The sequence below is a fragment of the Arvicola amphibius genome, chromosome 9 (assembly GCF_903992535.2).
Source record: "Arvicola amphibius chromosome 9, mArvAmp1.2, whole genome shotgun sequence".
NCBI classification, from domain to species: domain Eukaryota; kingdom Metazoa; phylum Chordata; class Mammalia; order Rodentia; family Cricetidae; genus Arvicola; species Arvicola amphibius.
The window spans coordinates 4,598,228-4,670,316 of NC_052055.2; the positions used below are offsets into that span (position 1 = coordinate 4,598,228).

General features: G+C 44.5%; 1 protein-coding gene and 1 long non-coding RNA gene across 3 annotated transcripts in view; one reads left to right on the forward strand and one right to left on the reverse strand.

The window, feature by feature from the left end:
• Positions 1-4,531: 4,531 nt before the first annotated feature.
• On the reverse strand, positions 4,532-35,588 carry Azin1 (antizyme inhibitor 1). 2 transcript variants are annotated; one of them, XM_038343007.2, is made up of 13 exons: positions 35,200-35,588; positions 31,258-31,394; positions 23,950-24,093; positions 18,147-18,340; positions 16,911-17,084; positions 14,674-14,846; positions 12,993-13,127; positions 11,499-11,580; positions 10,415-10,489; positions 9,629-9,791; positions 8,531-8,646; positions 7,808-8,022; positions 4,532-6,846 (listed from the first exon to the last, which is right to left on the reverse strand). In XM_038343007.2, exons 4-13 carry the CDS (start codon positions 18,246-18,248, stop codon positions 6,735-6,737), a joined length of 1,347 nt encoding a protein of 448 aa, XP_038198935.1. In that variant the 5' UTR covers positions 18,249-18,340; positions 23,950-24,093; positions 31,258-31,394; positions 35,200-35,588; the 3' UTR covers positions 4,532-6,734. The 2 variants fall into 2 exon arrangements, with proteins under 2 accessions (XP_038198935.1, XP_038198934.1); XM_038343006.2 differs by lacking the exon at positions 23,950-24,093.
• A 19,350-nt stretch (positions 35,589-54,938) lies between these two features.
• LOC119824059 overlaps positions 54,939-72,089 on the forward strand; it is a 21,596-nt gene continuing 4,445 nt past the window's right edge. Inside the window, exon 1 of the long non-coding RNA XR_005287017.1 lies at positions 54,939-55,064. This is a non-coding gene — a long non-coding RNA (uncharacterized LOC119824059). The remainder of the gene's footprint in view (positions 55,065-72,089) is intronic.

Below are 72,089 nucleotides of genomic sequence, written 5' to 3' on the forward strand. Positions count from 1 at the left end.
TGTAGGACATAAAGATCTCCACAGCAAGCATGCTTCCCCCTACATATGGCACCGCAGTGGTCAAAGGTGGCAATTTCTCACATAGAGTATGAGAAACAAGTTCCTCCAGGCAGGCGTCTGTGCCGCCCTGGCCAGCTACAGGCTGGTCTTTCATCTAGCCCTCCACTTCAACAGCCTTCACTCCACACATCTCCCCTGGAAACCTGTTCTCTTGCTATTTGTGGAAGTGACTGAGGCATAGTCACCCGTCCAGCTACACAAACTAGAGACTCCACCCTTTACCACCTGTTTCACCTTTCCCACTTACCGCTGAAGCAGTCCTTTCTCTCTCTACTACTCCCACCTGGTCACAATGCACGAGCCTAGTCAGGCAGGCTCCCCACTGCCAACGCAGGCAGGCCCTGAAGCTGCACATCCTTCCTTCTACCATGAGGCTAGTCAAATCTGTGACAGGCTCTCTCTCCCCTCTCTCTCTCTTTCTCACACTCACACAGCACGTGTGAAACACAGCACACACCGTTATCAAAACAATAATGCAACCCCCATTTCTCTTAAAACTGGAAGTCTTTGTGGCGGCTTGACTGGCTCCTGTATTTGAAGACTTGGTCCCAGTTGGTGGAACTGTTTGGGAAGGATTAGGAGGTGTGACCTTGTTGGAGGCGTGTCACTGGGGGTGGGCTCTGAGGTTTCAAAAGCCCACACCATTCCCAGTTAGCTCTCTTTCTGCCTCATGCTTGTAGATCAAGATGAGTTCTCAGTGACTGCTTCAATGACACACCTGCCTATCTGCTGTCATGCTCCCCGCCATGATGGGCTGACTCTGATCCTCTACAAAGATAAGTCCCACCCAGATTAAAAACTTTTATAAAGTGCCTTGGTCATGGCATTTTGTCACAGCAATGGAATCGTGTCTACAACATGCTTGCAGAGCCCTCAATGGTCTGCATGCTGCTTGCAGTCTCTACGCACCATTGTGTTGACTTTCTTGGGTTTTAGCACACTGAGTGCTAAATTCTCCCTCCACCCTGACACTTAGTCAACTGTTTATTCATTCACATGTCTGTGCAATTGCCAATTCCCTAGGAAAAGCTCCTGACCAGGTCAGTGGGCCCAGCCTACGTTGCTTTTCAAAGACAGGTCCGCCTTATCTGTCTGGTGTAGGATGCCCAATTCTCCACCTCCCAGGGTTCCAAGTGTGTATCACACTACATGACTTAGGTGGCACCGGATGCTGAGCACAGGGCCTTGCACACGCTAGTTGAGTACTCTCCCATGAAGCGAGCATATCTCTAGTCCCTCTTAAAAATGTTTCTTTTGGGGGGAGCAGGGTCCCGTTGCCTAGGTTGGCCCTGAACCAGCAAGACAGATTAAAGGCAGTCCCACCTCACTCAGACTTTCAAAATGGGTTGGGGATGTGGTCCATTGGTATACTTGGCCCGGCGTGCATAACCCCTGGGATATTAAGAAGCTGTGCCCTCAAGAACTCTAAAAAGGTGGATTAGAAGAATCTTATCAGAGACAAGCAGGGAGAAGGTGGCAGTAAGACTGGGCAGTTTCAGCTGGGCAGTGGTGGCGCACGCCTTTAATCTCAGCACCCAGGAGGCAGAGGCAGGCAGATCTCTGAGTTTGAGGCCAGCCTGGTCTACAGAGTGAGTTCCAGGACAGGCTCCAAAGCTGTCTGGGGGAGTGGGGTGGATACTGGGCAGTTTCATGAGGAATAGTTGCAAAGGAGTGGGCAGGGCAAATCTGGGTATGGGAAGGAGGGGTCAGATAAAGTGGGCTCAGTGTATATATGCCTGCAGGCTTAGCTATGCAATAGGATAGCTGAAGCCCAAGCGTTCAAGGTCAGCCTGGACATGGAAGGAATACTCTTAGTTTGAGACAAGGTCTCTGCCTGCTGGCTGTCCTGGAATTCTTTTCAGACATAGGACACCTCCCCCCCCCCTTTTTTTGATTCAGTACAGCTCTGAGTTACCAGCAGTATTTTTGGTTAAAGGGAAACCTTTGCTTGCTACTTGGGGTGTGCATTTGGAATAGGGTGGGGAGAGACTGAAATTGTCCTCCTCTTGGCTTCCTTACACTTCACAACATGGAGCTGTACAAATGGAAGGTAGCCAGGCGGTAGTGGCACACACCTTCAAATCCAGCACTAGGGAGGCAGTGGCAGGTGACTTAGGAAACTTTTAGTCAGCACTGTACCAAACATGGTCTGGGAGCGCCATCTAGTGGGACTATCTGCTGCTGCAGCAGTGTGTCTCTGCCCCAAGGGCAGCCTAATCACTATTTAGTAGGGCCTTAGAAATGATCTCTACACATACCTGCTTTTGCATGTAACTTTTGTCTTTGGCGCAGAGGTGGTGGCGTGGGGCAGACAGTGTTTCTCTGTGTAGCCTGGGTGGTCCTGGAACTTGGAGATCCACCTGCCTCTGCCTCATGAATGCTGGAATCAAGGCATGCACTACCAGTGTCCTGCATGCTTTGTGTACCATTTAAGCCCTGCCCCCTTTTTATTTACGACTTGAATCCCCTCTTCGCTGTGTCTCACTAAGCTAAGACTGGGTTGGAACTGGCCACAGCTCAGGCTGGTCTCCCAGGGGCTGGTCACCTATGTTAAGTGCTTACCTAATTTCACCTTTACATGATTCTGAGTTCAAAGAAGCTCCAACTATGTACCGGCTACTTCTGTTCAGTGTGATGAGCCCCATCTTGCACAGAGGTTAACTCACCACACACCACATAGCACTAATTAATCCTTCCCTGCTTCCTTTTTTATGGTAAGCTGCTACCACTGAGTATCTATTTCTGTATTTAAAAAAACTGTGTGTGCCTGTATGGAGTCAGATGTTGGCACAGGGCAGATACACAACTGAGAAGGACCTGGACCTTGCTGTTTTAGCTAGGATGGCCAGGCAGGGATCACCCCCTGGTATCCATTTTTCCTATCCAAATAACTGAGCTGGATTTCTGTGGTCTACAAAGTGAAGCACAACTCCTTCGAGGTGTCCTGCTCCCCCCAACCCCCAGGCAGGCCAGGCCACATGGACACACGCACAGTCTGACCCGCAGAGGCGGACACACAACACACAGCTGGCACTGCCCCGCCATCCGGCAAGCCCAGTCAGACACAGCTTTCATAGCAGGGGTGCTTTACTGACAGTGACAAGCTTTCAGCCCAACCAACCCTCTTACCCTGCTGGGCTTCAAGAATGTTGCCAGATGGCCCATTATCCTCCAGGCAGGCAAGATATAAGGAGAGCTGGTAACCAGCAGACTTCACAGCAATGACACATTGTTCACCAATTCATTTGCCAGAGAAGATTTTAGTTTATAAATTATACTTATGCCTTTTTAATTCTTTAAAACCCACTCAGATTCTTAATATTTGAGATATCAGAGAAACACCCTCTAACAGGAAAGGTACTAATTACTTCTAATACTGCTTCCAGGCCTGAGCCAGGAGTTCAAGGTCAGTCTGGGAAATTTACTGAGATCAGATGGTTTTGTTTTTAAGGATAAAAAGGCTTGAAATTTAGAGCTAAGAAAATATCCCAGAAACTGGGCCTTCTAGCCTGGTTTTTACAGTAATTTCTTCAAAGACAACTAGTTCAATCAGAGGAAAACAGCTGTAGTTAAAGCTAGTTAGCCTAAGACTTTTAAAACAAACAAGCAAACCAAAATACAAAACACTGGCCTCTAGCAAATGCAGTCCCGTCCCCCCCGGGTTTGGCAGTGTGCACCTTCTGCCAGCCCATCACTCAGGATGGCCAAGGCAGAACTGCTAGGTTTGAAGCTACATAGTGGTTTTTAGGCCAGGTTGAGCTACAATGTCAAACAGAAACCCAAACTCTACCCAACAGTCTTAATTCCTGGATAGGCCCATCCTCACTATGGAGCTGCACTGTACGAACTCCTGCAACTTCAGACAACTCCCAGCTACATGGTTTTAGCTAACACTGTAACTTAATGCTAGTTCATCTAATTTAAATACAAGGCAGCAATGTACCGTAGGCTGAAACAAACAGGAAGTTTGACTTCTGTCATTTGCAACCATTTGCCAGACAAAGCAAGTATAATCCCCAGTGACCAGGCCCCTAATTACCCTTAGACCTGCCAGCTCCTGTGCACAGTACTATCCATACAGAGAAGTAAGGTGTCTAGCCTCTGCTGGAAGAGCAAATGCAGAAGCAGGGTTGGAATCAGGCAGGATGAAGCCAGTCTACCTCTTTTAATGCTCAGCCTATTACCTAAACAAAACTGTTTAAACCTAATGTATCCTTCTGGTTTCTCTATCAGGCTACACAGCAACAAGCAACTGAAGTGTTGATTTGAATTTCAGCAGGTCAACACAGTTTAATAATTATGATTTCTTAAATCTAAATTTATACTGAACAGTGAGTGAGTGACTCACCTCCCAGTCTAAAAAGGTGGCCCCATGAATACCCAACTCATCAAAACCTTCATTGTGCTAGGCAATTCCAAGATCACTTTACTTTTAATAGATTCTGAAAGAACGTGGGCAATGTACACAAAATTAATTCATAAAATTTCACGTCTATTTCATGATAGAAGCCATCAAAGTAAAGCATGAGGAATAAAAACATTTTATCTGTGTATTCAGAATCACACACAAGTCACCTTTACAGTTCAATTTACTATATATAGAAATCATTTGGGTTTTATATTTTCAATTAAATTTTGAACTGATTACAATATCATATAAAAAAGATTTTACATTAATTATTTTAAGCATTCCAAATTGAAATACATAGGTTAACTTTAGATTTATGGCAAACAGTCTTCAAATACAATACAGACACTCTTAAGCTTACCTATCATTCATATGTGAGATTTGCAACTTTGGGCTGTTTTACATACAACCGCTCTCCTATGCAGATGGCAAACTGATAGGCCACAAAGCTCAAGCCTGTACAATCAAGCCAAGGACTCAAGCTGCACCATCCTTTCAAAGTTTTGGCATTTCTGGACCACAACAATGCATAATACAAATGAGGTAAGAAACAATTTCCCCTCCTTGTTAGTTCAAAGTTACATGGTAGCTTGGAATTTTGAATAAGACCCCTTATTACACCTTGGAAAAAAGTCCAAGGGTATGGATGACAATGGACTGGGGTTCTTAGTTCTTAGTATAATTAATAGAACCCATGATATTCAAGTGGGCAATTGTCAAATCAAAAACATTAAGCACCTACTGGTTTGAGATTGAAATTAGAGATTCATGATCAATTTCTTTCCACCTTGAAATCAAGGTGTGAGAACCGGCTCTTTAAGGCGTCCCAAACCCCCTATGTAGCACAGGTGGAATTTTCTGTCCTTGGCACCAAAGTGAAGTCACATTTCCTCTTGGGGACAGGAATTCCACTTGTGAGCAGAGTGAGGAAAAGGGACCCTTGTAAGCTGTCTCATTGCTATTGTGATTCTGAGACCTAGGACTAACACACCAGCAGTGAACAGTGTCAGGTTAGTGACACTAACTCCCTCCCCACCACCACCAAGCTTTAGTACGAAAACAATTACTAAGCTGAACAAATGGGAAATAACAAACTAAAGGGTCAGGTTCAAACCAATAACGACAACAATAACAACAAAATTAACCCAAAAACAATAACCCCTCCATTACAAGTGAGAAATTGAAGAAAGTGTGCTTCACCACCCCAAAGCCCTCTGCATATAAATGTCTGTGCGAAAGGGCCTCAGGATTCTGGAAATAAGACATAGCCCTTCTGTAAGGTTAGGGTCCTGCAGTCCTATGCAGTCTCATTCCCCTCCCCACCAAGTTTTCAGTGTTTAATAAAATCTTCTCTATCAGCTGAAAGATCTGTAACTCCAAGGTTTACTAAAGTACGCTAAGCATCCTATCTGTACAGAAACAACTATCATGACAATTGGTTTATGCAGGACTAACATTTTTTGGTGTTAAATTGTTAAACATCATGCTTACTGCACATCAACTCTCCATAATCTCAGCTCCACAATGATTTATCAAACACTTTACTTAAATTACTAATTAAATAACTAAAAGTGTACTGAGCTAAACCAAACTTAAATGGGCTATAAAGAAAACCAACTCTTAAAACAGGCCACACACACGACTACTTCAAAACTACCTTTCTAGCTAGCCCCTTTCCCAAAGTTTTAGCCTGAAAAACAGTAAAATCTACACAAAGTTTTATTGCAATCATACACGGGTTACATTAGGTCAAATACAACAAACACTATGATGCAATTTTACATTTATTAAACTACAGTTCAAAGCACAAATTTACACATTCTAAATACACTAAACGTATCTAATGAAGTCACACTGGTCTTCCACTCACATGTGATATATCTGGGTGAAAGACATCAACTTTACAAGACTTTTTAACAGGAATCCTTATTATAAAACTGTGTACTTGTATGTAAACGATTTGATGGGGAACCCACATGGGCTTCCATCTCCACTAAGTCATCCATTTTGTTGCATATTTTATTTTAAACGCTTAAGGGGTGGGTCAAACTGATATGTTTAAATCTGGATACATTATCTAAATCCCTCTTACCCCCAATGAATTATAGATGAAAGCTGATTTTGTCTGGTCCCAAATAGCTATTACTATGAATTTGTTTCCAAGATAATTAACAGAATAAAGATTGATTGAATATTCCCCACACTGGAATGTAGACCAGACAAGCTTAACCTGCGACTTCAGATCTAAAGAAGCGTTAATGCCTGTTTAAGCTTCAGTGGAAAAGCTGTCTTCTTGGCTCAGCTGAATGCAAGAGGGCGCAAAGAAGAAGTTTTTCATCATTGCATCTGAAGTAATTCCAGCATCTTGCATCTCATACCTGTTAAGAAAAATGCAAAAATCGGGATTTAAATATTTATAAAATCACACAATACAACAAAACAAGTTCCTCCTATAAAAGTATGTTTTTGGGCCAGGGAGATGGTAAAGGTGCTTGCCTTGTAAGCCTGATAATAAGTTTAATCTCTGAAACCCGTGTTAGACAGAAAGGGGGTTTGGATGCCTAGAGAAATGGAGTCTGAGCCGGGCGGCGGTGGCACACACCTTTAATCCCAGCACTTGGGAGGCAGAGGCAGGCAGATCTCTGTGAGTTTGAGGCCAGCCTGGTCTACAAGAGCTAGTTCCAGGACAGGCTCTAAAACTACAGCAAAACCCGTCTTGAAAAACAATAAATAAACAAACAAACAAATAAATAAAATACATAAAAAACAATGAAAGAAAGAAAAGTAAGGGAGGGAGGGAGGGAGGGAGGGAGTTTCTTTCTTACCCCTCTATTTCCCAACTCAGGTGTTCGAGCCTATGTGGCAGCCCAAGATTTTTCTACTTTTAATGCAAGGGCTGAATACACTATTGCCAGGCGGTGGTGACGCACACCTTTAATCCCAGCACTAGGGATGCAGAGGCTGGTGGATCTCTGTAAGTAAAAGGCCAGCCTGGTCTACAGAGTGAGTTCTAGGATAGCCAGAGCTGTCTCGAAAAACCAATAAATAAATAAATGAATGAATGAATGAATGAATGAATAAATAAATAAATGGAACGATTACTAGTGATTTAATCCTGGAGAGGCAACAGTGAGTTCAAGGCCAGCCTAGTGTAAATATCAAGTTCCAGGACAGCCAGGATTATGTAAGGGACCCTGTCTCAAACAAAAAAAGGAAACTATCACCTTTATCTATATCACAGTATGAAATTTCATGAAATGTTCTTCTGAAGGTATTAACAAATCTAAAATGCCACTTCCAATATTCCATCTGCTTTTAAATAAAATAAAATCACCTTACCAATCACTGAATGACATCATATAATAAATAGCTGGCCTTTGAAAATCATTAAAAGCAGATGGTTCGTGGAAAGAATCTGCTCCCATGTTATCAAAGATAAGCCAGTCTCCCACATTTAGCTCAGGAAGAAGACAGCTCTCTACAATCTGATCGAGCTCATCACAGGACGGACCCCAAAGGCTGCTTGTAAACAGAGGCTCATCTTCCTTGTGTTTCTGCAGGGAAAGAAAAGTTACCAAATTCTTTCAGGTACTTAATCTGAAGATAAATAAAAGGCAATTTCAGTTTTTTAGATCTCTTTATCTATGGGAGATTGAGGGTCAGGCATTAAGTCTCAACTGTTACTATGAACTCCATAGTTAGAAAATAAATTGAAGAGGAGACCAGAATATGAATCCTAGAAAAACAGTTCAAAACATGATAAATATTATAATAACCAAGATTTAAGAAGGCAGGATTCTTGCCGACTGAATCCAGGACATGCAAATGAATGAGCTGTACCAATACATTGCACTAAAAACCCTTTTTTAAAAAAAAAATTTACAATTTATTTCTTAGTGTGAGTGCGTGGTCAGAGGACAACCTGCATGATCAGTTCTCTTTTGTTGCCACGTGGGTCCCATGGCTTAATGCCTTTACCCACTAAGTCACCTTTGCACGCTAGTTTTTGTATTTTTTTTTTTTATACTGCCCAAGACATTTTGGAAAAACAAACAAACTTGCCTTGTGAACCTCTGGAATGGTATTTAAGTCCTCAGAAAGTTTACTCGCAAAAGAACCATAAACACCATCGTTCATGTAATACACGAAGGCTGGCTCATCACTCCCATTTTTTTCGACTGAAATTAAATAGTAGAGAGGAAGATTAATTTAAACCAACACGAGTGCACCTTACTCAGCACATAGCAATTCTACTCTCTATACAAACAATATCCCTTCCTTGGGTTTGAAACTCTACCCTCCAGGAAAATAAACCAGGGAGGGTTCCGTGGAAAAAAATGACTGGATAGATAGTCTTGAGACTAGAAAGACAATGGGCCCAGAATCTAGATGCATCAGAACTGAAAATAAACTGAGGTCAATTGCTGGGGTTCATGTCAGCAATCCCAGAATCTCACACAGGCAAATTCTTAGCTACACAGCCTGTGCTTCAAGAGTAAGTACTGGTTTCTAAATAAATAAAAGCAAAGCCCAGAGGGCTGGAGAGATGGCTCAGCAGCTGAGAGCATATGCTGTTTGCTCTTCCAGAGGATCCAAAATTCAGCACTTGAAAGGCAGCTCACAACTGACCATGACTCCAGCTCCATCCAGGGGATCCCACACCTCTAGCCTCTTAGGCAAACACATACCCATGTGGGTAAAAATGCCAGTCATGTATCCGCCACCAAGCCCAAACAACAGAACCATATTAGAACAGACCATTAGCATACACTTCCTAAATGAAATACACAGAATATTCCAAAACTCTGGAATGAAGCCCACCAAGATGAAGCATCAAAAAAACAAACCAAACCAAACCAAACCAAACCGACCAAGCAGGGAAATCAATTTTTCTATGGACTAAAGATTATTCCATAGTGGAAAAAAAATGGTCTTATTCATGCAAACTGTATTCTACAATGACACAGGACAATTTTGTTGGTATGACTTAAAGATGGATTTAAAGAATACTTTGGCTCTGTATCAAAATACAAGGCAGATTCTCCTTCTGAGACAGGAGGAATGCACTGGAAATCACAACAAAACCCTGGCTTTTAGGGTAAAAAAAATCACGTGGTGTAAGTTTTATCCAAAACATCAGATATAAACTTTGTAACTTACCTCCAGAGGAAAGTTTATCATTTTCAACAACTTTCTTAGCAATAATATTAACTGCAAGTGTAAACGCAGAAGACACATAGTAGCTTCCAGGCTCTGAAATTATCTGAATGCCAGATCCTTCCGGGAAGTAAACATCCAGCAGAGGACTGATAACATGATTAACCTATGGGTTTTAAATTACAGGCTTAAGTTTCAATACTGATCACAGACGTCTAGCTCTTAACTAAGAAACTAAACAATTCCAATTGAAGGACAAGCCTGACTACTTAACAGGTATCTTCGATGAGGCAAGCTTTTACATCACCTTTTTTTATTTTTTTGGCAATAATTACAACAGCATTAATTAAAAAAAAAAAAAACAAAAAACAAAAACAAAACCCACATCAATACTAATACTGTGCCTGATTGCTGATAGAGGAATAAATTTCAGTTCAGTTTCCAGACACTGCAGAATAAAGGCAAGAGTGATATGCTGGAAGCTCACGTGACATCCAACACATAAAACACAACTCAAACAACACTTTCTGTGGGCTACAGTATAGTGCAGTGGTGGCACACTTGCCTAGCTTGAGACTGAATCTGATGCCTAGCACGTCATAAATCCAACAAGTGGGAGTCTACTTTGGGATTTGATGGGGTTCACAGAATTCCAGATTTAGAGTAGCTCGGTTGCAGACAGGCTTTAGGTAGTGCTATTATAAAAATTCTGGTCCATGTACGCCCACCAATCATGCACCAAAGAAAGAAGGTTCTTCCCGCTTTCGTTAGCCACCCCAGAAAGTTTACCTCTTCCAGCTGAATTTCAGTTCCTGTGAAGCCTCCACCAATGTCTAGCATGTTCATTGTAAAGCCAAATTCTCCCTAGAGACAAAAAACCTTCATGTTTCCAAATTATAATGCAAACAATAAAAAATTAATAACAAAAAACCTCTTCTTCCTAGGTAGGTAAATATTCCTGACCTCTACAGTGAAACCAATTGCTGTTTTCTTATCGTTTTGTTTCTCTTTATGGCTGCATATTGACCGTCTTGCCTCAGTCTCCTGAGTACTCAAGCTACCAGCAGATTTCTGCTATCAAACTCAGGAACAGATAAATGTTATATGTATTTTGTCTCCTCATCCTTGCCTGTGCTCTCTCTATTCTTCAATCTTTTGCCCACTTATATAATAGGAAGTACTACTGTGTGGAACCTTTAATCTTTCTATTAATAAAATCAGGAAGCCAGATGTGGTGGTACACACTTTTAATTTCAGAAGCAGAGGCAGGCAGATCTCTGAGTTCGAGGCCAGCCTGGTCTACAGAGCAGGTTGGTCTACAGGACACAAAACCCTGTCTCAACCAAAAATATAATAAAATTCAGTATGCAGTCCTGAAGAAATGGCTCAATGATTAAGAGCACTTGTCATTATTGTAGAGAACCTGGGTTCAGTTCCCAGCTTAAAACATCCTTAACACTAGTTCCAGGAGCTCCAACACCCTGTTCTGATCTCCATGGGCACCAGGTATGAACATGGTGCACTTATATACATACAAGCAACACAAAACCTAAATTTTTAAAAAAAAAATTCACGTGAGCTGGGTGGTGGTGGTGCTCCCAGCATTGGACGGGGGGGCACAGAGGCAGTCAGATCTCTTTGAGTTCAAAGCCAGCCTGGTCTACAAGAGCTAGTTCCAGGACAGGCTCCAAAGCTACAGAGAAACCTTGTCTTGGGGAAAAAAAAAAAAAAAGAAGAAGAAAGAAAAAAGAAAACAACAACAGAAAGAACAGGAAAAAAATCATGTGTGTGCTGTACTAATTTTAAACAGTAACTACTTGAAAATGATTCTGAAATAACACCCTGGTTTAAAGATAATAATTCGAGAACTTACAGCCATGTCAAACACACACCGAGCATCAGAGAGAGCATGTACATATACTTGATATTCTTTGCAAGCACTTGAAACATGGAATCTGAAAGAAATAAGGTAGTAATTTAAAGCAGCGTGGCTCTGAAGCACTTTCTGCAATTCCTCTCAACTATCACGAGGTAATGACACTGCTGAGTGCATTTTACCCTTACCAAGTATCTGACGCCAGAGCAGACTCTAACTGCTCAATGCTATGACGCTGTGTTTGGACAATACCATTTATACTAAAGCATCATTCAGTGACTGCTGGCTAGTTGTTTTTGTTTGCTTTAATCTGACACAAACTAGAGTTACCTAGGAAAGGATAACTCAAGTGAGGAACTGCCTCCATCAGACTGCATATGCGCATTGTCTCTGGGTACCACTGTAAGCCCACTGTGAGTAATGACACTTCTATGGATAGTGTAAGGAGGAGAGTGAGCCAGGAGGCTCAGAGAGAAGCAAGATAAACATGCCATACTGAAAAATGTACTGCCACGTGGTAGAGCGTAAGTAAGAAATACAGGTTAATTTAAGATGTAAGAGCTAGTTAATAAGCTAGTGGCCAAGCATTCATAATAAGTCTCTGTATGGTTATTTGGAAGCCATAGATCTAAAGCATGGCTTCCTTTATGTATACAGAAAGTAACAAGAACCAATCAACTGACATTACAAACCTCCTTCATTTGAATACTGAGCCACCTGACTTAAGAGTTCTAGACCAGCACAGACAAAGCAAAACCTAAATGAACAACCGACTTAAGTCTTGGTTTCCTCAAGCAGAAAAATAAAAAGATAAAGCTCATTTTTTTCCCGTTTTTGGTTTTTAAAGACAAGGTCTCTTCTAGACAGAGCTGGCCTTAAACCTATAAGCCTTCTTCCACTCTCTCTAATTCCTGAATGCTGGGATTGTAGGCACCACTATACCCGATTTCAAAGTCTGACTTACTTAAGTGCCAACGAGGGAGTGAGAGAAAAAGAAATCATTAGAAACAGAAACAAAATTAAACCTACAACTTATAAGCTGAATGCCATTTTAACAAGCATTAGAATCAGGAGTAAATTCTTCCCATTCAAATTAAAAGGCGATTTAGCTGGTGCTACATACATCAACGACCCTGACACTTGAGAAAGAAAATCAGTGAAAGACAGTGAGTGTCGAGATGGGATGCAGTGCAGATTTCACTACCCTGTGCTAGCTTGTCACTTCAACAGGAGGAAGGAGATGCAACCTTACTAAACAGTATAGAAAAGATGTTTAGCTGGTCAGTGGTGGTGCATGCCTTTAATCTCAGCACTCAAGGGGCAAAGGCAGGCAGATCTTTTTGAGCTGAGGACAGCTGGGTCTACACAGCTGTAGAGCTAGCTCCAAGACTATACAGAAAGACCTTGTCTAAAGAAGGAATCAAAGAAAAGACATGTTTATTCTTTTCTTACTGAAACAAAACAAAACAAAAAAAAACCATAAATACTCACTTAACCCCAATTATTTGGACATCAAGTTCCTTGGCACATTCCAAAAGATGCCTACAATTCTTCAGTGTAGTGCCAAACTTCATGTTACTATCTTCACCTCCAATATCATCCTCTGTTGCAATGTGTAGTAAGACCCTAAGAGAAGGGGAAGATGATTGGGGCAGAGTTGGTTTACATCATCATCAGCATATGTGAAGCCTGAAGATTGTAGGAAGTGTGTTGATTATGTTGCCAGTGTTCCCAAATCCAGCGATGGATGGATGAATCAAGTGAACCTAATGAAAAACAATCCTGTATAGAGAAAAAACTAGCAATTAGGGCCTACAGCATGACGCTTGCACGGATGGGATTTTGGAAAATGCAGCAAGTTAAAACTCTGTTGTAGCAGCAAGATTGTCAGTTGGGCTCTGTAATGAAAGATGACATTACTTCCAAATGAAGTCATTCAGTTCATGAATCCACAAAAAAGACTAAATCGAACAGCAATGCCATCAAGGTCTTTCCATAAAAATAGCAGGTTTTTTTTTCTAATTATCAAAGTTTCCAGATTTTTCTAGCTAGCTAATCCTTAAAACAAATCTCTTAGACCCTAGGTTTCTAATGGAAAAAGCTAGACATTTTAGTCACTGAATGCATTATCCCAACACCATCCCTGATTCATTTCTTTTTCAACCACTAACAACTAAGACTTAGACTGACTGAACATTATCAGGAGTTAATAATGATCAGATGCCAAAAAAGCTACAAATGCATTGATGCTATATGTAAAACTCTTCCCAAGGAGTTCTGATGAATGACACCTGATCAGAAAGCAAGACTTGATAGAAGCTAATTCTTTCTTTTTTTTTTTGGTTTTTCGAGACAGGGTTTCTCTGCAGCTTTTTTTTTTTTTTTTTTTTTTTTTTTTAGAGCCTGTCCTGGAGCTAGCTCTTGTAGACCAGGCTGGCCTCGAACTCACAGAGATCCGCCTGCCTCTGGGATTAAAGGCGTGCGCCACCACCGCCCGGCTAGAAGCTAATTCTTTTCCTTACAGTTAGAATCAGCTGTCAAACAATGCATACACTAAGCCAAAGTCCGTCCCTTGGAGATCACAGGGCATAGGGTTTCTCTATAATTTTCCCCAAAGGCCTTTATCCAAAGGTTTTCAAGGCAATAAATGCCTGAACACCACTAAAGCTACCAAGTTAGACCAGTGGTTAAGCTTCCTAATGCTGTGACCCTTTAATATAGTTTCATGTTGTAGTGATCCCCAACTACTAATTTCATTGCCTCTTCATAACTGTAACTTTACTATTATGAATTATAATGCACCCGTGAAAGGCTGTTTGACAACGCACTCCAAGGGGTCGTGACCTACAGTCTGAGAACCACTGAGTTAGACAAACGATATATAAACTTTCAGGAACACATATAGCTATGGCCTTAATTTGATGACCACACCAAATTTTCTTCCATGAGCTAATAAGTCATATCCCAGAATGCTTCACTGTTTCTCAAGTCCATAAAAAAGGATCAAAAGTAGGCAGAACATAAAATGCTGTTAGCATTTTTCACAGATTCTAAATAAGGTGAAGTTGCAATAGATACCACTGGCTCTGCCATTAATGCACCCCCCTCTCTGGGGGCTGAACTCTAATACTAATCAGTGACAACATGTTCAAGCACTTAGGTACACACTTACTTGGCATTTGGGTGATTCCTTGCAATTTTCTTTAATTCAATTTCATTGTCACATGTCATGATATTTATTCCAACTTTTGCTGCATACTTTATCTGAGACACTTGCTTACAAGGACTTGTGTAAATAATGTTTTCCGGAGATACACCCAATTCTTGCACTAGAGCCATTTCATTCTGTAAAAGATTTAACGCTATCATTTATTTAACATTAAATTTTAAATCACTTTAAGTACCTTATCCTAGTTCTCCTGCCAATGCTGAGGACTGAAACCAGGACCACATGCCTTCTAGACAGTTGGTTAAACCAATATGTTACAGAATTCACATTTAGCTTCTCTACCCTGTGTTTTAAAAAAACAAACAGGGCCAGATGGTGGTGCCGCATGCCTTTAATCAATCCCAGTACTTGGGAGGCAGAGGCAGACGATCTGTGAGTTCGAGGCCAGCCAGGTCTACAAAAAATAGTTCCAGGACAGGCTCCAAAGCTACAGAGAAACTGTGCCTCAAAAAAAAAAAAAAAAAAAAAAAAAAAAAAAAAAAAAAAAAACCACAACAACAACAACAACAAAAAAAACAGACCAATGAGACAGCTCAGCATACATGGGGCACATGTCACCAAGTCCGATTACCCAAGTTAAATCCCCTGAACCCACACAGAACAAAAGAACCTATCCCAAGAGTTTCTTTTTTTACTCCCACAAGTGCACTACGGGACTTGCAAACTCCCACACATAAACACATTCAAATCTAAAACAAAATGATTTAGTGTGTATGAGCTTGTGGCGAGTAGAGTGTCCACAGAAGGCAGATCCACTGGATCTCCCGGACTAGGTAATTGTGGGCTGCCAGGTGTTGGGGATCAAACTCAGGTTTCTCTGTAAAAGCACTATTAACCGCCATCTCCAGCCCCACCTAAATCTCATAGTTTACAAATATTTACTATAGTCAGAAGTATCTTAGAAAAGGACTGTGGATGTAGCTCAGGTGTTACAGAGTGTTTGGTTAATTAACATGTTTGAAGCCCTGGGTCTGATCCACAGAACCATATAAATTGGATGTGGCAGCCCATATCTGTCCCTAGAACCTGGGGAGTCGAAGCAAGAGGAACAGAAATTCAAAGCCATCGTCAGTGACATAAGGAGTTTTAAAACAAGCTTGAACTACAGATCCTGTTTCAAAAGAAAAGTACAAAAAGAGAAAGAGAAGACAGCCTAAGAATGAAGAAACTTTGTTCTGAAACAGGGTTTCACCCCCACACACACATTGGCTCAAACTCACTATGCTGCTAAGACCAGCCTTGAGAGTGATCTGTCTCAAAAATCTGGGATCAAAGGAATCAAACATCACAGTCAGCTATAGAAACACTGCTATTCTCGAAGAGGACCGAGATGTGAGTCCCAGCCTTCTTACACTCTTCCAGAACTCTACTTCTAGAGAACCTAACACTCACTTTTAGCCTCTAACAACTAAGACTTAGACTGACTGAACATTATCAGGAGTTAATAATGATCAGATGCTAAAAAAGCTACAAATGCATTGATGCTATATGTAAAACTCTTCCCAAAGAGTTCTGATGAATGACACCTGATCAGAAAGCAAGACTTGATAGAAGCTAATTCTTTTCCTTACAGTTAGAATCAGCTCTCAAACAATGCATACACTAAGCCAAAGTCCAGGCAAGCAACGTGACAGATACATACATAGACAAAAATATTACATAATAAAAAAACTTTAAAAGTTCTTGATTAATTAAGGAAGTTTCTCCAAAGTTCATAATGTAACATCCCTTTCATCAACATGGCTGAAAAATTAATAGGCTATTGTCTAATGCCCATGATGGTTTGAAAATAAAAGGGAGTGGCACTATTAGGAGGTGCAGAGGAAGTATGTCACTGCGGAGGAGAGCTTTGAGGTCTCAAATATGCCCAAGCCACGCCCGGTGAGACAGCCCACTTCCTACTGCATTCTGATCAAGAAATAGCAAGCAACCATGTCTGCCTGCACACTGCCATGTTCCACCATGGAGATTATACCTCTGAACAGTAAGTAAGCCACCACAATTAAATGTTATCCTAAGAGCTGCCGGGGTCATGGAGTCTCTTCACTTCAATAGAAACCCTTTAAATAGTTGCTTAAAAACCCAACATCAAACTTCTTACATTTGATCTACTGGTGAATGTAGCTAGAGCAGTTAGCAATTTTAAAATGCTACTATTGGTGGAAAGGAGAAACACCTACTTTGCTGGAACAAGCAAATCCAGTTCCAAGAGCTGCCAGGATCTCCAGCACAGCCGGGGCGGAGTTGCACTTCACTGTGTAAAATGGCTTTATTTGAGCCACCACATTCTGCCACTGACTGTGCTTCCTCACGATCTTCCCAAGATCCCCCACAAAAAAAGCATTTTTTCCTGTCTGTGAAGGATAAAGAGAAAAGATTTAAAAAAAACAAAAAACAAAACAAAACAAAAAAACAAAAAACAAAAAAACGCACCACCGAAAAGATACCCACTGCATTTAATTAAGTAGTTAAGGGTAGAGTCTTCATTAACTACTCCATGACATTAAATGTCAAACAGAATGGAAGTGGTGCTTCTTTCTACCTGACCTGAGAAAACAAGTAACTAATGCCATCGAGATTTGATTAAGAGTCCCTAACAATAGGGTGATAATGAATGCTTTTGTTTTCAGGAGTTCCTAGCATCATCAAGTGCCACTTCCCCACAAGCACCATGACAAAGACAAACAAGTGACTTTTGCTAGGAGACTTGGTCATATGTGTGAAGGTTCTCGCTCTCCCCTTCCCTCCTCCCTCCCCCTCCCCCTGATCTTTTTTTTTGGTTCTTCAAGACAGGGTTTCTCTGTGTTAACAGTACTGGCTGTCCTGGAACTCACTCCATAGACCAGGCTAGCCTTGAGCTCAGAGATCTGCCAGCCTCGGAAGTGCTGAGATTACACTGCCTGGCTGGTACTTTTACTGAAAACTAGAGCAACTTTAAAACTCTGTATTCTCCAAGTTTGCTGAAATCTATCTTTCACAAAGGAACAAAATCCTGCTGGGTAGTGATGGCACATGCCTTTAATCCCAGCACTCAGGAAGCAGCAGCAGGTGAGTTCCAGGACAGTCAGGACTGTCCCACAGAGAAAATGTGTCTTGAAAAAACAAAATAAACCAAACAAAAAAACAAACAAAAAAAGTAACAAAACTTTGCCACACTATTCACGTAAATAAATGGAAACAATCAAATGAAAACAAATGACTTCATGTGTTAATAAACAGGGTTCTGTAGCAGTGTGCTGGGAAAGTAGATCATAAACCACAGTAAGTGATCAAATTCTATCAACATACGTAGGCAAAAACGTATAAAAATAAAGCTGCAAAAATTAACTGGACAAAGTCATTTTATTAGACCAATGTCTGAGAAACACAACCAATAATCTTAGTTTTCAAGTTTGGAAACATGATCGCACACTTACCAGGGTATGTTCATAAACATAGTTATCAATGACGTCGCCAAGGTTTGTCCCTTCATCCAACAGGCCGACCGAGTAGTCTGCATCGTCAATAAAGCCTTTCATCTCAGCCGTATTCCACAAAGCCGAAAGTCATAAACCAGGAAAAACAAGACGGGCCACGAAGCCTATGTCGGGTCCTTAGAATATGCAACAAACTGTCAAAATAGAAGTTAGATTGAATTCCGCATTATTTCCATAATTAAGATGTGGTGTATTAAGAGTGAGTCACTAAAACTGCCAAGAGTTTGATTTTGTGAGGAGTCTGTGACCCACTGGACCTTCAATACTATTTTAAAGTAAGTTAAACGAAGTTGGGAGACGGCCTAGTCAGTACGGTGCCTGCTAGGTAAGCACCAGAGCCTGAAGCCTCATCTCCAACACCCACTGCAATGCCCGCTGCAATAACAGACGCAAGCAATCCTAACGCTGGGGCAGCAGTCACTCTAACTAAGGGGTAAGCTCTGCATTTAGAAAGAGAGCTTATCTCAAAGACGAAAACGGGAAATGACTGAGCAAGATACCTAGTGTTGACATCTGATCTACACAACCACACATGTCTACACACACAAAAAAGGACAGATATACAGGCATATAAACCCAGCACTATGAGGTGGAGACAGTAAGGATCAAGAGTTCAAGGATAGAGTTGGCTACTTAAATTCTTATCTCCCATTACCACAAAAATGCAGATAAAACATTTAAAGTAAGTTCAATACAACTTACTAAAATAATGTTATATGACCTAACACTGTAAAGTAAGTATGGATACTTGTAGCCACAGTGAGTTCCAGTACAGCCAAAGCTATGTAGAGACCCTGTCTCAAACAAAGTACAGATACTTATATTCTAATAAAATTCTAGACACTTGGGCTTGTAGTGCATGTTAGTAATTCCAGCACTTGGGCACTTGGAGTCCAAGGTAAGAATGATTACCATGAGTTTCAGGCTAGCCCAGACTGTACAAACAATGAGACACTTTCACAAAAACTTGCACACGTAGACGAAAGGAACAATTACAGGTAAGGGACACCCTGCAGCTGTCTAAGTTGCACCTTTAAGCTAAATGGTCCTCTTATAGCTATGTAGGTCACTTATAAGGTACATGTGACTTGGTGAAATTATTTCAACAGGGACCAATCCCCCTGGGTTTTGAGTGATGTCATTTAGTAACTTTTTTTTTTTTAGTGACAAGCCCCAGCATTCGAGAGGTAACAGTAACAGGATCCTAAAGTTCTTCCTCAACCACTTAAAAAGTGAAGCCAGCCTAAGAGACCCTTGTCTAAATAATAAAACACACAACATGTGTATGTTTGTATGTGCACGTGCAATTGCTCTCTAACACTGAACTGTCTAAAATGCAAAACTAACTCTAGGTCATACCTGTGGGGTGGCACACACCTATATTCTCAGCTCTTGGTAACCAAACGCAGGAACATTCCTGCTAGTCTGAGGCCAGGAAGTACACAGTAGGCTAGCAGAGATACATTAGATGCTGCTTTTTATTTTCATAAAACAGTCATAGTTGGTATAAGTCAGGTACTGTATATGAACCTTTCCATATTATATAACCTAGGTTTGCCTCAATTTTAAGAAGGGTTTTCAGGATAAATCCTCTTCTGACTCAAACAAAAATAAACCTTTACTCCTTTTCTGTGTTCAGGAAAACAATTCTCTGGGGCTGCATACCCTGACAACAGCTGGGACTTGCGTCCTTAGGTTACCATAGGAAATGACAGCACCAACATGGTGCACTAATAATGGACACTGAGCTGCCTCCCCTGAAACTGCCTTGCTTCCTTCCCCCTGCTCTTGTCCCCCCTGCCTACCTTCTATAGATGCACCTCCATACACACAGGCCCTTTCTACTGAGAAGGAATCAATCTTAGGCAGAATACTTGGACACCTTTGTTGATTTAAGGGTGATGACCTGCTTCCTGCTGGCACTGAAAACGGTAACTAAGAATTCAACAGAGAAACAGCACAAAGACCGAAGTCCAAGGGATGCCTACCTGCAATTTAGCATCAAGAATATGGAGAATTCAGTTAGGTAGCAGTGCACGCCTTTAATCCCAGCACTTGGGAGGCAGAGGTAGTTTGAGGCCAGCCTGGTCTACAGAGCCAGTTCCAGGACACCAGGGCTACCCACAAGAGAAACCCTGCCTCGAAAAACAAAAAACAAATGAAGAAGTAGGGAGGAGGAGGAGGAGAAGGAGGAAGAGGAGGAGGAGGAGAAGAAGAAGAAGAAGAAGAAGAAGAAGAAGAAGAACTACTCAGCTATAGACAGTTCCTAAGAGACTGGCCTAGATATGACAGATCAGAGGAAGGTTCATGGGTTTGAAGTGCCTGTGGCTCTGAATGAAGCTTAAGTGAGGATTTCCATGCATTCCTTTGTCCTTTGTGACAAATGCAAAAGCGTCATGCCTTGCAGAATATAACCATTTGGGAACCATTTTAGTCCTTCATACAACAGACATCAAAACCTGAGACAAGGAGCTGGAGAGATGGCTCAGGGGTTAAAAAGCAGTGACTGCTCTTCCAGAGGGCCCACATTCCCAGCACTCACATGGCAGCTCACAAGTGTCTGTAACTCCAGGTCCTGGAGATCTGACACCTTCAACCAATTCATATAAAAATAAAGTTAATTAAAAAAAGCTGGGTGGTGGCTCTAGGGAGACAAAGGCAGGAGGATCTCTGTGAGTTTGAGGCCAGCCTGGTCTACAAAAGTTAGTTCTAGGACAGGCTCCAAAGCTACTTGTCTCAAAAAAAGAAAAAAAGAAAAAATCCCCGAGACAAAACAACACAGACTTGGACAGTCTTTCTCAGGTAGTTGGTTCCTTCTGCTACTCCTCCACCCTCACCCCAGCGCCCCATTTTAGAGACCACCTTGCCCATTAACCTGAACACAGTCCATTCAATGGCTCCTAAGCAGTATCAGCTTTTTTAAACAGCAAAATCAACTACTTACATTAATAAACTGTAGTATTAGTGAAATTTCATGACACAAATAACACCCAGTTCAAAGTTGGAAGGCACCGACATTCATTTTCAAGACAACAACACCCTGTTCAATAGACAAACCTCCTGTGCTACAACAGTCTGTCTAAGACACATGCTCCACAGGAGAGACCACAGCCTATACACTCTCTAAGGACGTTATACTAGGACTGAAATAAATCTGTTCATTGAGACTGGATATTTAGGCTAAGCACGGACACTGTTTTAAACAGCATAACTCCAGCTAGAAGATCAATTTTAGGGATATCATCAACCAAACACCAAAAGCAATAAAATGAAAGTTACTCCATGAAAAAGATGAGCGCCAAGGTAAATATTAGGAAGAGTAAAGTAAGGAACTTCCAATGAAGTTTACATTACTTGGCTGTCAAACAGCCAGCTTTATATACTAGCCTCTCTCTCACACACACTTCTTGGGCATAGGCTGCCTAAGACTGTTAGGAAGAAGGCGTGCTGACACCCCCTTAATCCTGACACTCAGGAGGCAGAGGCAACCTGATCTTAGGAGTTCAAGGGCGGCCCAATTACCCAGGGAGACCGTCTCAATAAAGTTAAACCATAAAAGCAAATGTGGCACTAATATTATTTCCTTACGCTGAAATCGCAATAAAATACACACACACTATAAAAAAAGCTTTATCTTCATTTCTGAGATTCCCACAAATTACGAGCCCAGACCAGTCTCAGAGACATAGTTATAGCTAGGGGATGATGGTAGACGCCTTTAATCATGTTACTTGGGAGGCAGAGGCAGGTAGATCTCTGGGTTCAAAGCTAGTCTGCTCTGAAGTGCAAGTTCTAGGACAGCCAGGGCTTCACAGAGAAATCTTGTCTCAAAACAAAACACAAAACAAAAAGATACTAAGTAAATTAATAAGTAAAGGTTCTGATTTTTGTTTTTGCAGCCTGGGATTAAACCCAGTGCCTTGCACATCCCTAGCCACACTGGAAGGTCTTAAGCTAGAGATGGCAGCACAACAAACCCTGTCTAATTCCCAAGTCCTTCTCCCAGGAGTTTGCAGTGCAGCTCAGCTGAGGAGTCCCGGGCCTTGGTTTCATTTCCCAGCACAAAACCAACCAGGTGTGAAGCACCTACAGGCCTAGCAGTTACATCTTCCTCAGTTACATGAGTTTAAGACCAGACTTGGCTACATGAAACCAGTCACAACAAAAATACTAACAAAAGCCAATCTATCTTCTCCAATCTTAAAACCGTTAGAAGCCCTTATCACACAAGTAGGTAACTGACAAACTCAGCTATCAATTCCTGTTAAATTACATGTTGGGTCCAGAAAAACTGAAAGAACATGCTACACATAAATACCTCAGGAGACCAACTTTTTAAGATACTCTGAAGTCAACAAGCACAAAAAAGTCCTTGAACTGGGGAGTGGGGGTGGGGTATGTGTGGGACCAGGATAGAGAGAGGGCTTCTAGCTTGTCTGAGGCTGGACAATCCCTGGTCGGGCACAAACAGGGAGGGCATGGCAGCACACCCACAATCCAGTACTGAGGAGAGAGGCAAGGCTGGGAGTTTGAGGTCATTGCTGGCTACGTAGTTTACACAGTTAAGTTGGACGATAGCCTGGGCAGCAAGAGATACCGTCTTTAAACAGTTGGAAAGGCACTGAAGAGAGTCTTGATACCCTCATCTTGTCTCTCCTATTCCTCCTCTACAGTAGTTCACTGGAGCCCTAAAAAGAAGTATGAAGACTCCAGGAATGTTTTCTGTTTTGAATTTTAAAAAACACCTGCAAGCATGCAAACCTAAACCCATGTGGAGGTCCAAGGACAACTTCAAGTAGTCAGGTTCTCTCTCCACCACATAGATTCTGGGAAATGAATTCAGGTGTGATGCTTGACTGCAGCAAGCAACTTTAGTTGCTAAGCAATTTTTTATTTTAGCAAAATTACTTTTAAACTCTACTCTCATAAAAGATAAAATTTTTAAGAGGCATTAACAATGTTAAAGCTAGGTATGATAGACCACACCTTTAATCCCAGCACTCAGCAGAGGCAGGCAGATCTGTAAGTTCAAGGCCAGCCTGAGGCATGTAGAGACCCTGTCTAGAAAACCAAAGGAAAAAAAAAAACAAGCAAAAGAGAACTACTACTACAACAACAACAACAACAACAACAACAAAAAAAAACCAAAGAAAATAAATGTTCATGTGGTGATGGGAAGTGGGAATAGTTCATACCACAGGTCGGAAAGTACAAGTTAATCCTCCCCAAAAAAGCGGTTTTCTAAACTTTCCCATTCTCTTCACAAGAATAGACTTGCTGGGTGTGCTGGTGCAGGCCAAGCCCAGCACTGGGGAAAGTCTGAGACAGAAAGGTTAAATTGAGTGAGCAGAGGGCACATACAGGGAGACCCAGAAGCCCAGAGCAGTTACTAAGAAACGTTCTCTAGTCACTACCACGCTGAAAGCTATTTAGCAACTAAAAACCTTTATTAAAGTCTGATTGAATAAAAGCTCATTTAGTGTTGCTGAAATCACAGTACTACTTTTGTAAATAATTTCCTTTGGATTCACTGCTGGAAAAAAATAACTATGTAATATGTCTTACTTCCACCTGTGTGTTGGTGTTTTGAGAATACACTTTCCACGAAGAAGCTGCCAAAAGAAACAGTGGCTCCGAGAACCACACTGCTCCCTGGAGTCTGTCTGACATGAGGTGGCCGAGACCTCATGCTCACTTTCAAAAGTGAAGGTTGTGGCAGCTGGGCACTTGCCGTGTTACACACCTGCTACAAAGGCTTCTATGGTTGATTGTACTTCAGAAGAAACTGATACATCTTTCATATAATCACAAGATAATTCTGGCAGCAACAGCCCACTTGACACCAGGCTGGATGAATGAGTCTTGGGTTTCTGAAGTGAAGACCTCCCTGGAAGTAGAACAGGGAGAGCTGAAAGGTTGAGAGTATTGTTTCGCAGACACCTAATCAGGAAGCTTGACTTTACTAAAGGCCAACCACTTCTCAGCAGGACCTTTACTCACTCAAATGGAAACAATGGACCGCTCAGCTTTAAAAATACCAAGGCTGTCTAAGCCCCTCCCTGCATCCCACCTGCAACAGAGGTTACTTACCACACAGGTAACTTTGAAAGAAACCCGTCTAAGAACTACTAGAAGAGGCCTCTACAGGATGACTGGCACTATAACCTTCAGGAGAAAAAGCACCAGGAAGCTACATACTAAAGAAGGTAGCCAAGAAGCTCCCATGGGAGGTAAAAGTTCACAATACTTTTGTGATTTATAGACCAAAAACAACCTGCATGGGGTACTCTTGAGATCCAGAACAGGGTTTGCCCTCAACACACAGTAACTGGAAAGCTAGTAATGACAATAAAAACAATTTTCTAGGGATGAAACAACTCACTATGCCTAGACAGAAAACATTTCCACAAAGAGTTATATTGAAAGAGAACAGAAAGAGCAGGAGATATGAGGAAAGAAAGGACTAAGGAAATGAGACCAACTTACTTCAAACTCTAAGATAACTCACAATAAACATTAAAAAATCTTTCTTAAGCCGGGTGGTGGTGGCGCACGCCTTTAATCCCAGCACTCGGGAGGCAGAGGCAGGCGGATCTCTGTGAGTTCGAGACCAGCCTGGTCTACAAGAGCTAGTTCCAGGACAGGCTCCAAAGCTACAGAGAAACCCTGTCTCGAAAAACAAAAAAACAAACAAAAAAAAATCTTTCTTAAAAGATTTATATTTTGCCAGGACTGGCAGTGCACACCTTGCTCTCAATACTTAGAGGACATGGGAAGGCAGATCTCTTCCAGGTCAATCTGGTCTTCATCTTTTTTTAGAACTGTGTGTCCATGTTTGTATTTGTATGCACACATGAGCATATGCCTATGAAAACCACTGGACTCTGGAGCTGGAGATGCAGGCTGATGTAAAAGCTATCTCACACAGTTGCTGGAATCTAATTCCCATTACCTGAAAACAGCACTAAGTGCTGTAACCACGGAGCAATACCTCCAGTTGCCCTCGTCCCCCTTTTTTGGATTTATTTTAAGCTATGTATATATGTGTCTGTGCATATGAACAATGGTGTCTATGAAGGCTAGAGAGAACTGGAATGTCCCAGAGCTGGAGTCTTTCTGGAAACCGAAATTGGGTTCTCTGCAAAAGCAATTATCTGCTCTAAACTGCTGAGCCATCTCCCAAGCTTCAAATAATAAACCTTAACAATAAAATAATGGATTTTTACAGTCATGTTATACTTATACATGTAGAATTGCTGCTTAAATGTATGCGACTTTATAGTATGGTACAAGTGACACTATCCTGAGGGTGGCACACTAGACAAGACATTCATGAGTCTAGAGGCACATAACTACAACTATTAAAATTTTGAGTGGCAAGTAGTTTAAATCTTTTACTTGTTTTCCCATTATGTACTAACATATACATACAGGATATGTCCAACTCAGAGCTCTTCAGGAGCTATTAGGACAAAATTGTTCATTCAGAAGACTATCTCAGGACTATTATGGCTTTCATGCTGAACATAGCAGGAAATACCAACCTACTTTTGTTCACACCAAATTTAACGTGTTAATTATGCTGCACTTAGACAACGAGCTAAGAAAATATAGAGAGCCAGACATAGTGGCATACAACTTTAATCCCAGTACCAGGAGGCAGAAGCAGGTGGATCTGAGTTTGAGGCCAGCTTATCTACACAGGACAGCCAGATTACGTACAGAGATGTCTCAAAGCGGCAAACAAACAAAAAGCAAAAAAGTAAACACCCATTTTCATTCTACTCGTCACTGAGTGTGCACATGCCACCATGGCAGGCACGCAGAGGTCCGAGGATGACGCTGTAGAGCCAGTTTGTTTCCTCCACTTTATACAGCTCCCAGGGATTGAACTCACACCATCAGGCTTGCCTTCTCAGTGACAAGGACCCTTCAGTGACAAGGCCATTCAGCGCACCAGCCAAACTTAGTTATTATGTATAAAATATTCTGTCTGCGTGTGTGCCTGCAGGTCAGAAGAGGGCACTAGACCTCATTACAAATGGTTGAGCCACCATGTGGTTGCCAGGAATTGAACTCAGGACCTTTGTAAGAGCTGAGCCATCTCTCCAGCCCCCCTTATTATTCTTTACAAACTGAGTGAGATCTCTGCAATAATCATTACATCTTGCTCAGCAAGAAACTAAAAATTTAATTTACAACATACAGCCAATACTAGTTTCAGTCTACATGACTATGGTCATACGATGCTCCATCTTAAAAATGTTCATCTAAAAAACCCAACTAGAATATACAAGAATATACAACCTTCCCAGCACTCGGGAGGCAGAGGCAGGCGCAGGCGGATCTCTGTGAGTTCGAGACCAGCCTGGTCTACAAGAGCTAGCTCCAGGACAGGCTCTCAAGCTGCAGAGAAACCCTGTCTCAAAAAACAAAACAAAACAAAACAAAACAAAACAAAAAAAAGAATATACAACCTCATACCCTTACAAGCCAGAAAAACCTGAAGGAGATGGAGGGAGTAACCATAGCTGCATTAAGTGTGATCATCTGATCATCACATCATGCTAGCAGTCTATTAATGGTGCTCCATTCATAGTAATTATCCTGGAGTTCTAGAACAGCAGGCAATACAGAGTGTTCCAAAAACTAAGAAGTAATACCATTACATAGCACGTCCTGAATAGACACTAAAACTGCTCCTGCCACAAAGTAACAGTATTTATTATCAGAGAAAAGCCAAAATTCTGCTTCTGGCTCGATCTGGTGGCACATGCCTACAGGTGGATCTCTAAGAGTTTGGGGCCAGTTTGGTCTATATATAGTTCCAGGTTAGTCAGGATTACATATAGAAACTCTCAAAAACAAAACAAAAGAAACCTGCTTCAATTAGCATGCTAACAAATTGCAAACATTAGCATGGATGATCCTGAAATATTCTTCCTATAAGGTTAACTGGAAAATGGTCATCTCAAAACAGCCAATCAATTTATCTAGCCTTTACATTTTCAAATCTTTCTCCAAACAATTTTTTAATAACTTTTAATCACTAATTAATCGCTCAAATTTTTTTTTTTTTTGGTAGAGGTAAGCAGGAAAAAACCCCAAAACCCAAAAATAAGATCAGCTCAATAAAAAGTATGGTAAAGCACTGGTAGTTGTCATTAATTCTTCCACCCCAACTATCTTCCTCTGAGAACCACTCAACCCCCCTGAAACTGGAGTCTGATAGATTATGAGGTGCATGCCTGTCGTTCCAGCACTTAGGCTAGAATCTGAAGTTCAAAAATCCACCTTAGACTTTTGGGGGCTGCAGGCTAGGGAGACTAACATACTGCGTAAGAATATATAGTTTTCAGATACTTTAATGAAATAAACTAGCTTAAAATTAATGGTTGACTCAAAACCTTATCATGAAGCCAGGTATAATGATATATGCCTGTAATTCCAATACTTAGGAGTCTGAAGCAGGAGTCGGTGATTTCCAAGCCTTGGGTATAATAGCGGTACACCCCCCTCCCCCCCCCCCCAACACACACACACCACAAACACACTAAAGGTCAGGGAGAAGAGAAAACCCACCCCAATGCCCAATCACAGAGCCTATAATACCTGCACAAAAGATCCTAATGGAGTACTGAACACAGCTCAGATACAGTTCTTACAGCCACATATTTAGCAATGTTATGAGGTATTTCCAGGAAACCAGTGTTTTAAGTTCTCCCAATAGTTTCCCGATATTTTGTGGCTCCCCACAAGATTCATCCTAGGATCCCAGTGTCCAGCGACACAAATTATCATACATAAAGACACTGTACTTCTGAGAGGTACTATACTTGTTATTCTAGTGAAACCCTTGAAACAATGTATCTTTCAGAACTTAACTTCTTACATCTCAGAGCAGTCATGTAGTACATGTTAGATATTATGTATCAGCTTGCAAGAGAGCAACTCTGTATTTCTACAGTAAAATTCAAGAACATTAACACTAAATAAAAAAATGCTTCAAATCAGCACAAATTCAGGTCAAGTTTTTCTCCCAAATTAGTTGGCTATCCAGATGGCTTGGCACTTGCAGTAAGCTTGACACCTATGTTCAATTCTCAGGACCCACATGGGGAAGGTGAGAATCAGCCCCTACAGGTTGTTCTGTCTGTGCACATGTCCAGATATATACATACACACCCACCTCAATAAACAAATATAAGTACTTTTAAAAGGGTAAAGAGCAGATGCCATACAGTGCCCTCTAACTTTCACACATACCACTTGCACATCCTATTCTACAATCCGTTAAATATTCTCATAGGTCGGCAATATGATTCCTCAAGAATAGGTACCTGCCAGGCAAGCCTGGAAACCTGAGTGATTCCCAGGGTGGAGAGAAGAGTGAGGTCAGTTGTCCACTGACGGTAATGTGCAACAGCATGCGCACCACCCCAACTCCCACCACAAAATGTAAAAATGAATCAACAATCTTTTAAAATTCCAACTGATCAAAAGGAAAATTTAAAAATCCATCTTAAAATCTATTAATGATTACAACGGCAAGTAGACCCACTTCAAAAGACATACATTTTCTACTGTTGAGATAAGCTCTTACTGTTATGGAAGACCTTGAGCCTCCAAACATTCTGCACCAAGTATTTTGGTGCCAAAAGATACTTAATAAACCAATTTAAGCCAGGTGTGGTGGCACACGCCTTTAATCTCAGCACTCAGGAGGCAGAGGTTAAGTGGATTTCTGTGAGTTGGAGACCAGCCTGGTCTCCAGGACAGCCAGGGATGTTAGAGAAACCCTGTCTCAAACACAAAGCAAAATAACCTTGGGAGAACATTTTGACAATGATATCATTTGATAATAAATCAAAGGCAGACCAGATTAAAATTAATAAAAATTAAAAATGTGGCTTGGAAATAATTTGGCAGCAAGCATGCTATTAAGTAGCAAATAAACCACCCAGCTAAACAATGCAGATTGTTGCTTCAGGTTGTTGAATTTTCACAATTATTACTACCCATACCAATATAAGGAATACATAAGTAAAAGAAACATTAATGTGCCTACTTAGAACCAAAAGAACTAGCCTAAGCAAGGTTTGGCGTCATAGGCCTGTAATCCTAGCGGTTGGGAGGTTGAGGCAAATGAGTCTAAAATTATTTATGAATGAGTCAGAGTCTTATGTAGTCCAGTTAAGTATAGCTCTAGAACAATCATTTTCATTCAATCTATTTTTCCCAAATTTATTTTATAATGAAAATAAAGAAGCAATGCTTTAAGCTGGGCAGTGGAGGTGCATGTCTTTAATTCCAGCACTTGGGAGGCAGACAGGCAAATCTCTGAGTTCGAGGCCAACCTGATCTACAGGGGGAAGTCCCAGGACAGGCTCCAAAGCTACAGAGAAACCCTGTCTCAAAAAAAAAAAAAAAAAAAAAAAAAAAAAAAAAAAGTTTTGACCTCAGTTTTCCTGAAAATTTTCTCTTTTTTGAAAGAAATACTTTATTGACTACACTGCAAGGAGTAATGAGCTAGGCAGTAGCTTGAAAATTGCCCCTCCTAAGATTCTTCTAGTGCTGTTTCTGCCTTTGTGAAACCTATTTCAGTTTCAAAACCCAAATTTCAATTCCATGAAATCTAGAGGTAGTGTTGCTCCTCAAGACCTGTCCATGTTTCCAACAGGACCTCCCACAGAACCTGGGGCTTACCAACTAGGCCCGTCTGGCTGACTGGTCGGTGATCCCCAGTAGATTACAGGGTATGTTGGCGTACACCCTCAATCATAACACTCAGGAAGCAGAGGCAGGTGGATCTCTGTGAGCACAAATCCAGCTTGGTCTATATAGTGAGCTCTAGGCCAGTCAGGGCTACACAGTTAAACACCATAAAAAAAAGATAAATAAATGGATTTCTCAAATTTAAGCCACAGTTTACTGAGGAATTACATTTTATACAATGGTTCAAGTCTTAAAATAATCCACACATACAATATTAAGTAGCCAAAAAATAATCTTGGCTATCTCAAATGAGGCATGCTGGGACTCTCAGGCATCATCTTTTAGAAAAGGCTCCCTATACCATTAGTTTTCTACAAACTTAGAAGAAACCATCTTATGAATGAAAAACTCTTCAAAAAACAAAACACAACTTTGACTGGCAGAAGGATCATTACTAGGAAGACATGAACTAAAACTGCTTTCATACCCCTCTCAAGCTCCAAGACACAGCTTTCCCATGGGGGGGGGGGGGTGGTGGCAGCAGAATCCTGACAAGACGGCCCCCAGGCCAATCTGAGCCCTGGAACACACATGGTAGAAGGAGAACACTAAATCCTACAAGCTGTCCCCTCATGTCTCAAACACTCTTCTGGCTCACGTGCTGGCATGCATGCACACACGCACGCACACACACTAAAGGGAGTGTTTTATTAACATGTCTTTGATACCAGCAACTGTTAACTCAGAGCAGCACATGTGTACAGGAAGCCCTGGATTTAATTAAAAGTCTTCTGACTCTTTGGATTCAGCCAATACTCATACTTGCTAAGAAAATGATTGAATACGATAAATCCTAAAGTCAAAATCCACTTTGCAGATTATAGTAAAACCCAGACTAGTACAATTCCAAAAACTTTTTTTTAAATTTTTACTTCTGTGGATGTATATGTATGTACATGTGCATCTCTATGTATGAGTATGTGCACAGGTATGAAGGTGCCAGGAGGCCAAAATGGGACGACAGACCCTCTGAAGCTGGAGTTACAGGCCGCTGTGAGCATCCGAACAGGGGTCCTCTGCAAGTGCTCTTAACCACTCCAGACCCCAGCACAATTTCCTAATACAGTAAATATAGTAGTAGTATTTTCATTCAAGACAACGTTACAATGATCCTATCACTGGTAAACAATGCTCTCAGCCTTACCAGCCACACCTGGAACTAATCTCTAACTTAAGTTTGTAAGGTCCGAAGAGGTAGAGATGATTTCATATTCTGAAAAATACTGAAGCAATATTTCAGTTTTATTAAGGTCTCCTCAGGTGTGAAGATACTCACATGGACAAGTTAGGAGATGGAACCCCCTATCATCAGCTAGGTTCCCAAGGTGGCTCAGCGTTGAAGTCGAACTGCTCTCTATACAGCACTTCTCCTAGGCCTTCTGGGTAGTTGTATACTCGGTCAGAAAGTTCGCCCTAAAGAAATAAAGAAAAGTAGAAAGTTCTGTGTTTTAAAAATTAGGTTGTGCTTCAAACAGGTTAATTTAAATGACTTAACAGATGAAGTTGTAGTTTATTTAGTAGTGTTCTATTAAAGTGGCATTCCAGCTGTGCATGACACCGTGTAATTGTGATTCCCAAACTCAGCAGGCTAAACCCGATGACCACTTTGAGTTCAAGGCCATCCTAGGTTACACACAACAAGGTCTGTCTAAATGACTTTAAATGCGTAGTGTTCTGGCACAGTATTGGAACTATCTGGAATACCTTTTGGGTTAAGTTCAAATTATCCTTTGCTACAAATCCCCACTACAATACTAAAAAGCTTTGTGAATGGAGGAGGACATGGTGATCCCAGCAGCTGTGGACCAGGAACCAGGACTTCAAGGTCATCCATTATCAAAAACAAGAGCGTGAAGTGAGGCTGTCTCAAAAAAGAAAAGAAAAAAAAAAAAAAAAACTTGAAAAGCCCTGGGCAAGTTTTCCTCCTCATATCCAATCCCTCTAGATCCATTTTATTATCCCCAGAAGTAAATGAATGTGAAGCTTGGCACACTAGCTTTAGAAACAGTTACCCCAAAAACTGACTGGATGGTGTTAAGATTTAGAGGTGCTATACACACCTAAAATCAGAAACATTCTGATTCTTCAAACACCTAATCTTAAAACAACTAAATCATGCTGGGAATCGGGTAATTCTTAGCTACCCTAAGCAATGGAACAGTTACCCTGGGTGAGGCCTTGTTGTCCTATCTTACTCAGTTATGCTGAGGCTCATGGCAACCCACGACAATCGCTCTGAGACACTGGACAGTAAACCTTAGCCTTTGCGATGTCTACACTCTCTCGCTTAACAGAGCTACCGCTGGGGAATAAAAGCTTCCTAATTCCAAAGACATTTTAATGGCTGGGTGGTGGTGGCGCACGCCTTTAATCCCAGCACTTGGGAGGCAGAGGCAGACAGAGCTTTGTGAGCTCGAGGCCAGCCTAGTCTATAAGAGCTAGTTCCAGGACAGGCTCCAAAGCTACAGAGAAACCCTGTCTTGAAAAAACCAAAAATAAAAAATAAAATAAAAGACACCAAGAGTGGAACCCAGGGAAAGATGGACATTATATACAGGGTAAATGCACACGCTTATGTGGAAGAAGAAGGCATAAAGAACGGTGAGTGAGATGTGGATGAAAGGCAGGACTGAAAAACAAATTACTAACCAGGCAGTGGTGGCTCACGCCTTTAATCTCAGCTCTCAAAAGATAGAGGCAGGCTGAGTTCCACCTAATCCTAACCAAGTTCTAGGACAGCCAGGGCTACACAGAGAAACCCTGTCTTGCAAAACACATTACTATCATTTATAATGATTTGTGTAAATTAGGGAGGTAGAAATGAGCTGAGGCCACGTCGCCTTAGGCTGGCCCTGGAACTCTTGTGGACCCAAAGGTGACACTGAATCCTCACCCTCCTGCCTCCTTTCCCAACACTGAGACAAAAAATGGACGGCAGGCAGGATCACAGTGCACCTACTCACTGGGGTACAGGCTGACAGGACATCAAGTGCTTCTGAGTCTAGGCAAGCACTTGACCAACCAAGATACAAATCTAGGCCCGCCTTGGTTTTGTTTTTTGTGTTTTTTTTTTTTTTTTTCGAGACAGGGTTTCTCTGTGGCTTTGGAGCCTGTCCTGGAACTAGCTCTTGTAGACCAGGCTGGTCTCGAACTCACAGAGATCCGCCTTCCTCTGCCCCCCGAGTGCTGGGATTAAAGGTGTCCGCCTACCTTGTCCTTTTTGACACTACTCAAAATCGTCTTACTCTTAGCATCTTTACAAATGTTACTACTATCTTTGCAACTTTTCCAAAAATTGGTTTATTTTTTTTATTTACACAATACAATGACTATTCAGGAACAACCTATTGATTAATATACAAAAACATGGTAATTAAGTCTTTTACACAAAAGAATGTGTTTCAATTGATTCTATTTAAGTTCTTTGATTTAAAAACAAAACAACAAAACGGAAGACCAGATAGGCCTCCACAGAAACCGACATGGAGAAAACGCTGTGGAGTGTTAGCAATGTTCTACATTTTAATAGTTTAGATTATAGAGCTTTCTCCCCTCTTTGGACACAGGATTTTGCTATTATGTGGCCAAGGGTGGCTTCAAAAACTTCCTGGCTCCGCAGGTACAACCCTCTGTATCACTTCTTTGTTAAAACTCAAACAGAAGCCAGACTTACTTAAACCTGTAATCCCAGCACCAGGCTGAGGTGGGAGGTAAATTCGAGCTCAGTCTAGTCTACAAAGTCTCAAAGAACAAAAAATTACACAAAACAAGATATGAAAATTTTACTGCCAATTTTTAAAATATGGAGCTGTATTTAACATATGGAAATACTAAAGCTGCAACAGAGATCGGTAAAACGGTTGGATAGTAAGACAAGCACTGCACAATGTTAGCTGGGGGTCTAAGTTGGACTTGCCACTCTGATTTCTTTGTTAAGAATCCTATTAAAACCCTGGGAGAGAAATAAATTGATTATTTGATTATAAATTTATTATCTACAATTTTATTTCAACATTCTTTCCTACTTAACGTAAATGCCTCAGGCCTTATTGGCATGGCCAGTACAAGCATGTTCTCGAGTGTCAGACCTATTTCTCCCAGGCTAGTTCACAGTCCACATAATCCTTAGCTGAGCACTCAGGAAGGGGAAAGAGTTAATCAGCTCCCACCCAGACTAAGCAGTAAAACACAGCAGAACGCGGGGAACAACCTAACATAGCCACCACAAGATTCAAACATCCCGAGGCTGGAAACGGTGTCCCCGGCCGCTTCGTTTCTTAGGCAGGAGGACACGCGTTCAAGATAAATGACACGGTTAAAACCCGTCTTCGTCATCACTAACTGCTGGCAGCGAACGCTGTACTTGATAAGCCCCATCCACCTACCCTTCGCCCTCTTTCTGCCCCGCGATCACGGCGAGGACCCGAAAACGAAGCCATGGTGACTAATCTCCAGGCTCCAGGAGGTGACTGGGGTAAGTGAAAGCCACCGGGCCCAATCAGGAGAGCCGCAGGGGCGGGGCAGCCGCGCCGAGGTTTCCAGAAGAGGCCAAAGGCCTACCCGCTCGCTACTTGACACCCGGGCTTCCCCGCCGCCGGGCCCCGAGTGAGGTCAACTTTCCTCCAGCAGAGGGGGACCGCGCTCTCCGCACCCCCCCACCTCACCCTCCGCCCGCAAGAATCCAGCCTCCTCCCAGCTGTCACCAGATGCCGGCTCGAGGCCCGCCCCGCTCCATTCATAACCCGGCGCCCCGGCCGCCGCAGCCCGTCGCCTAGCCGGGCCACTCGGCGTCACGGCCCCCGCGGCTGGCGCGGAGACCCGGACGGGGAGGTGGGGAAGCGGCGGGACCCTGACCCCTCGGGGCTTCGCCGCTGGGCCCCCTCCCCGGAAACAGCAATGCACCACGGGAATGGGGTGGGGGCCCGCATGCCGCCGGGCGGGGACGGCGACCCCTCCCCGAGCGCAGGCCCCACGCGCACACGCCCCCTCGCCCAACCGCGGCGCCTGCCGGCGGCCGCCCAGGATCGCCAGGTGCCCGGCCCCACAGCCGGGGCTCTACCCGGCCGCCGCCACACACGCCGCCGGCCGCCATGTTCGAGGCCGCGGGCTGCGGGGCAAGCACTGCGGGGGGGGGGGGAGGAGAACGACGACGGGACAGCCGGGAGGCGGCGTGGCCCGACCCTCCCGGCCTCCCTCCCTCCCTCGGTCCGGTACTCACGTGAGATAACGGCCCAAAGAGTCGGGTAAAGCGTCTTCTCTTTTTCGGCGGAATTTTTAAAGAGGGATGTGGTTACCTTGAGCAGAAATACCCAAGGCGGCCTGGGCCATAGGCTGCGGGGACGACGTGGGGAGAAACGCGCGGCACCGACACCAGCTGAGCAGCAGCGGCGGCGGCAGCCGAACGGGAGAAAAGGGAGCGGCGAGAGAGGGGGGAAGAAAAAAAGAGGAAAGGCGCGAACTGCGTGGGGCGGGGAGAGAGGATTCAGCCTCGTCACACCGCAGAGCAGCAGAGCGAGAAGGATGAGGAGAGCGGAGCAGGCGACAACCCGGGGAAGAGAGAGAGAGAAAAAGAGAGTGTGAGAGAGGCGGAAGCACCGCGGCCGAGAGTTGAGCCAGAGAGTGTGGGAAGGCGGCGCCGGAGACGCCAGTATTTATAGTCAGGGGCGGGGCCTGCTGACGTCACAGACAACCGGGCCGCCGCGCGCGCGGGGCGGGGCCAGCCGCCGCCGGGGACTGTGGGAGGGGCGGAAGAGGAAGGCTCGCCGGGCGCAGTTTACGGGACCGAAGGGCGGGGGCCGCCGGGGCCTAGCAGGTGCTGGCCCGCCGGTCGCTTCCCGCCCTCGCGCGGCCCGCCGCCCCCCTCCCTCGAGCGGGCTGGGAGACGCGTGGGCGGGGCCGAGGGCGAGCAGCCCGCCGGACGGCCGAGCGCGCCCCCGCCCTGGCGGCGCCTGCGCTCCACGCGAGCGGAGCGAGCGAGCGGGCGGGCGAGCGATCCGCTTTGTGAGCCCCGCGGCTAGTCCGCTCTGGCCGCTGACTCGGGGAGCGTACGGGGGCCTCGGCTGGGCGACACCTGCCTTTCAGGGAAGGGAGGCCGGTGAGCGCCATCACTGCGCTTTCTCCGTGCCGTGCGGCTCCCTAGGATGTGTGGGAACCGGGGACGGTGCCCGGGGACTGTATTCCGAGGGAGAGGTTCCCGCCTCTCCGCGGGATGCGGAGCTCCTTTATGGAAGCGAGTTTCCCGTGACCAGCAAGGACTAGTCCGGTGTGGTTACAGAGGCTTTGATCGCGCCACAGTGTTCCTCGGGATTCTCGTGTTACAATATGGTGCAGTAGAATTTTTTTTTTAAGTGTAGCTGTTCTTTGTCTTCTTTTTCAAAAAGGGTTGTTGCAGTCAGACCCAACCCTATTAGAGCGGGACGAGCGTTGAAGACATTGCGGAAGTTACACGACTTTAAGGCACACCTCTTTAACCTCCTGTATTTCCCTTTTGCAGTCATTTTTATTTTTTCATTCTTTTGTTTCTCAAGAAAGGGTTTCTCTGTGTAGCCCTTGCTGTTCTGGAACGCGCTCTGTAGACCAGATTAGTCTTGAAGTCGAGTTCCCACTGCCTCTACCTCCCAAGTGCTGGACTAAAGGCATGTGCCACACCTGGTTTTTCTATTCTTTAATAAATCTTATTACCAAATCATAATGCCCTATGTAGCTTTTAAGGTTTTTTATCCTTATTTTTTTTTCCCCTCTCGCGTTTGAAAGCCATTTCCTGGGATATCTAGCTCAGTGATAGGGAAGCACAAGGCTTCGGGTTCAGGGAAGCACAAGGCTTCGGGTTCGGTCTTCATCTGTGGTGTGCGTGCGGGAGGGGGAGAACAAAATAAAAGCCATTTCCCAGTTGGAAGTGTGGAGTGAATCCCCGCCCTTGGAAAGCGGAAGATGGTGGATCTCTGAGTTCAAGTCCAGCCTGGTCTAAAGAGCAAGTTCCAGGACAGCCTGAACTACACAGTGAGACCCTGTCTCAAAAAAGCAAAACTAAACAAAGGCCATTTTAGCCCTAGCTGTCAGTCAGTCCTCCCCTGCTAAAGCTTCGCAACTCCAGACTCAGCACAAATGAATGGGCACGGATGGGCAGGCAGGGCTGTAGCATGTAGCTGAAGCTGACCTCCACTTTAACCAGTCTCTTTCCTCGACTCTAGGGCTGAGATCACAGGCCTGTGCCATGTCTGTAATGCCACTCCAAGGTTAAGATCTGTTAGAGCCTTTCTTTCATTCCATTTATCGTGTAAGCAACACAGTGATTAGCAAGTCATCAGAATGGAAAGGAAGAAAGCTCCTGCAGATCTGGTAAAGCCAGAGTGTTTCAGAGGTGGAGAGCATTAGGTGGAAGTTGGGAGCTGTGGACTCAATTCCTGAGTTTGTTTTTCCCTATTTTTCTTGACGTGGCTTTCTCTTTCCTCCTCCTCCCTCCCCCTTTCCTTTTTTGAGACAGGATGCTAATATGTAGCCCATACTGGCCTTGAATTCATGTCCATTCTGACTTAACCTCTAGAGTACTGGGATTCGAGGTGATGACCCACCATGCTCAGCCTCCTGCACTTTTGGTAACTTCAGATCCTTTCAGAACACAGCAACTTCCCAAGGAGGCTCCTCCCTCTGAACACACCTTTTGATACTTTCTTATACTAGGAGCAGAAGTGTATAAAACAACCAAATTGTTTGACAGATACCAAGGCAAGTGTTGCAAGGACCTAAGTAGAAGGAAGAAATAACTACAGCTAACTGAAAGAGTTTCCTAGGAAACAGTTGGGAGTGAATCCTGGGGCTTATGTTCCAGGGAAGCAGGATTCTGAGAGCCAGTGTTCTGGCAGAGGAGAGGGGTGAGGCAAGGTACAGAAACGGTAGGTTGGAAAACTGCGAGCAGCCCTTCTGCCTCCACTTTGGAGGCATGATTGCAAAGGAGAATGAAAAGTTCTATTAAGGTTAGATCAAGAAGGGATCAGAACCCGGCCTTCATTCTAGAAGCATTTTAAATAGGGAGGTAATATAGACTAGCATACTTAACAGAGTCATGGTCCTCAGCCTCCATTTTCCCACTGATGGGATTTCAGGAACATACCACCATATCCAGGGAAAGATGTTTCTAAAGATTACTCAGTAGATTACAAATGATAGACAGTTTGGCAGAAACCTAGCCCTGGGGAGGCAGGAGGCAAGCTCTAGGCTAGCCAGGTCTATACAGTAAGACCCTGTCTCAGAACAACAGTGATTCCCACCCACCCCCTAAAAACAGACTAACAAAAAACCAGATGTGGGGGCACATGCCTGTAATCCTAGCACCAGGAGGGTAAAAAAACAATGATTGCCATAAATTTAACATCAGCTCTAGTCCAGCCTGGATGATGGGCAATCCTCCGGCAAAGGAAAGAAACCCTGATTCAGGTAGTGTCCTGGAAATGGGGAGACAGAGCCTTTCACATGCGAGTTTGGGGGTCTTTAGTGTAGACACAACTGAAGTATTTCAGTGCTTAGGAGATGGAAGATAAGCATACCACCTAGAGAAACACAAGCGAGAAGGGACATGACAGAGAAGGCCTAAAGGACTGGCCAAGAAACAGAATTAGAATAGTGAAAACTCAAGCCACCTTAGGAGCAGGGTGCGCTCCCGTATGGAAGGAGTTGTCATATCCCTGAAACGGTGAAAAGGGGCTTCTAGTGTTAGCAAATGGAATAATATTGATAAGCTCCAACCTCATATTGTTTGGATTTTTATCACATAAGTATTGGGAAAGACAATTTTGGGGCTGGAGAGATGACTTAGCAGTTAAGAGCACTGACTGCTCTTCCAGAGGACCCAAGTTCAATTCCCAGCACCCACATGGCAGCTCAGAACTGTCTGTAACTCTAGTTCCAGGGGAAATCCAACACCCTCACACAGACATACATGCAGGCAAACACCAACGCTCATGAAATAAAAATTAATCATAAAGTAAGCACAAAAGTGTTTTTAAAAAGTTATTCCCGTTCTAAAAAAATACTACAAAGGTGGAGGAAAAAAGACTTTGAGTCTTGACAGGGAGAGCATTTCAGAACCAAGTACAGTCATTAGTGGAGAAAAGGGTCTGAGAAGTTATTTGAGACTTTCCATTGCACAATTTCAGTGAAGTGGGAGGGCAGGAGGTTGCCGAGGTTCAAGGGATGAACAGCTGAAGTCGGGAAAGTTGACCTCTCCTGGTGTAGGGTACTGAACTAGGGCCTAACCCAACATTTACACCAGGAAGGATTCAGCAATATTAATTGAAACTATGTAGCCATGTAATGAGTACATGTATATTCAAATTGAAAGAATAATGTTACCTTTTAATGAACACAATAGAAACTTGAAAATTGTTTAACATTGGAATAGACAACATAGTAGAGAACTAAGGGACTGATAGCTATCTAATGAGAACAGCATTCTTAATTATGTTTGAGGTTTGGGATTTGGGTTATTTTGCCAAGTCAGGTTACTCATACAGAAACCCAGAGGTAGTGCCAGAGAAAATATTTTTAAATAGAAAGCCCTAAGGTTAAAATCATAATTACCTTCACACTTAGATCATTCTGATCCATTGATTCAAACCTACTTGCTTTTGTGCCAATAGAAAGGAGTAAATGAATTTATAGACAAAGGTAAGTCACTCAGAAATAGATAATAGGTAAGCCTAAAATCACTGGCCTCTAGTAGAAGTCTCATGTAGTCACATAAGTAAATGTGACCAATAGTAATTGAGAGAGGGGGAAAATCAGTTAATGAGAGCTGTGGTTTGAATGCTTAAGCCCTGAGGAAGCAGTAGGAGGAGGCAGGGCCTAATAGGTGATTAGATCATGCGGTCAAGTGACTGGATGAATGCCATTCTGGAGGGAACGGGTTCCTTCTAAACGAGCAAGTTCAGGTTCCCCACCCCCTTCCTCTTGTTCTTCAGACCTCCATATTCTATTAGGAGATCTCATGGCAAGAGTGTCATTATATGCCAGCCCCTCCATCTCAGGCTTCCCAACCTCTAGAACCATTGAGTCAATAAATTTCTATTCATTATGAATTATCAAGTCTTTGATATTTTGCTGTAGCAACATAAAACAAGGCAGTCTCAGAAAGGCTAGTCTGGAGCAAGACCCTGTTGATGTTGGAGGGGGGATCTTAATGCAGATTTTTATTTTTAAAGGAATACTAGAGTATTCCCTATTCTATAGAAATAAAAAAATGTACACATTTTGAGTAAAATGTGTACATTTGAAACATGAGGGTAGGACGTGCATCTGAGAGGTAAAACATTGCGTACCCCACATTGAAGCCTCGGCACTGCAAACAGCCATCCAACCAAAAAACAAACAAACAAACAAAGCCAGAAAGTCTCTGGCAGGTATAAAATTGCATGTGTAAACAGTACCTGGGAGATAGTAGCAGGAGAACTAGAGTTCAGGGTCATCCTCGGCTACATACTGAGATGGAGACCCGTGTGGGCAATCTTAGCTATAGAGACTGTGTGTGTGCACGCACATGCATGTGTATGTGTTAAGGTAACAGAACTGACTCCCACAAATTGTCTTCTTTTCTCCATACATGCACTATGATATACACACGTGTGTACACACACAAGCACTATGGTATACACACATGCATGTACACACACACAAACCACAAATATTGATAGTATTGATAGCAAATATGTAATGGTAAATATTGTTAAAAATTACTTTGCCAGGTATAAATACTGTATACTGTTCCTTCTGAAATGAATATGTAAAAAGAGTATCCTTTTTCTTTTTCTCTTCTTTTCTTTTTCTTTTCTTTTTTTTTTTTTTGTGTTTTAAAATAGGGTTTCTCTGTATAGCCCTGGCTGTAATAGAACTCACTCTGTAGACCAGGCTGGCCTGGAACTTAGGGATCTGACTGCCTCTGCCTTCCAAGAGCTAGGATTAAAGGCATGCACCAACAGTATTCCTTTATTTTATAAATGTAATTCCTTTACTTGGATTGGCTTTCACCTTGGATAAGGAATACTTTTATTATGTATTTGTTTATACAGAATGTAGGGCCAGATCAACAGGGTTGTATGGAATTCCAGCGTAGCAAGTTTCTGCAGCCCAGCGCCAGCCATCAGCCAGCTCCACATCTACCTATAGACAGCCTGCATGGCAAACAGAGGAGACCAGAGCCTGGCTTCAGTGCCAAGTGTGGGAAATTAAAGCTGTCCTGTTTTCTTTCAGTGATGTGTGTGTCACTAGATGTAGGTCAGCATTTTAACTTTCCCGAGTGACCTGGATGGTTTCTGTGATAAGCAAGTCATAAGCAATGCTCTGACGTCTCTTGTTACTTCAAGGAACAACAGATTACTCACTGTTAATTTAAGAGGACTGATTTAGAAAACTACGTCAGAGGCCAAAGTGATAATCGAGTTTTACAAATTAAATGCATTTACATGACCCATAAGTCTGATGTTATGTCTCCCCGTGCTCTTTGGAAGTTAGGAAACCCTTGGAAAATTAATTTCACTTGCACTCTGTTGCCAGGCATTGTCTGATAGTGGCATATTGTTTGTTGAGCAGTACAATACACAGTCAGATAGGTTTGTAGCTCTCTTATCTTCCAGTTGCCTGGAAGAAAGCCTAACATTTGGGCTGGTGGCTTAGAAAATGGGAGCTCTGAAGTCAACTTCTCTGCTTGAACTGTGGCTTGCTCTATATTCTTTAATAAGTAGCTTAACTCAGGTGAACTAATTCTGCTGCCTGCATGACGTTTAATAATGGTATCAAGGCCATTAAAAAAGCTGAGCTAGTCCAGGCCTCTGCTGCCAAGGCTGCACCTATATTCAATCTCAGGGACCCACAAGGTAGGAGAGAATCAACTCCAAGTTGTCCTCTGCTATTCACACAAACAAAACAAAACCCTGAAACAAACAAAACAAAACCCTGGTCTACAAGAGCTAGTTCCAGGACAGGCTCTAAAAAAGCTGCAGAGAAACCCTGTCTCGAAAAACCAAAAAAAAAAAAATAGGTATAGAGGTACACACCTGTAATTCCAGCACTTTCCAAGTGGGTATTAGAGGTCAGGATTGAGTTTGAGGCCAACCTGGCCTACATGAAATTCTGACTCGGTTGGGCAGTGGTGGTGCATGCCTTTAATCCTAAAGATAGGTAGATCTCTGTGAGTTTGTGGTCAGCCTGGTCTACAAGAGCTAGTTCCAGGACAGGCTCCAAAGCTACAGAGAAACCCTGTCTCGAAAAGCAAAAACAAAAAAAGAAAAAAGAAAAGGAAAAGAGAAGAGAAACTCTGACTCAAAACAAGTGTGTGTGTGTGTGTGTGTGTGTGTGTGTGTCTGTGAACAAGACACTGAGGTAGCAGACAGGAGGCTGAAGTGATTTCTGTTGTCTCGAGTGAGCTTGTCACATAGCTCGTTCTTTACTCATTTCACAAAGGAGAAAACAGAAACGAGGGCTGTGCAGCCTGCTCAAGACCATAGGGTCGAACAGAGAGGATCGGGTTCAAGTTCTGAAAAATGTCTCATATGGCCTGTGATCCCAGCACTTGGGAAGCTGAGGATGGAGGCTCCTGCACTGGGCCAGCCTGGACTACATGGTAAACTTCAGGCAGACCTGAGCTACAAAGTGAAACACTGTTTCCCACCCAAAGACAACTAATCCACAGAGCGAGCCAAGTTTAAGACAAGCGTTTCAGCTGTATCTACTCCTTGGGTCACTTTGGCCATGGAATGTCAAGCTCCAGCAGGTAAATGAGAAATTACAGTAATAGTCAGAGCAAGATCAGTGAGATCTGTCAACCACACAGGCAACTCAGTCCCTCTGGAGTTTCTGCCAGGTTGGGTCTGTGCCTTGCTGTGGGCCTTTGATACTATCTTGTCTGATGTTGTAACATTATTGACTGACTTTAGGGTAAGGTGTTTTCTAAGGTAAGAACTTCATTTTTTTAAATCATTTTTTATTCCTTGAGAATTTTTTTTTTTTCTTGGTTTTTCGAGACAGGGTTTCTCTGCGGCTTTGGAGCCTGTCCTGGAACTAGCTCTTGTAGACCAGGCTGGTCTCGAACTCACAGAGATCCGCCTGCCTCTGCCTCCCGAGTGCTGGGATTAAAGGCGTGCGCCACCACCGCCCGGCTTTCCTTGAGAATTTTATACACACACACGCACACACACACACACGCACACACACACATATATATATACACATACATACAATGGAATATGATTTTATCAACCCCCATTTCTTCCTCCAGTCACCATATTTGATTTTCTTTTCTGTTGTACAGAACACTCAGTAGAGAGAGTTCTGTGCCTGCTCTCTAATGGCTAACAGAGTTACTGGCATAATGACATAGTCTGCCTCAGGCAGCAGAAAGCTGTCTTGCACCAGACTTTACCAGAGGGACCCCTTGGACACTATCCTTCCTTAATCATGATGTATTTATTTCATATTTTAAAAAAATTAGCAATATTTTAAATGCATACTAGTAACTGTGGTGGTTTGAAAGAAAATGGCTCCCAAAGGGAGTGGCACTATTAGGAAGTGTGGCTTCGTTGGAAGAAGTGTGTCACTGTGGGAGTGGGCATTGAGGTCTCTTTTGCTCAAGTTTCATCCAGAGTAACAGTCAGTCGAGTTCCTGCTGCCTTCTAGACAGGATATAGCCAGCACCACGTCTGCCTGCATGGACCATGCTCCCTATCATGATGATAATGGACTGAACCTCTGAAACTGTAAGCAAACCACCCTAAATGCTTTCCTTAGAGCTTAGAGTTGCCATGGTCATGGTGTCTCTTCACAGTAATAGGAACCCTAACTAAAACACTAACATTTAAAGGACCCCCCCCCTCTCTCTCTCTCTTCTTTCTTATTTTTAAGACAGGGCTTCTCTGTAGCTTTGGAGACCATCCTGAAACTCACTTTGTAGACCACGCTGGCCTCAAACTCATGGAGATGCACCTGTCTCAGCTTCCCGAGTGCTGCTATTAAAAGCGTGCACTACTACTGCCTGGCTAAGAACTTTTATTTCTTTGCTTATCCATATTAAAATCAGATGTTGTTGACCAGTGATTGATCATTTGATTGACTCCTCTTTAGGAAAAATGACTCCTTATTTGGGGGAGGGAAGGCTTTGCTGAACAATACGTGAAGACATAGTTCATATGCTCCCAGCAGTTGGTATACTGAGGCAGAAGCTGTGCGCCTGAGGACAGCCAGGATTCCATGTGTGTTCCAGGCCAGCCTGGGCTACAGCGTGGGACTTATCAGGCAAAGGTTCTTGCAGGACAAACCTAATGAGTTTGACCCTTGGGACCCACGGAAGAAGCCAGACACACCCATGAGTGTCTGCACTCCTGCACTAAGTGAGAGGCCACAATGGGAAAGTGACTTGGAAGCTCACAAGCTGGGTAGCAGGGCCACCAACTGAGGACTCTTCAAGTCTCGGAAACTGTGGGAGGCATTTATCATTCAAACCACCATGTGCCCTCCCTGGCCCCTGTAGTGTGGTAGGCATATCATAATGTAAGAAATGTATTTAGCCAAACTTCTTTAGGAAGCCTTTAAGGTTTTTTGCCTTTAGGACTGTCTTCCAGGGCTCAATTAAAAAGAGTTTAATTGAACCACAGATAGTTAAAAAGGGGCTGGATATCTGAGGTAAAGATCTGAGGGTAAGAAATCCACTCGCAGCAGGAACTGTCTGCCCAGGTGTCTATTCTTCTCCCTTCAATCCATCTTTCCTCACTGTTCCCCCATTACTCGCTCTTTTTGTTCTCCACTGTTCTTAGTTCTACATTGTTCCGTAGTCTGCATCCTTCCTCCTTGTCTTTAGTTCTACCCATTACCAGTGTCCCCAGTCATATACACTCTTACAACCAGCAATTCCCCAGCCCTAGCAGACTGCAGGGCTGAAATTCTTTTGCCCCATAGAAAATCACACACACACACACACACACACACACACACACACACACACACAGAGAGAGAGAGAGAGAGAGAGAGAGAGAGAGAGAAAGGCTAGTACATGTCCAGTGAACTCTTTAATGGAGAAAGTTAAGACGGAATTAAATCATCAGGAAATTCTAGAGGGGAAGTTTGGTGCACTATGCTACATGTCTAGGTGGTAGTAAAGAGCTAAGGAGTTTATTTTCAGTAATATTATGAATAGGGCACGGATTGTTTAAATTAGTGTGCTGCTTTTTTTCTCCCAGTATGCATAGAGGCTGTGATGTAACTAGGCAACCTAGGGGAAGCTGATGGCTCTTGATCAGAAAGCACATTCACTGTAATTTCTAAGGACCTAGGTCTGGAGTTAGACTTAATGCTCTAAGCGAAGAAGAGCCCCAGGCCTCTAAATTATCAGCTCCGGGCTAAGCTGTTATCAGCCATTCTGATCATGGGTGTTGTGGGGTAAACCCAGAGCAGCAGTTTGGGCAGGTAGTAACTCTATATCCTTGGAGATTTGTGAATACCTTAGATGGGTTGCTCTTTGCCTGGGCCCTAAACTCGGACCAAATGCCTGCTGATAAAGATAACTGCAGGAAGACGGATCTCTGTGCTTACCTAGGAGAGAGGATCAAGGCCTGGCAGTGGGAAACTTCTCACGAAACAGTTCTGAGCTGTGGGAATTAATCCCCAAATATGTAACAGAAAGGGAGTTAGCTACAGCAAAAAAAAAAAAAAAAAAAAAAAAAAAAAAAAAAAATCAAAGCAATAACGCCAAAAAGCCTTGCTCTTTGGTTTAGCTTTTACCAGATCCCTTGGTTCTGATAAGTCGCTCATGAAAAGATGACTGAGCAATTATTGTATAATGTTGCGGCTTGCAGCAAATTTCAAATGTCCCCATAGATTATCAGTTTCCACAATGTTTAAAAGTCCAAGTCTTGTCAGAAACTCGAGGACATCTCTAATTGGAGCCCCCGGAAAAGAAAAGAAAGCAAATTTCCAACATATATTGGTGTGGAAAAGACTCGCCATTCCAAAAAGGAAATAATAATGGAATAGTGAGGAAATATTGGACCAAAGCAAGGTCAAAGCTCTGCAGGGCAAATTCTGTAACTCCATGTTTTGTGTCAAAAGACGTAAAAGACGTAAATGGCTCCTAAACTCTTTTCCAGCTTTGCTGTCAATAACATACTTTTTTTTTTTTTTTTTGAGTGGGGCATCTGAATGAGAAGGGCCCCTATAGGCTCCTAAGTTTGAACGTCTGGTCCCCAGTTAGTGGGAAGAATTCAAAGGTGTGACCTTGCTGAGTAGGTGTGACATTGTCAGAGGAGGTGTGCCTTGCTGAGTAGGTGTGACAAAGTCAGAGGAGGTGTGCCACTGGGGACAGGCTTTGACTTTTCCCAGCCAGTCTCCTCCTCGCCCTCCCCTCCTCCTCTCTTTCCTGCCATCTCCTCTCTCCTTGCAGCTGGCAGGGCAGTGTAAACTCCCAGCTTCTCCAGCACTGTGCCTGCCTGCCTGTCTGCTGCCACACCCCCACCATGAAGATCCTGGACTCATGCTCTCAAACCATAAGCAAGCCCCCAGTTAAATGCTTTCTGGTGTAGGCCATGTGGCAACCATTGCTGCTTGACAAAGTCCCAGCATCTGGCACATGGTGGACCACACTTCTCCAGCACCTTTTTACTTCCATGTTTGGCGATTCTCACTGTCAGTGCCCTTCCCTTTGGGAAATCTTGTGCGGGCTTTGGTAAAGGATAAAAATGTGGACAACGATAGCCTCCCTAGACAAAATAAGATAAAATCAGAAATTCCATTGTGCCCTCCTTGTTACACCAAGAACAGTAAAGTTAGAGATTTACTAGACATACCTGATCCCAGGGATGAAACTCCTACAATTCAGATCCAGGTCCTGAGGCCATTAAGGGCAGGAGTTCAGTTAATACAGAGAAACCAGAATGGTGCAGTATAACGGGAAAGAGTAAGATGACAGGCCCTTCCTTTTGGGAACAGTATGAGGGGAACAGCCATCTGGTCCCTAGAAGACCTTTTCCAAGGCCAGGCATTTGGATAAGGGTCTCCATTCCCTAGGGACTAAGGAAAGTTCCTGCTTGATAAAGTAGTCATTCTTATTTCTAACAAGAACTAGTGGCTCTGCCGTAAACAGGTGGTTGGTACCTTTTGTCCAGGTCAATGCTGGATACCACCCCTTGACCAAGCTCACGTGCCTCCTTTTCTCCCATTTAATCCTATATGCAACTATAGAGTATAAAAAGTGTATTCTTTCTTCAATAAAACGCTGCTGGCAGCCATCCCGATTCACCTGCAGATCGTGTCTTCTCTAAGCAGGTCCCCGGCAGCTTTCTCTTACAGGCTGTCTTGGTCATGGGGCACCCTTACAGTAACAGGACTGTAGGGAAGCCAGGGGAGAGGGTACAGCTTTTGTTGGCAGACATCCAACAGCTCTGGCAACTCCAACATCTTGGGGTCTCCCTGGAGACTGCAAACCAGGCTTCACTTCCAGAGCTTCAAACACAATGGTTTCTCTGAGAGCGCCATGCAAAGAGACTCACCAGTCACACATTGCCTGGCCTCAGGGAGTCTCTGAAAGCACAAAGGACGATCCTACAACCCCTTTACTTGTGTGTCCTTTGGGACTCTAAAGCCAGAACCACAGGGACAGCATTGCCAGTTTCAGCTGCCATCCTGGGCCCTTAGAATGGCATCTGCAGAAGTTCATTGTTCTCTAGGGCAGACAATATCTCACATCTTTTCACACATTGAAAGCTTGACCGCCCTGAGGCACCCTTCCTTTAGTCCAGCATTCTCAACCTGCAGGGTGAGACTCATTTGGCAAATCTCTATTTCCAAAAATGTTTACATTATGACTCATAACAGTATCAAAATTATAGTTATGAAGTAGCAAGGAAAATAATTTTATGGTTGGGGGTCACCACGGGTCCCCACCCCACGAGGAGGAACTGTGTTAAAGGGTTGAGAGCCACCGCTTTATTCCGTTAATGACCTGGCTAATCCTTGATCGCCTTGGCTGCAGCATTAAATATCCTGGTGCGTTTTCTCGTCAAACTATACAGTTTGTATTTCTTTCTGCACCATTGGCTCCTTTTTGTCGAAGACTTTCACAGAGTGATTACTAATAACAACACAGAAGAGTCAGTATTAGGCTGCTTTGAAATCTCTTCTGCCAAAGAAATTAAATACTTTTTTAATCTAGTCGCAGGCAAGTTCTTGGGACACAGGCAGGAAGCAGTACATTCTTTGCCAAACTAGCACAAGAAAGGTCTCTAAATCAGTTCCCTTAAAAGGTTTTTGTGCCACCCCACCATAATAGGTTTCTCTGGCAGTACAGTAAACTGGATCAAGTCGAATTGAAAAAAACATAACAATACTGGGTGGTGGTGGTGGTGGTGGCATATGCCTTCACTCGCAGCACATGGAAGCAGAGGCAGGGCTCTGTGAGTTTGAAGCTAACCTGGTCTGCAGAGTGAGTTCCAGGACAGCCAGGGCTGTTACACAGAGAAACCCTGTCTCAGAACCCCCTCTCTCCCCGCAAAAGAAAGTATAACAACAGATTTATTTGATCAAAGCAACTCCTGAGTGAGTTCTCCAGTCCCAGAGATTGAGGTCAGAAAAGCCAAGCCCCCAACTAAAGCAGGGAGATTATATAGGTTGTAGGTTGTGCCCAAGTATAGTAAAAAGCTGACTGCTTTAAGTGGGGACTTGGGTGGCTGGCAGTTTCAGGGGAGGAAGCTGCCATAGCCACCAAGAATGCTGGATCAGGCTTTTTGGTACCTTCCCTTTGTTCAGAGATTCTCTGAGTGGGCAGGGTTTGGAGAGACGGGAATGTGTCTTCCACAATTACACAGAAGTGACCTGAACGTTCCAACCCATCGCCTAGGTGTTAATATTCTTTTGCTTTGAAAGCTCTTGAGCTGGGCCTCCTCCACAGTCTGCACTGCTCCCAGCTCTGCTGTCTCCCCAGTTCTTACCAGGACAGACCGTTAAGCTCTACTTACAACATTCAACCAATTTTCCAGTCCAGAGTTTGAAAGTCTTCCACAGTCTCCGAAAAGAAAAGACACATGGTCATTTTCTTTACAGCAACAGCCCACTCCCCGGAACTTCCGTCACTTTAATATTGCTGGGCTAAACACCAGGACAAGGCAAGGCATGGAAGGAAGGTTTTATTTGGGGTGCATTGCTTCAGAGAGATAGGTGTTCACGGTCACTATCACACCGGGGGAGTGTGGCAAGCGAGCACCAGGGACTGACGGCAGCAGGTCACAACTCCAACCTCAAAGAGGAAGCAGAGTGAGAGAACTGGAAATAGCCGGCTTTCATGCTCAAAGCCTGCCCTCTGTGATAGTTCCCCCCAGCAAGGCCACACCTCCTAAGTCTTCCCAGACAGACACCACCTGGGGGCCAGTATTCAGACGCTCAGACTGTGGGGGGCCACCTCAGTCACACCACCACAGAGACCTTGCTTCAGAAACAAGGTAGAAAGAGAGAGCACACTCTAAAAGTTCTCCCTTCATTGCCACACACAAGCCGTGGCACAAGTGTGCCCATGCTTGCACACACACTTCTGCTACTACTACTAAGAATAATAACAAAACAAATAGAAAAATAAAATAAATGTTTGGGTATAATTTGAGAAGAACAAATTTTTTAAAAGTAAATTTAAACTTTAGTCATAAAGTGTTATGGTTTTGGTCCCTGTCCCTTTAAGAGACAAGCCACGCCCATTCCCTCCCCATCCACTGAGGCAGGCTGATCTTCAGCTTCCGGCTTTTTTAAAAGTAAATTTAAACTTTAGTCATAAAATAGGAAAAAACTGTCAGAGTTTAGCAGTTGCATGGCTGGGAGCATAGCTTGGAAGCTGAGGTCCGTGTTTAACATCAACAAGGCTTGGATTCAATCCCCAGTAATCTCCCCCCCCCCCCACACACACACCACCACCACCATCACCAAACGAAACAGTGGAGTGTTTATTTTTGTCCCTAATTACTAAGAGTGTTTGCTATTCAAAGAAAGTAAATAAATAGAAAACAAGGGACACTCTAATAGTATAAAATCTAGAGGGCTCAGAAGAAAGAAAACAGCCTGGGTCATTGTTCTTTGTCCACAAAAACAATGGGCCTTAACAGGAAATTGGGTCCTAGATCCAATTTCCAGCTGCCCTCACTCAGAGTGGGAGCCGATTGACTGCGGGAGGGTCTGTGCCATGGAACGTATCTGCTTCCTCGGAGCGGCATCCAGCCCGTGGTTGGTCTAAACTCTGTGAATAATAAGCTCAGTTTCAGTTGCTAAAGAACCATGGTCAGAAAGCAGATTCAATACTCTTCCTGGGAACGGTCATTACTTATGGCCTCCTCCTGGCAGCTTGGCCCTGCCCTCTGGGTGCTCAGATCTCAGGGAGCCAGGTTAGAGAGAGCAAACTCGGTGAACTGACAGATGCAGAGGGTAAACCAGATCGCAGAGCAGGCCGTGGGACTTTCTCGTGGGGGGAGAAGCTGTTGCTCCAGAAAATCTAAGTCCTATTCTGAACTTGTTGACACTTAGGCAGACCACAAAACATGCCTGTTGGAAGTTCTTGTCTCTTTATCCTAAGCATGCAGATTACTAAATGTATAGGTGAAGAAAGCAGGAAGATACTAGAATTTGGGGAAAACCCATGAAATTTGTAAAATCAACACTTAAAAATGTAAACTTGGTGGAGGGTGAGGAAACTGTAGAAGTGGCCGAGAGGACTGGAATTCAGCTCCCATGACCCATGGCTCACACTACCAGTAACCCCAGCTCCCAGGCCACCTAATGCCTCTGGTTTCAGTGGCTCCGTGGGCAACTACACTCACATGCACATACCCACACACACATACCACAAATATATGCAATTAAAAATAAATCCTAGCCGGGTGGTGGTGGTGCACACCTTTAATCTCAGCATCTGGGAGACAGAGGCTGGTGATCTCTGAGTTGAAGGTCAGTCTGGTCTACAGAGGGAGTTCCAAAACAGCCAGGGCTACACAGAGAAATCCTGCCTCAAAAACCATAATAATAATAATAATAATAAATGATAATATAATAACATAATGGTAATGACAATAATAAATCCTAAAAACAGCATAAGCTGGTCTGGGGAGACTGCTGCCTTAGTATGAGGAAATAAGTTTGAATCTTCATCATCTACTTTTCCCCATCTCTCACATGTAGACAAGTGTGGAGAGTCCTTATCTTGAAATTTCCTTGTCTCTCACCATGGCATGATTGGATAGCTACAAAATCAGAAGGAATTTCCATTTCTCCTGCCCCTACCCACTTTGCACAGGCGTGGCCCACACCGACCTTCCGTAAGTGCTGTTTTCACTGTCCCCCACTGGGAAGAAACCATAATGAGCCCTGGTTATTACAAATCATGGCTTGACTCCTCTGCTAGCTCAGAAGGCTCCCCAAGCCCCAGCCCCACCCCTGGGAGCCATATCCTAAACCCCAACACAAATATTTTGCTTGAGGCTGTCTGGTTTGCTCATAGGCCCGTGGGTTATCCACATTGGTGTCTGCTTCTGGAACCCTCCCGTTGCTTAATCATCTACATAAGTCCTACAGCCATGCTGGTCTAGCTCAAATCCTAGATCACACTAAGATCCCAGGAGGTCTGTTTCTCTGATGCTCAACTTGACCTCCCAGGTCTCTGTGGGCCAAGAGTCCCCAGCAATCCTTAAAGGCCATGACTCCCCAACAAACTCCCCTATTCTCAATCTGTAGAAACTGAAGCAACAGGGCCTCCACTCAGCCACCTTCTTTCCTCTTCAGTGAGGACAGTGTTTGGTCTCTCCTCACGCCTGCTTGTTCCTGCTGGAATTTGTGGTGAGGAAACCAGCCCACGCTCACCTGCTCCTTGCCTTGACTAAAAGCTGGCCGCTTCCTCTGCTGCTGCCTTGAAGGAGCCCAGGGGAACAAGTTGCTTTAACACTTCTCCTGAGCTTTGGAAGTGGGAGTCAGGGGTGGCCTGTCCCAGTTCCATCATGCTACTGCCACGCGGTCACTCCGAAAATAAATAAGAGATTAAGCCAGCTGCCAGGCCTGCCAGGCTTCCCACCCCAATCTGTCTGTGCCTGTATCATCTGGTATTTACTGTCTTTCCCATGAGAATAAGAGAGAGGGCAGGGCACCTGGTTAGTATTAATCCTTTTCTTGAGAATTAGTCTCTAAATTACAGCTTAGAAACACAAGTCTTTGTATCTTTAATCCTTAAGAGGCACTCTGCTAGAAGTCCTCGGTAACCATCCCCATACCCCGTCCCAGCGACGACCACCACTTGCTCTTGATGTGGATTCTTCATTGAAGTCTTGTCTCCCTTGAAATCAGGGTCTTTGCGGGGCACCTCACCATCTTCCCTTTTTACTGGCTCAGCTCCAGGGACTTCAGCTACCCTAAGCTATTCTGCGCTAAAGTTTAGAGCCAGCCCAACGTTATTCCCTCTGCCTGCAGCCTCCCTGAAGCAAGCATGGTCTATCAAAATCCCCTAGGTTCTGGTTTGCAAAAACATACTAAAATCCATATGAAATCTCAAGAGACCTAGACTAGCCAAAGTAACCTCAAGTAAGAACAGAAATGGAAGCTGGATATGGTGCCATGTGCCTACAGTCCCCAGCACACAGGAGGTGGAAGCAGAAGTTTCAGGAGTTCGAGGCCCATCTCAGTTACCTGGAAAGTCCTAGGCAAGCTTGGGCTATGCTCTGTGAATCCCTGTCTTAGGAACAAAACTGGAGATCTTAAGCTTTACTTTTGTCTTAGTTAAGGTTTCTATTGCTGTGAAGAGAGACCATGCTTACAGCACCTCTTTTCTTTTTCTTGATTTTTGTGTGAATTGGTGTTTTACCTGCATGTATGTCTGTGTGAGGTGTCAGATCTTAGAGGTACAGACAGTTGTGAGCTGTCATGTGGGTGCTGAGAATTGAGTCAGGGACCTCTGGAGGAGCAGCCAGTGCTCTTAACCGCTGAACTATCTCTCCAGCCCTGACCACGGCAACTATTATAAAGAAATCACTTAACTGGGGTGGCTTGCTTACACTTCAGAGGTTCAGTCCATTGTCATCATGGCAGGGAGCATGGCAGCATGCAGGCAGACGTGGTGCTGGAGAAGGAGCCGAGAGCTCGCCTATCTCGACCAGCAGGAAGTGATCTGTCAAATGGTCATGGCTTGAGTATACAAGAGCCCTCAAAGCCCACCTCCACAGTGACACACTTCCTCCAACAAGACGACACCTACTTCAACAAGGTCGCATTTCCTAATAGTACCATTTCCTTTGGGGGGCATTTTCTTTCAAACCACCCTAACTTTGTAGCCCATGCTGGCCTCATAAACTTTATTTTTTGAAACCATGCATGTTTGGCAACTGAGCGCTATGTCCACCCCTTGCTTCAAACCCTCAATCCTCCTGCCTCAGCCTCCCAAATGCTGGAATTGAGAGTATATACCACTATGTCCGATTTTGAAAAATTCACTGTAAATCAACTTCAGTCAACACAGGTAGACACATAAGCCAACAGAATAAGATAGCGGGCCCAGATATAAATCTTCTCAAATACTGTGTGGCTTTCAAAAGAGTGTCAAGAGCATCCACTGGGCCAGAAAACAAACGACACTGGAAAAGGTGAATACAAGCCTGCAAAATAATGAAGTTGGGGGACAGAGACATAGCACAGCTGGGAAAGTGTGTGCCTAGCATATACCAAGCTGGGCCAATGCCCAGCACCTCATAAGCGGGGCGCGGTAGTGCATGCTTGAAACCTTAGGACCCAGGAGGTAAGTCAAGAGGATCAGAAGTTCTAGGTCATCTTTGGCAACCTCCTGAGCTCAAATCTACTACGGCACCTTATCTCAAGCAAACACCCTATCAGGCTGCGGCACGTGTGTGTCAGTATTAGAATACCTGCCTTGCAGGCACAAGACATCTATTTCAATATAAACAAAAGAAAAAACGCAAAACCACTATCAACAAAGTACATGGGCAACCATAGAACTAGAGAAAATAACTGTTGAATAACACATACGAGATAGATATCTAATATATATATATTTATATATATATATATAGTTTGTATTGCCTTAAGTAACATGAATAAATGAAGTTTTATGGTGCTGGGAATTGAATCAGGGCCTGTGAATACTAGGCTAGCATTCCACTGAGCTTTACCTAACCCCTGCCCCACAAATGGTTGTCCTTTTATTTTTTAAAGCAAAGTTTGAGTCTGTTTTGTCTTGCTTGTTTCCTTTCTGGATGGTAATTCACCATTAGGGTAGGCTGGCTGCATGCAGATCTATCTGTTCCCATCCGTGTGTTTCCACCTCCCTTACCCTGGAATTATAGGTATGGATCATCATGCCTGGGTTGTTTTTTTTTTTCTTTCTTTAAGTTTTATTTTTAATTATGTATATGAGTTCGTGTGTGTGAGTGCAGGTTTCTGAAGAAGCCAGAGGCATAGGAACCCCTAGAACTGGAATGACAGCCGTCTGTGAGCTCTCTGGCACGGGTCCTGGAAGAGCCACCTGTCTTGCCCATACCTGGATTGTCCCCGTTTTCTGGGGCTAGAACTCAGCCCTTCCTATCAGCATGACAACAACCTTACCCCCTGAGCTATCTATCTCCCAGACCCCAAAGCTGGAGTATAGCAATGTAAAGTTTTAGTGCACTAGCTAAATTCTGCCAATGCTACCCTACCAATGCTAGGGGAGTACCCCGAGTTCCGGTCCCAGAGCACGGCTGGAGCGGGCCTATTTGCCGGCCCTCATTCCTCCAGCCAGAAGCTCCCACAAGGCCTGGCCAAAGGCGGGGTGGGATGGGGTCTTTGCTGCTCCTCAGAGCCCCCGGCTCTGGTCCTACTGCAGATCCCTGCTGAGTCACCGCTCCTCCCACCTGCCGCTGCTACCAGGCCACGTGGCTTCTTTCTCAACTCCGCAGACCCAGAAGCGTGTGTTATGCAAACGAAGAGCAAGCTGGAGAACACCACCCCCTCCCTCCCACCAAGAAGCACTTTAGGGGCGCTTTATGTAACTCAGAGATTAGCCAACTCGAGGTGCCTGTGGAGAAGAGCCCCAGGAGAAGCCAGGTGAGAAACCAGTTTGCTGCTGAAGGGGCTCCCCGAGTTCTCACGGTCAGTAAGTCTCAGGAGAAGCACAGAGGGTGTGCGACTAGGAACAGATGCAGGTTTTTTGTTTGTTTGTTTGTTTGTTTGTTTTTTGAGACAGGGTTTTTCTGTAGCTTTGGAGCCTGTCCTGGAACTCGCTCTGTAGACCAGGCTGGCCTCGAACTCAGAGACCCACCTGCCTCTACCTCCTGAGTGCTGGGATTAAGGAACAGATGTTCTTAACAATATTACTGCAGCAATCATGGCTACCATACACTAATAGATAATAGGAATAATAATAACATTGGTCCTGTCTGTTGCTATACTCCATGTCCAGTCCTTTCTGTGCACTGTATGTAAAGCCACTGTCAGCGTGAGTACCTTGCACAACTCAGACACTCAGCAAACTACAGGCAATTATAAGTGGTATATCTTTGTCTCTTTCTTTTAGCTGTTTATGTGTTCATTCATTCATTCATTCATTCATTTTCAAAACAGAGTCATTATTTGGGTTGGGTTGGCCTTAAACCATCCGTTTGCCTTAGTCTTCCCAAGCGCTAGGGTTATAGCAATGTGATGACTGCCATGTTTATTTCTCTTCATAAACGTTTTCTGGTCTCGGCTATACCTTTGTTCCTCCCTTTCCCTTCTCTCCTTTTCTCCTCCATTCCTCCCTTCCTCCTCCCTTCTCCCCCCCTTTCCCTGCTTACCTTTCCTCTCTTCCTTTTTTCTTTCTCCTACTTTCCCCTCCCCTCCCCTCCCTTTGCTTTCTTTTCTTTCCTCTTCTTCCCCCTCCTTTTTCTCTCTCCCTCCCCTTCCTTCCTTCCTTCCTTCCTTCCTTCCTTCCTTCCTTCCTTCCTTCCTTCCTTCCTTTTTCTTTCCTAACAGGGTCCCATGTAGCCCAAGCTGTCCTAAACGTTGCTGTGTAGCCAGAGCTGGTCTCCTGATTCTTATTCCTTAATCTCCCAAGTGTTGGGATTACAGGCATGTGCCACCAAGCCTGGCATAAGCCTTTGCTTTAGTATTGTCTCAAAAAACAAAAAAACAAAAACAAAAAAAAAAAAACAACAAAAAAAAAAACACTTCGAGGGGCTGGAGAGATGGTTCAGCGATTAAGAGCACTGGCTGCTCTTTGCAGGGGTCCAGCACCCACCCATCGCCTCATAACTGTCTATAACTCCATTTCCAGGGAATCCAACTCCCTCCAAGAGCACCAGGCATGCATGGTGTGTGCGTGTGTGTGCATGTGTATACATGTCTGTATATGAGCAATTTTTTACATGGGTTTTGGGAATAGAAAAGAAGGATTGCCTTAAGTTCGAGGCCTGTGGTGAATTTTGGGCCAGCCAGAGCTACATAGCAAGACGCTGCCTCAAAACAAAACAAATTTTTACATTTTATACTAAACATACATTCATCTTAAAGTAAAAAAAAATCGTGAAATAATATCATTGCAGGGCTGGCGATGTAGCTTAATGGTAGGCATACTTACATACACACAGGCAAAACATTCATATACTTAAATTTTTTAATGAAATATTTATTGAGCACATATTGTGTCGCTAGCTCACTTAGGCCACAGAGTGCTTTTTACATACATATTTCTAATCTAGTTTAACTACTATCTTGCTGAGTGATGGTGTGCGTCTTATGTTTTCTGAGGCTAACTGTATTTATGTGTAATTTGTGTGTTATGGAATTGCTAACAGGATTAGAAATACATGCAATGGGTCCAGCATGTTTTACACAACAAGAAGCACTTGATTTTAGTATCACGTGATGTGGGCTTTGTACAGCTTGTGGTTTAAAAGAATCCCAGAGACAGAGAAAGAATTCCCTTTCCAAGGTCATGGTGAGAGCGGCAGCCGAGCCTGGACTGAGTCACAGCTCAGGGCAGCAGTGCCTGAGGCAGAGTGTCACACTGGCCAGCGTGATTCGACTTCTCCAGGCCAGGTTTGCCCTGAGAACTTCAATAGTTATGTTCCCTATCTTGGACAGATGAGGCATTTCTCTGCCAAGAAAGATGTTTAAACTTTGAGAAATCAGACTCAAGGACAAACTCCAGCCTCTCAGTGTCTTCAGAGACTTGGCACAGCAGGGCTAAGAGCACAGCTCTGTCTGTCTGGTCTGTCTGAGTCCATGATGCCTCAGATGAAAAGCAAGAAATGTGAGGCCACGTAGCCTCGTGTTCAAAAGCCTCCCTCGAAAGACGCCTTTCTCTGTCTGTTGCCATCTAGAGAGAACATTTTTGGGAATTTCCTACCATCAGTTTGTGAGGATAAAACCCTTACTTTCCCGCCCCACCCCTTTCTAAACTCCCTGCATCCTGTACTGTGAGGCCTTTAAGGTCGAGGCATGATTTGATCTTTGGTCTCAGTGAAGAAACTAGAATCAAGGCAGATCTGAGGGAAAACAGTTAACTTTCTGACCCCCTTGTCCTCACTCAAAGGAATTTTTGTGTGCGTGTTTATTTTCTTAGTGTCTCTTGGTTGTGCTTTTCGCTTTGGTTTTGTAAGTGAAATATTCCATCTGTGTGTTTATTTCCCAGACCTAGTCCCCATAATTGTAAGTAAGAATGTCTTCCAAACTTTGTTCTCCTGTAACCCACACAGAGATAGATATTTTCTCTAGTGAGATGGTTCAGTGGGAAACTCGCCTCCTGAACAAGCCCAAAGACCCGAGTTTAAAGAGAACCCATGGTGGAAGGAGAGAACCAACTTCCAAAATGTGTCTTCTGGTGTGTAGCATGCACACATACGTGTACACACTTGCACACAATAATAATAGGGGTAGTGATGAATAACAAACATTTTAAAATAGTATCTTTCGCAAGGCGTAAGTCTCGTGTCTATTTTCTTTCGAGATAAGGTCTCATTCTGTTGGGCCAGGGCTGAGTTGGAACTCACTGTGTGATGCAGGACATTGTGGAACTCATGGCCATCCTCCTGCCTGTGCCTCCCAGGTGGCTACTACAGACGCAAGCCCTCGTGCTCCACTCAAGTCTCTTCATAGTTCAGCTGATCTGAAGTCTTTCCTTCCTTACCCCGTTTGCCCCTCTACACAGTCTGACTGAACAAGCAAACCTGCAGCAGTTCCTCCAGGCTGCCCTAAGCAGGCTTCTGCCTTTGGTTAACTCAGCTAGGAAATTCCAGAGCCCAGAAACCACATTTACCTTTTGTCCTTCTCCCAAGTGCACCTTGACAGGACTCTTTCCCATGGACCAATACATCAAAAGTAGGAAGCTCCACTAGGTTATTGCCAAAATCAGGGCAGTATAGAGAAGAAAGAAACCCTGTTCAAAATTATTTGGAAGACAGGTGTGGTGGTATAATCCCAAGCATCCAGGACACGAAGACAGGAGGATCAGGAATTCAGCACTAGCTGAGGCCACGAAACCCTATCCCAAACAAACAAACAGAAAAATTAAGGAGACAATTTTTTCCCCCCGAGACAGTGTTTCTCTGTAGCTTTGGAGCCTGGTCTGGAACTTGCACTGTAGACCAGGCTGGCCTCGAACTCAGAGATCTGTCTGCCTCTGCCTCCCGAGTGCTGGGATTGAAGGCGTGTACCACCACCGCCCGGCTAAGAAAATGATTTTTAAAACCATGCCAGGACAACAGGTGTAGACAAGGAGTTTCCCAACAGCTTGTAACACAGAAGTCAGCTATGAAGACATGAAGGCATACAGCTTTTAGAGCAAACATTTGGGTCTGTGATTCTTTGGGTCTCTTGACTAAGCAGCGATATGAATTTACATTCCAAGCCTACTTCCCTAAACTCAGGAGGAACTGCTTACTGGGGAGTGTGGGTCTTGGAGAGTGGGGTTTAGCTCCAATCTCAGAAATCTCTCTGCAAACCAGGATGAGGGTACCAGCCAGCAGGGCAGGAATCCTCACTGGGGATGGGAATCTGGCAGTCTCACTGATTGGAGAGGGTGAGCCAAGCCCATGTCCTGCCTTGCTGATGCATGGCTGGGCTGAAGAAAGAGCTCATTGACTTGTGTAAGGAAGAGAGTGGTGTCCAAAAGGCCGGGCTGGAGAAAGAGGCTGCCTAGAGCTCAGTGCCTGGCAGGACACCAGGTCCGAGGACTCCGTCAAAGCCTCTCAGAACTGTCTCTCCAAGCATGGGTTTGTGTCACAAAACCTGGGATCACAGAGACACATGACAGATGGGAGCCTACAGTTCGTCTCTGTTTACTTGTTCTAGATGTGTCGGAGGCTGTGAGAGCTGCCGCCCAGCTCTCCTGTGAGGGAAACCCCAGACCTGCATGAGCGGAGGATACATACTCCCATCGCACTGTGTGAGCGGAGGATACACACTCCCATCGCACAGGGCTCCCTAGAGTCTTGCTTCCTGCACAGCCAGGAGCCAGAGACGTTAGTGGCTAGGATCTAGTCTAACCCTGAATCTGTGGCCTCACAGCTGGGCACAGATCATCAAATAGAATGGATGGTGTACCTGGAGCTCTCCCCAGGACTTCGTGTCTTGCCTCAGGTATCACATTAAGTCAGGACACCAATACGATGTCTAATCTGTAAGAAAGGAAATGGAGGTCCAGGATTTCTAGGCAGCTTGCTCAGCATCCACTGAAGATAGAATTTGGGTTTGACTGAGCCGTACAACTCTCAATTTGTCAGTCCTGGGAGCTGGGGGCATAGCTCAGTTTGTAGAGTGTTGCCTAGAATACCTGAAGACTAAGCTTGAGCCCTGGCACCACATAAAAGTGGGCATAGGGCACATACCTGCAATCTTAGTACTGGGGACTGTGTTTACATAGTGAGTTCTAAGCCAGCCTAGGACACATAAGCCCTTATTTGAAAGGACTAAGAAAATGCCAGCATTGGACAGCTGTCTAGCTGGACTGTGCTGCTTGGGCCACCATTCTGTGCCATGGGTTGTGAAATGGGGATGTGTGGAGCACCTCCTCCCTGGGGTATTGTGACACTCCAAGGGGGATAATCCATTTACGGTGAGGGCACACTGCCTGCATGCTAAACATTGCTAGCAGTTAGTACATTAGTGCAATTAGTCACAGCTTCTCTGCAGCCTGGCTGCTCTCCCTCGCTCCTCTTTTCTGCTTGAACGTCACAAGACTTTCAGTCTCTGGGTAAAGGCATATTGTCTTTTTGGTGTGTGTAAAGAAGGCAGAAATGAAAGATTTAAAACCCGAGAGTGGAGAGGGCAAGCCAGGATTTAAGTGGGGATTTTCTCCTTACCTAGCCAGCGGTCCAGGAATCCCTCAAGGACTGGCGTTTAAGACTGACCTCTTGAAAAGCAGTCTATTTAGGGAAGTCCCTCTATGCAGTATCAACAACGTGAACTTTCCTTGTTGTGTTTTTTGTTTGTTTTTGGTTTGTCAAGAAAGGGTTTTTCTGTGTAGACATGGCTGTCCTTGGACTTGCACTGTAGACCAGGCTGGCCTATATATTCACAGAGATCTGTTGCCTCTGCCTCCTGAGTGCTGAGATTAAAGACCTGTTGTGTGTGTGTGTGTGTGTGTGTGTGTGGCTTTGTTGTTGTTGTTTTTCTTCTTTCTTCTTTTTTTTTCCTTTTCTGAGGCTTCTATTTACAGCAGAAAAAAAAATCCAAAATAATCAAAAAGTGAAGTAAAATCATTTTATGGCCTGGAAAAAAAATCTTGAAAGAAAGAAAGATTTTCTTTTCTTTTTTTTTTTTTTTTTTTTTTTGGTTTTTTCGAGATAGGGTTTCCCTGTAGTTTCTAGAGCCTGTCCTGGAACTAGCTCTTGTAGACCAGGCTGGCCTCGAACTCAGAGATCCGCCTGCCTCTGCCTCCCGAGTGCTGGGATTAAAGGCGAGCGCCACCAGCGCCCAGCGAAAGATTTTCTTTTTGTTTATTTATTTATTCATTCATTTATTTTGAGGCAGGATCTCTCTCTCTCTCTCTCTCTCTCTCTCTCTCTCTCTCTCTCTCTCTCTCTCTCTCTCTCTCTCTCTGTAGTCCTGGCTGTCCTGGAATGCACTATGTAGACTAGGTTAGTCTCAGACTCACTGAGATCCTCCTGTCTGTCTTCAGGATCAATTCCTTCCTTCCTTCTTTCAGTCTTTCTCCTTGTCTGTCTTTCTTTTTTATTTGGAGACAGGGTTTTACTATGCAGCTCAGATAGGCTTCAAACTCCCTTTCCTCTTCTGGAAGTGCTGGGATTACAGCTGTGAGAGCCATTCCTGGAAGAACTTCCCTTCCTCAGCAGCATTAGATCTCTGTGTGTGCACTATGTGTGTAAATGAGTGTGAATGTGCACTCTGTGTGTGTGCGTTGTGTGTGTCTGGGAGTGGGCTGTCTCACACTTCGCTTCAGAAACCCAAATTCTCCCACAGGTCCAAAGCTAAGAGCAGGTAACCCAAGAGAAGTCTCAGGGAACTACAGCTCCTAATGCCAACACTTTTAGCCAGGGGAGTCTCAAACCTTCCCTCCAGGTGGGAAATCCTGCAGGTGAGCCCAACCCTTCTCAGGGAGAAGTTCCTACTTCTAAGGAGGGTGTATGGCTGATCTCTGGTCTGGGACTTGTGGACAAGGTGACCCCTTAGCTCCTTTAGATTCTTTCTTAGTCCTCCTGGTCTGGCATGCAATGGTATATGGTCACTGGGATCACCTTAGGGGGCTACTCAGAGAGGGCTGGGTCCAGTGGCTGCTTCTCTTCACAGCATCAAAGCCCTGCTGAGAGCCAACAACCCTAGTGCCGTATTGGACTGCAGCTGTGCTCCCTGCCTTGGTGCTGACTGGCTCAGCAGGCCTGAGGGTTAACCACATGAAAACATTCAGCAGCCAGCGAGTGGCTCCAGGCTTCTCTCCATGTTCTTGTACAGTCAGCCCTGCTCAGAAGCTTTGCCTGGTGGAGGACTTCCTCTGCAAAACTGAAGTTGGGGTGTTCTGAACCCTCCACTACACTTGTGCTGGAGGTGATGGGCCTTCTTAGGAGCTGGAACATGAGCAGGGATAGACAGAAGGGGGCTGAGCAGATGGCTCAGCTGGCAGAGGCCTTGCCCGGCAAACATGAGGTCCTGGGTTCTGATCACCAACACCCAGGTAAACACTGTAAGGTGCATTTATCAGAGAATAAAGGATCCCTGGGCTTGCTGGTAAATCAGCCTAGCCAAACTGAGCTCCTAGTCAGTGCAAGACCCTCTCAGAAAATAAGGTGAGCCTTAGCCCTGCCCCTCCCCCTTATCAGATGCAGCACCCGGGAAAGACCCTGCACCTCACCTGGGCAGCACAGTAGAACTGACCCTATTAACAGGGGTGCTGGTGAACCGGCCCCCAGAAAGTGAATGCAGGAGGGAGGTCTGGCCCCACCCCACTCCTCATCTGACCTACAGTGGTCTGGGTGGGAGAATGATCCCCCCTTGTCACCTGTGGCAAGTGGGAGAGCTGGCCCTGCCCCTCACCAGCTGCAGCACTCTGGAGAGTGGCCCTTACACCTTGCCTGGACAACACAGTAGACCTAGCTCTGACTGTGCAGGTGTGGTAGAGCTGACCTTGAGGGCAAGGAAACTGGCCCTCCCCCCTACTAATCTTTGCAAGAGTTGAACTAGCTGGGGCAAGGCTGGAGAATTCACCCTGGTGGTGAGAACAAGGGAGAGCTGGCAGACTGACTGACTCTGCAACTACCCAGGCCCAGAACCAGGGCTATGAGTTGGCCTATCCCAACATCCACCACATCTGTGACCTGCTCGAGTATCTTTTTCTTTTTTTCTCTTTATTTTGTTTTGGGGGTGAGGTTGCAAGGGCAGAGGCTTGTTATGAAGGGGCAGGGGAACGAATGGGACAGATGTGAAAATACATGTGAAAGACGTGAAGAATAAACAAAGTTAAAAAAAAGAAAGAAAGAAAACAAGGAGATAAAAGGATATAAGGAGGGGAGCAATGGAGAAAGATACGTGGCAGTCAAACTCTGGCCTCACAGGAAGACACACAAACACACAAAACACACAAAATACACACACAAACAAATGAATTAAAAGGGGGTGGGACCCACACTAAAGAAACTATTGAGATTTTTCAGAGGGAAGTTGTTCTGGGTGAATTTAGATACCAAGTTTGTTTAGGGATTAGGGAGCAGGTAAGATATCTGCGTGTTCATGATTACAACCCTTAGTGAGGCCAAAGGACAGCCATATATAGCTGTGCTCACCTGCTGTCCTCTGCTTGGGAGGTGGAGGCAGGAAGATGGTGCTAGCCTGGGCTACATACAGAAAGCTTAGTCTCACCCCCCCCCAAAAAAATGGAGTTGCAGAGATGGGTTGGGGGTTAAGAAAACTTGCTCTTGTGGAGGACCCCAGTTCAGTCCCTACACTGGGCAGCTCACAACTGATGCCTGTTCCAGCAGATCCCACAACCTCTTCGCCTTCCATAAATCCTTATACACATCCAATGAATGGAAACTCACGTGGGCGCACACACACACACACACACACACATTTAAACGTTAAGGGGCATCGGCTGAAGGCAGAGTTCACAGTGTTGGCATCAGGGGTGAACACAGGCCTTGAGTTCAGTTCCCACTGCCAAAACAAAGATACGTCAAAGAGATTTGTGTTGTTTTCTCCTCTCCGTGTCCTGAACCCCCATCAACAGAAAGCTCTAGAAGGGATTAGACAGCTGAACTCAGGATTTAGTCACATGACACCAGTGGTCATGAAACCATTAGGCCAGAACTCAGCACTAGGTGGAGGGGGTTCTTTAGAGAATTCTTGGCCAATTGCCCCAGAGAACTCAAAGGAGAAAAATCTGTTTCACTGGCAGAGCGGCCTGAACCAAACCCTTGCTTTCAGCTGGGTAAGCCCGGCCTGGATTCTGAGATAAGCGTGAGCCGAGTTGACCCTTCTCTGGCCTCCATTTGATATTAACTCAACTAGACACAAAGGGAGGAGGCGAGCCTCAGAGAGATAAGGCCTATTTTCCTTTGAGTCAGAAGGCCCCGTTTTCTCTTTGTTTTGCTTCTTCCTGGGATCTGGCTAGAGCCCATTCCAACCCTGAAAAAGGTCATCAAATGCCCCAGCTCTTGTTGTAGTAACTGTTTCTGTGAACCTGCCCAGGGTTAAGAGGTGGGTGGCACATTGCTGGGTGGTTTGTGTTTTGTTTTGCAGACATGGGGATAATAAACAGTTTGGAGTTTGGTTTCCCTGGAGCCTGGAACAGATTCTAGCCCCATCCTTCATCATCCCCAGCCCGTATAGGTCATCAGAACCCGGGGACCCGGACTGCCTCCTTTCCCTTAGCATTCATCGTCAAGCCTCTGGAATTCTCTGTGGTATTCTCCGTGCACCCCAGCCCTCATCCCCTAGCTCAGATTACTTCTCACATACATGAAAATAATAATAACAGTTACCCCGCTACAGGGTCCCTTACAATCTGCACAGCTGAATTAGCTTGTAGCCGTCAGTTTGTAATTTTAGACCTACCTAAGCTCCACTCAGATTTCAGTGTGTTGGTAATTATCCCCCTCCTAAACGTGGTGAGTCGAAAGAGGGGGCACAGGAAGAGGGTGCAGAGCAGCAGCTGCAAGGCCTGGGCCTGCTCTTCCCTGCCTGCTAATAATAGCTCAGGCTGAGTTGGCACACTTCTGCCAGGTCGGCTTTAAGCCCTTCTCTATCACCAACTCCTCCAAACAGTGCTGGCAAATGCAGCCAATCCCCATTTGGATGAGGAGGAGAGCAAGGCAAGGAAGAATTTGCCTAAACTCACAGCCGGCAGGACTGAGAACAGGTTTGACCTCCAGCAGATTCTCCAATCCTGCCCTTTTATCCAATACACTGTACCGCTGCAGCAAGCTCATGGGTTTACTAAGAGTGGGTGCCAGGAAATGCCAGTGAGACAGGAAGGAAGCCATTGCCAAGATGCCAAACCAAAAGGCATTTGAAATCTGAGAATTAACAGCTCACTGCCCTGAAACCCAAGGACCTGGTGGGGGGATCTGTGGGACACTGAATAGAGTTACAAGCCGTGGACTCCATGTGTGCCTAGCTAGAAACAGAAAAGTGCTCAAGGCCACTGCCCGTCAGCAACTGAACTCACAGAGGTGTGTCGGTCCATGGATGACTAATTGAGAATTTATTTTAATGTAACCTCTGGGCCAAAGGCTAGTGGGCAAAGATAATGGTGCTGAAGATGCTTCAGTCATATGCAAACATAGCCTGGCTTTTTGCAGAAACGGTTTGAGTGGTGTGGGTGTTCTTCCCACCCCTCGCTCCAGTAACTAACCCTGAAGGAGCTTTCCTTACCCTCGCGCTCCCCAGCTTCCTGAGCTGCTGACTGCAGGTGGCTCCGTGTGATAGGATGCCGGTCATTCCAGCCAAGCACACACTGAGGCACAGCACGGAGTTATCGTCTCCTTTCCACACTGTCAGACAAGCCGGGCTTTGTAGATTTGGGGTCATCCTGTCCATCTGTCCCTCTCTGATAGCTACGTTTCCCTTCTCCTGCTGTGTTTCACCTTTGTGTATATGGTGTATGTGTGTGTGTATGTGTGTGGTGTGTGTGTGTATGTGTGTATGTATGTGTGTGTGGTGTGTTGTGGTGTATGTGTGTGTGGTGTGCGTGTCTCTGTGTGTGGTGTGTACATGTGTGTGTGTGGTATGATGTGTTATATACATGTGTATATGTGTGTGTGATGTGGTGTACGTGTTGTGTGATGTGTGTGTATGTGTGGGTGTGTGCTGTGGTGTGTGTGTGTGTACTTTGCTGATACACACAGTAGACAAGCACACTCGTCCCACTGAGCTACCATCCTGTCACACATTTTGAGAAGTGCTCACTATGCACAGCCAAGCATTGCTCTATGCCCTGCACAGGTATTAACTTCTTGTCCTTTTGAAGCAGCACAGAGCGGGAAATAATGCCATCTCTTTTTATCACAGATGATAAAGTTGGGGTTGAAAGAGATGGACTAAGTTGGCCATGTCTCATGTGTAGGTTCGTAGTGGTCTAGGTTGCCTAATTCCAGGGCCCATGCTAGCACTCAGCTGCTCCGCCACAGGGTTCTGACCCAAGAGAGCGGTGCGCTGGTCCAGCTCTCCCCGTGTGTGTTAGCCTTGTCCATAGCTGGCAACTGCTGCTAACCCTGGCTCTTGACTGCAACCGCAAAATTACACCAAGTTTCCAGGTAAGCCCCATGATATTTCAGTAGTAAAGAGTCTCATACGGTGTTGCTGATGGCTGCTGTCCTCCTTAGGGCCCTTCTAATGATTCACCTTCCTCTGCGGACCTCATTTGTCTTTGGATCTCAGTACCGTGACTGTTTCTGATGTTATCAGATATGAATGTTGGCTGCTTTTGGCGGCATCATCTCCTATTCGTAGAACATGTAGTCAGCTAGCTGGAAAAGACACAGAGTAGAACAACATCAGAGGGGCAGGCCACCTTGGGGGTCAGTCATCGGGCCATGACAGTTCCAGGGATTGAGAAGACCATTAGAAGAGATCAAAGAAATAAAGGTAACAATAGCTGGCGCTACCCATGTGCCATTTCTGGAACTGCCTCAGCCACTCTCACCTCAACCTGGATGCAGATGATCACCCTTTGGCAGGTGAAAAAAAAAAAAAAAGAGGTTCAGAGAGTTGATGCAATTCCCCAAGACCCCAGAAGTCATAAATAATGGGGATTCCAGGCTCTACCATAGCCAGCTTCAAAGAGAGTTCACATACAGCACATATGCGTTCGAGTTCACCTAAGAACTTGAAGCTGCCTCCTTCCCATGGAGAAGGCTTGGGAGCACACATGGCATCTTGCACCTGCTCGTCTCGTCACCAGCTCCATTTTCAGCCCCAGAGGAAGGAGGCCCCAGAAACAAAGAAAACCTGGTCTGAAACAAGTTTGCATGAATCTGAAATTAGAAACAAGGTCAGGTGGGGGGCGGGGCACTCACGAGACTAAATTCAGAGGCCAACGCCTCTAGCTGATGTCTGGGAGGAAAAGCCAAAATAGGTTTTGTTGGTCAGCATCCTTGGTGCAGGCGGGGCGGGAGGAGCAACGAGGGGGTCTTTCCCTCCACCTCTCCCAGTTCTTCACCAAGGGACTCTGTTCAGCCTCCTGCCACACCTGCCCTTGCAGGGCACCCACTCTGGCACCTGCTGCTAGTGGTTGCTTGTGGGTAGTGCTAGCCTGCTGATGGGAAGGAAGTGTCTCCCAGCTGGCAACACTGGTTTCATTTGAGATTTCCAAGGCTGGGCATCTCACTCCGATGACTTTAAAAATATAGATAGATACAATTTTAAAAGGTGTGTGTGTGTGTGTGTGTGTGTGTATGTGTGTGTGTGTGTGTATGTGTGTGTGTGTGCACACACCCTGAGGCCATCTGGAGTTACATCTGGAGTTTGAGCTGCCTAATGTTGAGTGCTGAGAACGGAACTCAGGTCCACTGGAGGACCAAGCAATTGCTCTTAACTGTTGGGCCATCTCTCCGGGCTCCTTTTAAATTATAATTTTGTTCTGTGTTCCAGGTTGGCCTGCAACTTGCTAGGTATCGCAGCTGGCCTCAAATTCCTCATCTTCCTACTCCATCCTCCCAGGTGATAGGACTGCAGGCGTGTCAGTCAATGTCTGGCTCTGACGGTCATACATTGTATTACTACTCTTTGGATGTATTTTCTTTTTCCTTAGAAAATTATGCAAAATGCTTACAAATTATACATCTAATAGATTAATAACAGGAATATATGAGTCAGTGAGATGGCTCACTCAGTAAAAGTACTTACCGCCAAGCCTGAAATTTTGAGTTTGATTCTCAGAATTCACATGACAGGAGAGAACTGACTCCTGAGAGCCATCTTCTTATCTCCCTATGTATGTTGCGGTATGCACAAGGTTGCATGCATGCACACATATACACGTTTTTAATGAAGTAGAAACTGCATCTATAAGGGGGGCTGGGAAGATGGATTAGCTGGTAAAGTGCCCGTGAGCCTGCATTCTGATGCCCAGCACCCACGTAAATGCCAGGTGCAGCGATGCACGTCTGTAACACCAGTGCTGCAGGGGTGTGGACAGCGATGCACGTCTGTAACACCAGTGCTGCAGGGGTGTGGACAGCGATGCACGTCTGTAACACCAGTGCTGCAGGGGTGTGGACAGCGATGCACGTCTGTAACACCAGTGCTGCAGGGGTGTGGACAGCGATGCACGTCTGTAACACCAGTGCTGCAGGGGTGTGGACAGCGATGCACGTCTGTAACACCAGTGCTGCAGGGGTGTGGACAGTGATGCACGTCTGTAACACCAGTGCTGCAGGGGTGTGGACAGCGATGCACGTCTGTAACACCAGTGCTGCAGGGGTGTGGACAGGGTAAGGATGGGGTGAGGATGGGCAGATCCCGCCAAGCTGAATCAGTAAGATGATGTTTAATGAAAGATCTCTGTCTCAAAGTAAGAAGAAGAACAGTCAAGGAAGAACCCAATAATAATAGGAGTAATGACAGGTCGGTTCTTGGCCTCTACATGTGCGTGCACGCACACACAAACACACATACACAGAACACACACATATTAGCACACACAAACACGCAAGCACACCACAAGCACACACATACAGAGCACACATAAACACATACATATAGAACACTCGCACATCAGCACACACAAACACACAACCTACAAGCACATAAACATAGAACACATACAGCACACACACACATCAGCACACACAAACACACAAGCACACACACATGTCAGCACATACAAACACACCAAAACACACAAGCACACAACAAACACAAACACATAAGCACACACACATATCAGCACATACAAACACACAAGCACACACACAGAACACACACATCAGCACATACAGATACACAAGCACACACACAAACACACAAGCACATAAACACTCACATACACAGAGCACAAAAGAGAGAGAAAGAACTATAACTCCGTACTAAAAAATTTAAACAGCTCTACAATAAAGTAAAAAAATAAAGAAGATTCGGGCGGTGGTGGTGCACGCCTTTAATCCCAGCACTTGGGAGGCAGAGGCAGGCGGATCTCTGTGAGTTCGAGGCCAGCCTGGTCTACAAGAGCTAGGTCCAGGACAGGCTCTAAAAAAAAGCTGCAGAGAAACCCTGTCTTGAAAAACCAAAATAAATAAATAAATAAATAAATAAATAAATAAATAAATAAAAAAGATGGGCAAAGGTGGTGGAAAGGGATGAGCTCAGCTGTTGGATTGCTTGCCTAACACTCGCAAGGCACTGAGTTTCCTGCCTGGCACAGAATAAAACTGGGTGTAGTGGTGTACACCTGTAATTCCCACACTCAGAAGGCAGAGGGGCAGGAGGACCTGAAGGTCATTTTTCCTTGGCTACATAGAGAGTTTGAGACCAGCCTGGGCTACATGAGATCCTGTCTTAAAAGAGAATGTGCAAAGAACCTGAACAGTCATTTCTACAAAGAAGATATACACACGGCCAATATGCACATATTTTTTAATTAAAGTTTGTCATTCAGTTATTTGTTGTGTGCTTGTGGCTGTGTCTGTATGTGTGTGTCTGTGAGTGTGCACGTGTGTGTGTGCATCACAGGGTTCTCTGCTTCTACCATGTGGATTCCTGGGTATCAAACTCAGATCGTCAGGGGTCAGACTTGGCAGTGCATCCTCTTAGTGCTGAGTTCTCCTTCTTTCTTGCCAGCCTGCCACGATGCATATTAAAATATATTCAACATCAGTAATCATTAGGGAATGTCAAATCTAAACTATAGAACAAATTAGGATGGCATATCCATCCATCCATCAATCCATTCTTACATACACATAATGTTGGCACATTTACTGTTGGCAAGGATGTAGAGAATTGATATGCTTGAATGTTGCTGGTGAGAATGCAAACTGATGAAGCTACTATGAAAGAGTCTGGTTGTTTCTTAGAAAGTTGAACTGAATTATCACATGATTCTATAATTCTGCCTGTAGGTTTATAGCTGATAGAATTGAAATCAGGGATTTAGAACCTCTTACAATAGCCTGAAGGTTGAAATCACCAAAATTCCCCAGTAGAGGACAAAATTGATGAGACACGGTGTATACAATGGGATAGTATTGGCTGTACAGTGAACACATGGTATTCACACACAATGGGATATTATTGGCTGTATGGTGTACACATGGTATACACACAGTGGGATAGTGTTGGCTGTATGGTGTACACACAGTATACATACAATGGGATAGTATTGACTATATGGTATACATATGGTATACACACAATGGGATAGTATTGGCTATATGGTATACATATGGTATTCACACAATGGGGTAGTATTGGCTGTACGGTGTACACATGGTCTACACACATGATGGGATAGTATTGGCTATATGGTGTAAATATAGCATACACACAATGGGATAGTATTGACTATATGGTATATATATATGGTATACACACAATGGGATAGTATTGGCTGTACGGTGTACACATGGTCTACACACATGATGGGATAGTATTGGCTGTAAGCAGGCATGAAATGCTGGTAAGTGCTAAAAGAGGATGAACGTTAAGAACATTGTAGAAAGGGAAATAACACAGGCACGGAGGAGCAAACGTTATATGAAGTACCCACAGTAGGTAAACTCAGCGTCAGAGGTAGACGTTAATAGGGACTGAAGGGATGGTGAGTTACTGTTTAGCTAGTATCATTTCTGTTTGGGATGGTGGATGTGTTCTGAAGTGGACAGTGTTGGAGAGCACTAGGAATGTACTCGATGCCACTGAGTTGTGCTGACAGACATAAAAAAGTGGGGGCCCACGGCAACTCTGTGTGGACAGATTGACTGGGGGGAAACTCCAAGGAATAGATTAATGGCGGCTTCAGCTCCAGCTGGGAGAGCAGTGTGGCTTTCCCACGGGATGCCTCTCCGTGGGGTAGCGAGCTGAATGGCAATGGCCTGATAAACTGTTGCAAGATTAAACCCTGCGCAGCTTTTGTAAACTGCTACAGTATTTTGCTGCTCTGTTACTAATAAAAGAAAGTTGCATGTCCCATATTCCAGTGCATTCCCATGGGAAGCCAGACCTTCCTTGTATCTTAGTCTAAGGCCACAGCTTCTTCCAGTATTTAAACATTAAAAAAAATATTTTAAGGATTTATATGGCTACATGTAAACTCAATCATTACTTAATCAGGGAGGGGTCCAAGTGTAGTGTTCAAACGACATTGCTATTTAGACAGGGACAGAGCCAAGGTAACAGAGTTCTGGAAGGCATATTTTACCTCTGGGTACCCCAGCAATTGTTCCACACAGCTGGCCTTGATGACCCAATTCAGAACAAACTGTCCGTCCACTTAGAACTCAGCTTCCCCTGTTTGCTGGAGATATAAAAGGATGCATGGGGCAGTTCCTGTCCCCTGGAAGCTGAAGCTAACGAAATACACACGGGTAGCACATGCCTATATTCCCAGCACTTTGGAGGCTGAGACAGGAGGATTGCTATGAATTCAAGGTCAGTTTAGTTACATGAGACCCTGTCCAAGACAAATGTAGAGATAATGCTGAGTAATATAATGCTCACTGGCTCATAGCAGAAGGACCGGAGAGTGCCTGGGACCAGCATTAGGTGGTGAGAAGAGAGGCTATTCTGGGTTATGGTGGTGAGATGGCACCTGAGTCATATCCTGAAAGAATGGCATTTTCAGGGTGACCAAACACATAGGGACATTTTGTGCAGAAGGGATGGCATGTCAGGAAATCACAGGCACCCCAGAGGTAAGCAGGAAAGCGACAAGATCCCAGAGAAGACACCCACGGATTTCTTCCCGAAACAGGTATTTATGGAATAGGCTGGCTTTGATCTCACAGCTGATCTTTCTGCCTCTGCCTCCAGAATTCTGGGATTCTATGCAGGCCACTGCCACACCTGGTTTGGGTATCTAGGTTATTTTTTTTTTCTGTAAACACTTTTATTACATGTTTACTTATTTATGTTGTGTGAGTGTGGGCGCCCACATCACATGTGTGGAGGTCAAAGGACAGTTTGAGGGAGTGTGATTCCCTTCTA

Bases quoted from the DNA above. Each gene is read 5' to 3' on its own strand.
- Azin1 (XM_038343006.2), bottom strand. From the start codon at position 18,248: ATGAAAGGCTTTATTGACGATGCAGACTACTCGGTCGGCCTGTTGGAT. The intron at 17,085-18,146 runs GTAAGTGTGCGA...TATCCTTCACAG, and splicing joins ATGTTTATGAACATACCCTG to ACAGGAAAAAATGCTTTTTT. The intron at 13,128-14,673 runs GTAAGTGTGTAC...CCCTTCTCTTAG, and splicing joins AGGAATCACCCAAATGCCAA to GGTCTTACTACACATTGCAA.